Here is a 72,089-nt window from a genome sequence, read left to right as displayed (position 1 = left end):
CTGAGTGGGCCAGCTTTTGCGACAGGCTGCGCCAATTGTTCGTCATACCAACTTCTCGGTGGGGTGTGGCCAAAAGGAAGCTCGCCACTCGCCTTGAAAGCCTTGACGAGACGAGCTCCCTCATACATTGAATACATTGTCGCTATTTGTCAACGTGTAAGTGAAAACAGGCCGGAGACCGACAAGGTTCACCATATAATGAACCGCATTGTTCTTTTATGCCTTAAACGCCCATGCAGTTCATGTTGCTTCGACAGTCAGCTATATACGAGCGACCTGTCGGCGTTTGAACGAACTGCAGTCCATTCATCTCCAACCGCATATTCTGGCTATGCAGCCACAAGGGGACGTACACTTCTAGTCCCTGATGCGCAAAATCATCCGCGCAAAGCTGCGGTCAATTGAGCTGCCTTCTCCTCCAAGCGACCACATTCCCACACACCCTTTTCAATTGCGCGACCTTGCGAACAAAAAGCGGGTATAAATACGGGTGTTTTGCCAATGCTAACCCCCGTTACTTCTCCTCGCAATCCTTCCTACTAGGCGATCGCAACGCCACCACGTTTGCCACTGGTACCTTTGCTGATACCCTGGAATTTACCGGGGATTGCTGCCGCGCGCGTTACGCTGGGTTAGTACACCAATACTCTACTTCCTTGTCCGGCTTTCACGATCTACCAGCCCCTCTGTTATTACTGTGACTTCCGGTGAAGCATACAACCCCTTCTTCCGAGGAAGTGTACTGGATGAACGTCGATGGTACGCACCGTTTGTACGTTATATAGTGTCACGAAGACAAGGATGAAGCAGTTGTCTTGAATGAGAAATACGTTTATTGGAGCGAACTTGTGCTCCCCTAACAACTCAAAAGAATACAGAGGCGGCGAAGCAGCGGTCAACAAAGTGACTTACACAGGCGAGTGTCGTCGAATCGAATGCCCCGGCGTCCGCACTGCAGACTTTTTATCTTTCGGCGCGCGTGGTTCTCGAAACGTCGATTCGCATCGAGAACATAGTAGATCCAAGAAGATTATTCTGGACTGTTCACGTTAGATCGGAATGCTCTCCCTATCACAAGAGATAGCACATGCGGCACAGAAAGAAAGAATGGAACACGCGCTTCCCTTGGCGCAGAGATAAAGCAGACCGGCGCAGCTGGGCGGTAAAAGCAAAACACAAATAAACAAACCCAATGTATGGTTCGCGGCATTACCCCCCCTCTAAGAGTGCATCGACCCTGATGCTAACATAAGCGACAGTCCGAACAAATGAAAATAAAAGTTCGTCATCGTCCGTAGAAAGGTTTTAGGCGAACCACGTGGACGACTTCAGGCCGCCTGCGTTGTCGTGATGTGCCGGAGTCACCATCAGGGATCACTTCGTAGGTAAGTTGGCCAACACGCCGTAGAATCTGGTAGGGTCCGAAATAGCGTCGCAGGAGCTTCTCACTGAGTCGGCGTCGTCAGATGGGAGTCCAAACCCACACATGATCCCCTGGTTGGTACTCGGCGTCTCGGCGTCGGAGGTTGTAGCGGCCCGTATCCACCAGCTGCTGGTCCGTTATACGAACTCGAGCGAGCTGGCGGGCCTCCTCCGCACGTTGAAGGTATCCGTGGACGTCGGCGTTGAGGTCGTCGTCTTCTAAGTGCGGAAGCATGGCGTCGAGCATCGTAGTCGGCCTTCTACCGTAGACAAGCTCGAACGGCGTCAGCTGCGTCGTCTCCTGGATAGCCGTGTTGTACGCAAACGTGACATACGGGAGCACTTCGTCCCAATTCTTATGTTCAACGTCAACGTACATTGACAGAATATCTGCGATTGTCTTGTTCAGACGTTCTGTTAGTCCGTTCGTTTGGTGGTGGTACGCCGTCGTTCTTCGGTGATCCGTGTTGCTGTAGCGTAATACTCCTTGCATCAGCTCCGCAGTAAATGCCGTTCCGCGGTCTGTGAGTAGGACTTCCGGGTCTCCATGTCGCAGCACAACTTGGCTTATAAAAAACTTTGCCACTTCTTGTGCAGTCCCCCTCGGAAGAGCGGCGGTCTCTGCGTAGCGCGTCATGTAGTCTGTCGCTACGACAATCCACTTGTTCTGTGATCGTGACGTAGGGAACGGGCCTAAAAGGTCCATTCCAATCTGTTGAAATGGTCTCGAAGGAAGGGCGATCGGTTGTAGAAGTCCGGCGGGTCTTGTCGGCGGCGTTTTTCGTCGCTGGCAGTCAAAGCAGCTCCGGACGTAGTGGGTGACGTCAGAGGTAAGGGCGGGCCAGTAGTACCTCGCCTTGATTTTTCCACTAGTGCGGGCTGTGCCGAGATGTCCGGAAGACGGGTCGTCGTGGAACGCTTCCAAAATTTCGTCACAAAGGTCCGCGGGGATGACGAGAAGGTAATTCGCTCTTGTTCCGGGGCTGAAATTCTTCTTCACGAGGACATAGTTTCTCAGGCTGAATGCTGGTAAGCTGCGTTTGAAGGTCCTAGGAACGGCAACGTTGCATCCCTCGAGGTACTCGATTATGACGCGTAAGTCGGGGTCGGCACGCTGCTGGGCGGCTAGGTCGCTCTCCGTCACGATCCCGAAGAACGCGCTGTCTTCATCAGAGTCTTGTGGTGGTGGGTCGACGGGGGCGTGGGACAGGCAGTCGGCGTCGGAGTGTTTCCTGCCGGATTTATAAACGACTGTAACGTCGAACTCCTGCAGGCGCAAGCTCCACCGCCCAAGACGGCCAGAGGGGTCCTTCAAATTGCGAGCCAACACAGCGCATGGTGGTCTGTTACAACCTTGAATGGCCTTCCATGCACGTATGGGCGAAATTTTGAAATCGCCCATATAGTAGCCAGGCACTCTTTCTCAGAGGCAGAATAGTTTTTCTCCTCCTTCGACAGACCACGGCTGGCATATGCGATTACCCTTTCGCAGCCGCTTTGCTTCTGGACAAGGACGGCACCCAAGCCTATATCACTGGCGTCCGTGTGCATTTCCGTTTCGGCATTTTCGTCGAAATGAGCGAGCACGGGCGGGCTTTGCAGGCGTTTTTGCAGCTCGCAGAATGCTTTTTCTTGGTCGTTTTCCCAGCTAAAAGGAATGCTGTCTTTCGTCAAGCGCGTGAGTGGCTCTGCAATGCGTGCGAAGTTTGCGACGTAGCGCCGGTAGTATGCGCACAGCCCGAGAAATCTTCGCACGCCCTTCTTGTCTTTCGGCCTAGGGAAGTTCGCGATATCTGAAGTTTTTGCCAGGTCAGGTAGGACTTCCGCGGCGTTGACGACGTGGCCCAAGAACTTGAGTTCCTCGTATGCGAAACGGCACTTTTCAGGCTTCAGCGTCAACCCCGACGTACGAATGGCCTCGAGTACAGACTCCAACCTTGCAAGGTGTTCGTGGAAAGTCCGCGCGAATACCACTACGTCGTCGAGGTATACGAGGCAGGTGTGCGACTTAAGGCTAGCTGGCACAGTGTCCATGACTCTTTGAAACGTCGCTGGTGCTGTGCACAGCCCAAACGGCATCACCTTGAACTCGTATAGGCCGTCTGGGGATATAAATGCAGTCTTCTCTCGGTCTCTCTCGTCCACTTTAATTTGCCAGTAGCCGGTCTTCAGGTCCATCGATGAGAAGTACTTTGGGTGGCAGAGGTGGTCGAGGTCGTCGTCGATTCGGGGGAGGGGGTACACGTCCTTTTTCGTGATTTTGTTCAGTCGTCGGTAGTCAACACAACACCTTAATGTGCCGTCTTTTTTCTTTACCAGTACGACGGGCGCATCCCAGGGGCTTTTCGATGGCTGTATAATGTCGTCGCTGAGCATGTCGTCGCCTTGAGTCCGGATGGCTTCCCGTTCGTGTGAAGAGACGCGGTACGGTGACTGTCGGGTGAGTCGGGCTCCATCTTCGGTTATTATTCGGTGCTTCGCTAGAGGGGTCTGACGTAGTTTTGCGCTCGACGAAAAACATTCGCTATAGCGACGCAGCAAAGCCAATAACTTGTTCCGTTGTTCTTGCGGTAGCGCCGGATTCACGTCGAAGGGCTGCGGGAGCTTGAAGGTTTCTACGGGGGTGCGTTCAAAGTCGGCGACCGCGATCACGTCACTTGCTTATTGCGTTTCTTCGAGGAATGCAATTGCCGCGCCCTTGTTTAAATGCTGGTACGCCTCGGTGAAATTAGTAACCAAAATGTGGGATTGGTGTTCCTTGAAGCGCGCAATGCCTCTTGCGACAGACACACCGCGGTCGAGAAGCAACCTTTGGTCACTCTCCACGATAGCGTCAACGTCAGGAGCAGCACCTTCACAGTAGACGGTGATCATCAAACTTGCGCTGGGTGGCAGGGTGACATGATCATCGGCTATCTTTACAGCTGCACGGTGTTCGGGGTTTGGTTCCGGCGTCATGGAGTGATCGGAGGAAAAAGTTATCGACTTGGTTTGCAGATCAATTATTGCGCCGTTGTCCGTCAAAAAGTCCATTCCGAGAAATACGTCGCGGGAGCAGTTAGGCAAGATGACGAACGCGGCAGGGTACGTCGTGCCGTCTATGGTGACGCGCGATATGCACGTTCCACTTGGCGTCACGAGGTGGCCTCCTGCTCTTCGTATATGCGGACCGTCCCATCTGGTCATAACTTTCTTCAATTTAGACGCAAATGGTCGGCTCATTACCGAATAGTCAGCTCCCGTGTCTACGAGGGCGACTACGTCAAAGCCATCGATGGACACCTTGACGTCAGATGCAGTCTTCCTCGAGTTCCGGGTTCGTCGGGGCGTCGTATCTCTACTTGTACGTGTTGACGGTCGGGCACTGTGCATCGTCGTTGTCGTCGTCTTCTCAACGGACGTCTCAGTCAGGTCGGGTACGCGTCGCGCCGTGTTGCTGTCGTCGTGTTCAGGAGTCTCGTCAGGGCTGGGTCGGGTCGTCGGGATGAGGGCATGTCGTGAATCACTGTCTTCGGTACGTCCTTGCGTCGTTGGAGGGTTTCCAGTATTTCGCCGTAGAGCAACTTTACCTCCAGAAGTTCCTGCTTTTAGTTTCCCCCGCGTGGGCTGGGGGACCTTACACGTGCGAAATCAGCATTGCTACGGCGGTTAGGCGACTGGTATGGGTAGGGCGATGGCGATCGGTGTGAGCGGGCTGGTCCTCGGTTGGTGTTGGACATGTATTCGTCGATCTCAGTAGGGCGCTGGCCGGGACGGGGGCGTGGGGCGTCGACGGAGAAACCACGCAGTCTGAGTCTCCTGTACGGGCAGCGACGATAGATGTGATCGGCCTCCCCGCAATGGTAGCACAGCGGACGACGACCTGGCGTTCGCCAAACGTCAGTCTTCCTCGGCGTCTGGGTTTGGGCTGTGTACGGCGGTACGGTCGACGGCGGCGAGAGTGGGGACGGCGGCGAGAGTGGACGGCGGTACGGTGGAGCTTCTTGTAGACGGGTTGGAGCAGGGCGGGGTCGACGAACAGCCGCAGAATAGGTCATCGCCTGTGGCTCGCGGGGTGCCTCGGATGGCATAGAAGTGCCCAAAGCGTGTTGAACCTCTTCGCGGATGACGTCAGTCAGGGAAGCCACTTGAGGTTGCGGCGTCGTCGGAAAAAGTTTCCGAAGCTCCTCCCTGACCACTGCTCGGATGGTCTCACGCAGTGTGTCGGAGCTTGTAGCTCCGGCACTGATCGTCTCGGAAACCATCACGTTGACCGGGCAATCATACTGTCCCGTTCGAGCGTCCAGCGTCTTCTCCAGCGCCGCCGCCTCAGACGCGAATTCGGCCACCGTCTTGGGAGGATTGCGGACAAGGCAAGCAAAAAGCTCCGGCTTTACCCCTCGCATGAGAAACCTTAGTTTCTTTTCTTCTGTCATCTCCGGATCCGCACGTCGAAACAACCTCTTCATCTCCTCAACAAAGATCACTACCCCTTCGTTGGGGTGCTGCGTTCGAGTTTCGAGTAAAAGCGCTGCGCGTTCTTTCCTGACCACGGTAGTGAAGGTCTTAGTGAACTCGCTTTTGAACTGAGCCCAGTTTGTCAAGGAGCTCTCGTGGTTCTCGAACCAAGTGCGAGCCGAATCTTCCAAGTAAAAGAAAACGTGCCGGAACGTTTCTGCGTCGTCCAATCTGTTGAATTTCCGGACGCGCTCCAGTTTTTCCAACCATTCCTCTGGGTCTTCTGCGGGGGCTCCTCGGAATGATGGCGGTTCCCGTGGCTGCTGCAGAACGACAGGAGGATTGGCTTGGTTGAGCATGGTGCTGGTTGCGACGTCTTTCTTCTTCGTCTTGTCCGGTAGTAGACCGAACTCGGGTGGTAAATCTTGCACGCGGAGGCTGGCTCTTGTTGGACTGGCTTGGCGGCTTCCAGAGGTTGTAGTGGGCATGAAGGGTGCGTACCCCGCACCTACCAGATGTCACGAAGACAAGGACGAAGCAGTTGTCTTGAATGAGAAATACGTTTATTGGAGCGAACTTGTGCTCCCCTAACAACTCAAAAGAATACAGAGGCGGCGAAGCAGCGGTCAACAAAGTGACTTGCACAGGCGAGTGTCGTTGAATCGAATGCCCCCGCGTCCGCACTGCAGGCTTTTTATCTTTTGGCGCGCGTGGTTCTCGAAACGTCGATTCGCATCGAGAACATAGTAGATCCAAGAAGATTATTCTGGGCTGTTCACGCTAGATCGGAATGCTCTCCCTATCACAACAAATAACACATGCGGCACAGAAAGAAAGAATGGAGCACGCGCTTCCCTTGGCGCAGAGATAAAGCAGACCGGCGCAGCCGGGCGGTAAAAGCAAAACACAAATAAACAAACCGAATGTATGGTTCGCGGCAATAGGCTTTTGTTAATGGTCCCAGTGTTTCGCCTACAACTAACCAAGCTCCATCCAACGTTCCTGGAGAACACTCGGAAAACTAGCACCGGCAGATCTCGGAGGTGAAGCTTCGTTGTCTTGAAAAATACGACGTCCTGCTCACCGCAGCAGGCGGTGAGGAGGATATCTTTTTCTTCTACGGCATTGGAAGAAATTCTCGCTGAGGCTCTTTTTGGTACTGGTTAAAGAGATTCCGGTATGAATGCATATAGCGTGTTCGAGTCTTTGCAGGGTTATAACTTCGTACACTGCTCCTTCTCTGTGTGGTCTCACAGGGTCCAGCTGCTACCTTCAAGACTATTTACAGTAGGCGTATTCATGGCTAAAACCGGCAGCAAGGTCCCTGTGCAGCGCTTACTGAGTTTAGCACACAAGTTCAGAAGGTATTATTGCTGCCCGAAGGAGCTACTATTGCTGCTTCTGTTGCTACTGACAGACCGATCGTGGTCTAACGCACCTTTCCTCGTTGTCGACAGCCAACCGCCCTCTGGATACTACAGTTTCTTCTACTGCTTCTTACCAAACTATCAGCTCTTACTTCATTCTTAAAAAGCCAGTATTGTCAGGCTTTGCTTCGCAAACAGAAGATTTTTAGTTTTTGTCGGAGAAGCCGTACAAATATTCGCACCAGCGCCCGCATTGAAACGTATCAACCGCCGCTGGCATATGGCGTGTCTTCGGGAGAAGGAAGCATCATCGATGACCATTTTCGGGCATAATTGACCACAACATCATCCGCACCTTTGTTGTCCTCTGGTCATAGCCCTAGGTTTGGTTCGTAAATGATGTCTGGTGCATTTATTCTTAGTGTCATGCACTGAACGATATTATCCGGAAAGTTTGGTACCTAATGCCACTAACCGATGACAGTTTGTACTCCTTACAGGGTGCGGAGATTTCTGGAGCCTTAACGTCCCATCTGGCTTTTGGAAAATACTGGTGCATGAATATGGCTAAAAAAACACGGTTTCCACTCCGACCGTGTTAATGATGTGAATGTCATCAACGCTAACAAGTGAAAATTATCAATGGTCTTGGTCTTGTTCTGCATAAATAGGACATACATCCAGAGGCATACAGCTGTGCCTACTTTTCTGGAAGGTTGAACAATAAAAAATGCAGACAGGTTTCTCGGTATTGCACCTTACTTCGGCCGTGTTATTTCTTATTTTTAAACCGCTCCTTCACGTTTTAAGAGACTTCTGCGATCTTATGTCCCGTGGGTCTGGTCCTCCAATAGGAAAAACTTTTCATGCTCTTATAAGTGTTCGCGTTCAGTGCTGTGCCACTTCGATAAAACAAAGTCGCTCATTCTTTAGAACGATGCGAAAGTGACTGGCATTAAGCTGTTCTCCTAGAACTTGATGAACAACCAAAAGAGCGCCCTGTGGATTAAGCCGGTCGCTCTGTGACTCCAACACCCCCCCAAAAAAACAACAGCATAACTGAACACCAGCGTGTTGTGATCCTCAGGGTTGTCAAAAAATTTCGACCATAACTATACGGCTGCATTTCGCGATTGTGACCTGTCTCCGTGATCTCTTCTATTTGTCCCTCTTCAAGTACTTTACTTTACAATGCGACTACTTTTACGATCCTAAAAAATACCACTACTTTTTCACACCCATGTCAGGCAACAACGACCTTGATGCAGATGCTCTTTCACGTTATATACGCTATCAGTTTCACATGTAAGTCGCGTAAAACCACCGGCCAAGGCTTTGCCGCTCAGACCGGTGGGCTGCATATTGGTTACCGAGCGCTCTAGGCTAGAGAAGCTCCAATAGCATTATCAGTTTTGCAAAAGCATGGTCGAATGACTGAGCGGCGTAACACAGCGTCCAAACAGTCGCTTACGTAGCCAAAAAAGCAAATGTCAAGTGGTCAGTGGTGTGTTTCATATTCACAATTTCAATCCTAATGAAGAAAAGGGGTTTATTTTATTGGGAAATAGAGCGCAAGAAACACAGGGTGCAAAACAAGAGGGGACAACTGACAACGCTGAACTCTTAACTGAAAGTTTACTAGAAAGAATCACAAATTTATAGACATAAAGCCTTGCTATCAGGTGAAGACCTAACAGAGAGAAAGTGTGTGAGCGAAAACAGATTGACATCTTTAAACAATGTGGCACGCGACGAAGTTCGGCATCCAAGAAGTTAGAGAAGCTGCTATAGAATAAGAAATATAAAATTTCCTATCAAGTAATGTCACAGAAGGAACACTAACGCACTTGCTTTCGTTCCTTTTAATATAGAACGCATCTAATATCTCTTGTGCAGGCTGGTTTTTATGTTTGCCTACTACTTTTGTCTACTGAAAAAACAAAGAAGCAACCTTAGCCATTTTTTCAGTGATGTGCGACGTGTTTATAGTCATCACCCTTCAAAGAACGTCTATACTCCATTATTCGAATATTAGGGCACCGGCACGTTTGGCCGATATAAACTTGACTGCAGACAAAAGGAATCACGTACACCACACCAACTCTACAAGACACAAAACTTCACAATGGTTTGCTTCACAGCTTCCCTATGTATCTTACCTTCAAACCTCCTATCTACTGCGGTACGTATCTTTCATAATAGATAGTGTAACTTCTTGGATGCTGAAGTTCATCGTGTGGCATACTGTTAAGATATGTCAAATTGTTGTCGCTCACATGCTTTGTCCGAGTTACCTCTTCACGCGATAGACTGGTTTCCGTGTATAAATACGTGTTTTCTCTGTAATAAAATTTCAGTTGCAAGTTCAGCGCTGTGCGTCGTCTCCGCTTCTTTTTGTCTCTGTGTTTCTTGTGCGGTTTTTCACCAGGAATCCTAATCTGCACCAACTTGTACAACTTGCCATCTTACTTCAGTACATTTCTATTTCACCTCGGGCATCGCAGCATGTCATTTCAGAAGCCTTCAATTACGTTGCGACACCTGGCCACCTCGGTTATGAAAAACATATGACGCCATACTAACCCGTTTTTTTTGGCTTACGACGTCCGCTTAGTTTAAGCAAGTGCGCCGCGTCCTGTACCTCGTGGCAACTTCGAACGCCCGCGGCGTCACTTCCCGCTGAGTAGCTTCGGCCAAACTCTTGCCACGCGGAGCCTTTTTGGGTTGTCCTTATTTATTTGAGCAGCTGGTACCTGGGGCACATAGCGGTTACCTCTGAATTCTGACAGCCCAGGACCACCTGACACGCTATTGCTAAACGGCTCCCCACCGTTTTGTAATCGCGTGTCATGCTGAACAGGATTCTAGCCTCTTCTTTTATAGCATCGTCTTGCGGCCCGCCGTCTCTAGCCAGTTACCGTGGAATAATCTCTGTGAACCAGGAAGGCTTGGGAGTGGGCTAGTTGGAGTTTAAACATCTTGAAGTGCAGAGGTGCGCTGCCTGACACGAAAACGTAGAACAGGGTGAGTTACAAGAAACAGACATGATGAGGCGCGAACTATGAACTGTTTATTATCATGTGGAGGGGGCTGGTATGTGTTATGGGTATGAAGAACAAACACGAAAAATAACAATATAACGCCACACGTGATATAATATCTATTTCTTGCTTAGGAAAGCTATTTCACGCGCCGAAAGCCGGATGGAAGGCCGCTAACGCAATCTCCCTCCACTCCTGACAACATTGCTTATGCTTTGTAGATCTCGCGGGTAATCTTGTCTTTGGAGCGGATCAAGATAGTTGTCCGATCAAAATCGGGCGAACAACTCTTATTCCAACTCTTAACATGCGGGGCCAAATTTCTATTTACCGCCAGTTGCGCGCATGCATTGTGATGTTCCCGTAGTCTGTCGTTGAGACAGCGGCCTGAATGCCCCACGTACGACCTACCACAGGAGAGGGGGATCTTCTATACAATACCCTCTGCGCAGTTGACGAACTGGCTCCTGTGCCATGAGCCACATTCAAAATCTTTTTTCTTCTTTTGATTTGGAGCCTTTCACAGTTCTTTAGGTTTCACCGGGGCAGAAATACCACCGGAATATTATGTTTGGCGCCCACTTTCTTTAGCCGGCGCGAAACATTGTGAATGCAGTCCATGACAAGTGGTAGAGTCTTAGTTCTTCCTTGTTCTTCTCTGGACAGTTCGTGTTTTTCACCTGCTTTAGCAATTTCTCTGCAACCGATACAAGGACATGGATACGGTAACCACCCTTTTTTAACATTGTGCATTGGCGGTGTAGGCTGTCCATCACAGTGTGCGAGCACGATTTCGTGATTGCCTGCGTGATGCAGAAGGTTGCAATTCCAGCTTAATCAGTTTGGTGTATATTTTTGTGTAGTTATATTTGATGCTCCGAATAGATTAGGTTTTGTAGCGCTTACATGCCGTGGACTATTTCTTGAGGGCTGCCGTACGATCCGGCCATTGGCACAATCTCATGCATGAATGTGACGAAGACTGGCTTTATGAATGATTGCCTTTCGGATTGTGCAATGTCCCAGCTACTTTTGCGCGCCTAAATATTACAGTGCGGCACTGTTTAAACTAGAACACACGTTTACGTGTCTTTCATGTTACTGTTCCCGTATCATCAAATTTTCCATGAGCATCCGGAGTATTTGAACCAATACGAACAAGTTTAAGAAATGCTTGACGTCATCCTACAACAAAGAAATGCCGGTACCACTTTGAAATATCACATGCTCAAAACCATCCGCAAACCTTTGGCGCTGTCGCCCCTCGGCCCCTTTTGGTCTATGAAGCAGACAAATTTTAGGAGCTTTAAAGACAAGATGAGTAATGCAAAAGCATAAGCGACCCACGGGGCGCTACAACAATGTCTCCCAAGAGTACTGTACGTCGCAGAAAACTATATTTTAGGTTGTCGATGTAGTGTTGCGTCGTCACAATTACCAATGCGTTCCGGTTGCACGTGGTGAACTGCCACGGGAGATTTTAGAAGCCTTGCATTACGACCCCGTGGCTCTTGCCAGAGTTGAAAGTGACCACCTTAGCTACCGCTTGGCAGCTACCACAAATAGAATGCCCCACGGTACGTTTTGAGGTGTTCGTAATTGATATGTTCGGTACACTACCTCGATCACCTAACAATTACCGTTGGGGTGCGGCAGCTGTAGACCCCTTGACACGCTATTCTGGAACTGGTCCCGAAAGGGTCTGCAGCTTCTTCTTAGCATCATATTAAAGAACGGCTCCTCCTGGGTTCTGTTGGGTGACCGGGAGAACGTTTCTTTCGAACACTATTACAGAAGTATTAATTGCCTGAATAGTTCGGATATTGATCATTGCAAATCACCCTCAGAAAAACGCACCCACCACAGATTTTTCCGAATGCTTTTGAACCAGTTTAAATGTACCTTGCACCTGACCCCAGTAAGTGTAACAAGTACATCCGTTCGTAACGTCAGCCTACAATAAGGTTATACAAGACAATACTGGTTATTCGTAGATCCTCTTCATATGTGGCCGCCAGCCGTCTGCTGTATTCCACAGCTATTTCCATATTGCCTCTGTTACGCGATAAGAGCGTTACGACGTACAACCCCGCATTGTAGATTTCCGACCCACCAATGAAAATTGGTATTGACTCCTATCCGGTTTCGTTAACATTGCTAAAATTTCCGAAACCGTTTTATTGGACTGCATACTGTCCAAGAAAAAGTTTTTCCGGTTAACATCCTTAGAACCGGGTTACTCCACCGATGGACCATCAGTAGAGAAGCACCGATATTTTGAATATGTCTGGGCTAAAGCCGTTCTATCTTCCTACTTCAGTGTAACGGAAGCCATAATACCACCTTCACCAGTAGTGAACGCCCGGGTGAGCGAGACGTTCTGCAGCGTGGGAATTTAATTGGTTCATTTCCACATTATCAACAACATATACAGTTCGAGGAATGACTCCACTTCCCCGGCTGATCATCATCATAGCTTTTCAGCCAGGAGACCTAAAATGAGTGCACCGGAGAATGAACGTCATTCTTCACCTGTTACCCAAGGGCCTTGCTATATTGCCTTTTACAGCTTTCTTTAGGCATGCAAGGAGCATTGCGTGAACATTTAGTGCTTCGTCGCCTGCTGTACACGGTTTCTGTGGGTCCCATGTGGTTGTGATGATGAAAAATGGTTTATATTCATCACTCAAGGTAACTGCAATACTTGCCTTATGTCTTTTTTGAGGCATGGGCAATTGTGGTGCGGTACTTGTCAGGGCATTCGCTCCGTGTGTACCAGAAGGGCAAAGGTGTGGTTTGCTGAGCCCAAGCTTACGTGATCTATTCCCTTACCTGGCGGCTGATATGAGATTGAGGTCAAAAACTAGAAACCCGGTGAGTCTATAGTTAGGCATAGGCGAAATATCTATTATCACATTCTTCATTTACGGTCTCGTTGTCTACACTGACAGACGGAGACTTCTCCCTAAGGTCTCCAACCACGTCTGTCGAGTGTTAGCTCAGTCCAGCTTTGTAGTTGAATTATTCTAGTTGATCACTTGGGCGAGTCTTTGGGTGAGACATATTGCTTTTAATATTTATTGGCAGCAACACCGTTATATATCAAGTAAACCTGTTCTTACTTTTGCGCAAGGTGCGCTCCTCCTACACACAATTTAAACACTAGATACCATCCACCCCAATCTGTTAAATTTAACCCATCTTTTTTTTTTCTTAAGACTGCATACCTAGCGTGCTTCGTTCCATAGGCCGTTTGGCCGTGATAATTATTCTTCCATTCCGCTAATTCGACAGTTTGTTATTTGGATAAAAGTAATTACGAGCTGTTCACAAAACCATGCCTCAATGTGCATTTGCCGCTCTACGGCGCAAAACCCCTCTTTTGTTACTCCTGTTATAGGGGCCTTTGCTCTACAATATCTTGAAACTTGTCTTAAGTGGTTGCAATTCGCTTCGTGTGGGATAGAAAAACACATCTGTGTGTGAGTTCGTGTCACTTGGACAAAGTGGATGGATTTGCTTAACGTGTAAGACCGTACCTGTCTAACACACCTTTGGAAACACTTCTGCTCTGAAGGCTTCTTTAAAAGATTGTGCAATGATAGCTTGGATCGAGATGACACACCTAGATGTAAAGGTTTCTTTTTCTGATCTCGGCATTGTTGTATTAGTCGTCCTGACAGTTTTGGTCGATTAATATTCACTAGTGGTGTAAATGTCATAGTATTTAACTATGTTTGTTAGTGATATATAGGGCAAGACGGAGCCTAATGAACTGATACATGTGGCACAAGACAATGACACTACTTTAGTCATATATTGGGCGAGTGCATACTTTTAAAAGATCAGGAGAATATACCAACATTAGTGAAAATAAATGAGCTCTCGAGGAGTTGGTGAAGAAAACTGCTGGAGATAACTGAAATGACAAAACCACCTGCACAGCCATCACTCTGTCTGTTAACCCTTTTTGTGGTTTGCATTTTTTAGTTTGTTGCCTTCAAAAATATGGTGTTGAATAAGGTATGAGAACTTTTCAGCAGCAGAATTTTAAAATCCTGTGGAGGGGTTTGCCAACTAAGAGTGAATTTTAGTTTCAATATTATTTTCAGGAAAACATTTTACCAAAAAGTTCATTCTCTTAGAAGGTTTTTTTATACCTATTGCGTGCACTTGAAGTCCTGGGATAATGTTCATATAAGTCGGCCAAGTTTGCAGTTGAAGAGAAAACACTCAAGAAACAACAATGCTCCTTGTCCTGACTCGATTTAGGTTGGCTTTTATGTCTCTCCCGTTTCATTAAAATGAGTGTTAAAAGTGAAACTTGCTCTACGTTAACTGAGCGCGATGAGAGTCCACAATGTATCCCTTAAATATACCTAAATATCCCTCTCGCCCAGTGTACGGCGTAGGCCTCGCACAGGAGGCGTGCGATAATGCACGTTACACTCCAACTCACAATGAACATTTGGCATTCCTTTGCAAGTATTTTAATTACAGGTTAAAAGCCCATCCTCATTTTTTTCTTTTTTGAGTTGTTGTTAGGTATGCCATTTCTCACAGAGCTTGCTTTTACGGATTCTTTCTAATTCTCCAGTATAGAGGCTTCGTCTAAGAAATTGTAGTTAAGAAAACATTTGACTTGTATACAATACAGTTCCTGGTGGGAACAGACTTCTAAGAAGTGCCACAAAACATCCGGACGAAACTTCTCTCCATATTTCTTATGGTAGTTATGTATAGAGTTACTCAGAACAAGATATGAAATGGTTCTGGGAAGGCGTCTAGAAAGCAATTTTCTAGAGCAACGGCAAAGTTTGGTTTCCAAACCTGCTCCAGTGCCGGTTCATTGTCATCAAAGCGAAAATGCCGAGCGTGCTTCTCTTCTGCATACTTTTCGATAAACCAAGAATGTATCTCCACACCGAAAAAAAAGTAAAAAATGTCATTGACACGCACCAATGACAGGTAGGCACCAATCTATTTCTTGACTACCAATCGCCCTTTTTGTGTTTAAAATGAGCGTTATTCTGCGCTGACGGCGTTGTGAAAGGCTCTTTCTTCACACCCTCCTCTGGAATAAAAAAAGAAAAAAATACACTGCCCTTTGATTTTTGCTTTTTTTGTTTCGCCAACCCGTAGTTGCTCTAAAAACAGCACGTTACAAAACTGATTCTAATGTTTCTTTCTGAAGCCCATAGAGGATTAATCTGAGGTGACCGCCAGTCTTCTTTCTGGCATCGGGCAAGCGGCCAATGGACATATCGACTTCCATTAAGGCCGATATTCTACTGGTCATGGCTTGGTCAAAGAGAGCATGAAACTTGTAAGGCATGAATAAAATAACAGCTGCTGGTTCACCCAAATAGACTTCCGTGACGTTCAGGGTGAGGCAAACAGCTACGTACCTTGCTGTAACTGACTTCATTTGCCTTTTTTCTATGCAAATCGAAACTGGGAAAGAAAAAAAGGAGATTTCGACCTCTTCCACCCCGTGTTTGACTAGTTTCTTTCCTACGTGCGCGGGTATATAAACTCGTCCTTTGAAAGTGGCAAAACAAGCATGTGTACACAGACCGTAGCACCACACAGCCAGGATAAACCATTCCTCACTCGAACGTGCTTAGGCATGGCTCCTGCGACTGTCCACCCGCTGTTCTGTTCGCAGTTGGAAAAAAATTTCCTCATTCGGACAGCCTTCGTCAGTAGGCACGATGCCTTATCGAAGGGCAGGAACGAATTGGTGCTAGGGGGAATAAACGGTATTTGCTGTCTCTGCAATCTTTTCCGAAAGTCTGGTATATAACGAGTGCTGTAGCTGGACCTGCGGAGTCGCTTACGCAGCAAATTACCATTGTCTATACTAAAAATACCCGTACGGCGCATCTTGTGTAATCATTCAAGAGTAATATTTTGAAGGTAACTGGCGACATGGCAAAAAAGGAGGCCCCAAACTCACGCTATGAACATCTATAACAATGAGCCAAAGGCAGATGGACAGAAGCTTGAAACGCTTGGTGTCTAAGCCATGATCAAGCTGGGGATAGTTGGCTTCCTGCCTGTTTACCAGGCAGGGAATCCCGTGACCACATCACTTATCAGTGTAGAGTTGGAAAATAAAGCCCCACCATGCAGTGCTTTAAAATGGGACGCATGGTATTCTCACACCATTTACGTAAATTGCATTGTGCACTAAAAATTAAGTAGCAGGTGAGCCATTCAAGCTAGTATGGAACCTTTTCGCCAGTCGAGAAATACTTCCTCCATATTTTGCATTTCACTCACTGGACAATGAAACACCATTTACCAGAACGTGTGTGTTTCTGATCTCCAAATTGGTTGAAAAATTGATTGTAAAAACTCTAAAGCAAAAAAGCTAACCCCTCGTGCTATGTCATTTAAGTTAAAAGCAAAGAAGGGTGAAGTGACAAACTCAAGAAAACAAACATTGGTGATCCATACACCCCCGTTACACCCCACCGGCCTAGAAATATCAGGAACAAGGAACTGCAGTGAAACATATTGTTGCGTCTTAGTAGACGGAGGTGTAGACAGGAGGATGGAGATGTACCTATTTATTAGGGGTAGCGCTACACCGAAGAGTACAGGCAGCAGGGCGAGTCTCAGCGAAGATGGCTGAATCGTTCTGGCCCGCGAGCGGTGGACCCACACACTTGCTTCGTCGTCTTCGAACACCTGGCTGGCAAGGAGAGGGAACGCAACACTCACTGTGGATTGAACACTGCACGGCGGTCACGGATACCGCAAGCAGGGGATCGCTGCTTGATAAATATCAACGTGACATTTTCCACCCGTCGAGAGAGCATTGTCCAGATGCGTGCAAAGCTCTAAAAAAATGAATGCGCTCGAGGCATTGTCCCTCAACGTGTCAGGTAGGGCTTCATACGCACGACATGAGCGACTTCAGGGTTGTGGTTACGCCGGCGTTGAGAAACGATTCTGTCATCCACAACCTCATAGGTTACGTAGCTAAGCTGGCGCAAAACTTTATAGGAACCAAAGTAGCTTTTGAGGAGCTTTTGAGAGGGTCCTCAACGTCGAACTGGAGCCCATACCCAGACTCGTTCGCCTGGTTTGAAAACGACAGTCCTGTGACGGAGGTTGTAACGATGCGTGTCGTAGCGCTGTTGCTGCCTTGTTCGTAAGCGTGCCAGTTGACGCGCCTGTTCCACTCGTTCCGTAAACTCATTTAGCTGCATGTTGTAGTTGCTGCTGTCGTGAGGCAGCATTGCGTCCAACATGATGGTCACGGGACGGCCGTAAAGGAGGAAGAACGGCGTAATCTGGGTCGTGTCTTGTGGAGCCGTATTGTAAGCGAATGTCACGTATGGCAATACGGCGTCCCAGGTCTTGTGCTCAGTGTCGGTGTACATACTCAGCATATCCGCTATTGTTTTGTTGAGCCGTTCAGTCAACCCGTTTGTCTGCGGGTGGTACGCTGTTAAGGTCCGATGTACTGTACCGCTGAGTTGCATCACTGCGTCGACAAGGCCAGCAGTAAACGCTTTTTCTCTGTCCGTAATAACAATGGCTGGTGCACCATGCCGGGGAACAATGTTGTCAATTAAATACTTGGCAACCTCGAATGTAGTTCTTCTTTGGAGGGCTTTTGTATCGGCATACCGAGTGAGGAAGTCGGTAGCGACTACAATCCACTTGTTTCCCTCGGACGACGTAGGAAATGGTCCCAACAGGTCCATCCCGACCTGTTCAAACGGCTTCTCGGTTATTTGGACAGGGTGCACGAAGCCCGCTCGCCGGAGTTGTGGCGCTTTCCGTCGTTGACATTCACGGCACGTGCGCACGTAATGCCACACGGCTGCAGAAAGTTTTGGCCAGTAGTATGACTGCGGTATTCTAGTCAGGGTACGGGTGAAGCCGAGGTGACCCGCCGTCGGCTCATCGTGGCAAGCCTGCAGAACGTCGTTACGAAGTACGACAGGTAAAACAAGCAGGTACCTTCGGCCACGTGGAGAAAAGTTCGCTTTATACAGGACACCACCGTGGTGACTGAAGGATGACAGCACTCTTGAAAGCACCCGTGGCACATTGGGTGAACGTCCCTCCAAGAAATCAATCAGCGGCCGTAGCTCGGAGTCCCCCCGTTGCTGTTCTGACACGGAGGATTAGTCCAGCACGAAAGAAAAGCGTCATCATAGGTGCAGTCATTCGCCGACGCAGGGACAGCTGGTGCTCGGCAGAGACAATAGGCATTGGCATGCTCTTGGCCGGACTTGTAGACGACTTTGACGTCAGATTGTTGAAGCCGAAGTCTCCACCGAGCTAATCGACCAGGCGGGTCTTTTAGGCCAATCAACCAGCAGAGTGAGTGATTGTCACTGACCACTGTAAATGGACGGCCATACAGGTAGGGTCGAAATTTAAGTACTGCCCAAACGACTTCGAGGCACTCCTTTTCGGTTGCCGAGTAGTTGGCTTCCGAAGAGGACAACATTCGGCTGGCGTACGCTATCACCCTTTCGAGGCCGTCTTGCAACTGCAGAAGAACCGCTCCGAGTCCAACGTTACTGGCGTCGGTATGGAGCATGGTGATGGCGTTTTCGTCGAAATGGACCAAGACAGGAGGTGTTTGCAACCGTTGGCGCAGCTCGTCGAACGCCCTCTGTTGCTCGTCCTTCCAAAGGAACGCGACATCATTCCGTGTAGGGTTGGCCAGCGGAGCTGCAATGCGGGCGTAGTTCTGTATAAATCTTCGGTAATAGGAACGTAGCCACCAAAAGCTCCTCACGAATTTCTTGTTGGTTGGCACGGGTAACTGGGATACCGCTTCAGCCTTAGTAGGATCAGGTCCAACTCCGGCACTGCTAACTACACGGCCGAAGAACAGGAGTTCGTCGTACCCAAAATGACACTTCTCAGGCTTTAGCCTAAGTACGGCGGATCGTATTGCCTCGAGGACGGACGTGAGGCGTTCGAGGTGTTCTTCAAACGTGGTGGAGAACACGATCACGTCGTCCAGATACACCAAGCAAGTTTACCACTTTGGGCCCGCCAGCACGGTGTTCATCAGTCTTTGAAAAGTGGCTGAAGCGGAACACAAACCGAACGGCAACACTTTAAATTCGTACAGTCCATCAGGCGTCACGAAAGCGGTTTTCTCGCGGCCCCGTTCATCGACCTCGATCTGCCAATACCCGCTTTTTAAGTCCATAGACGAAAAATAGCAGGCGTGTCGTAGTCTGTCGAGGGAGTCGTCAATGCAAGGAAACGGGTAGGCATCTTTTTTGGTGACCTCGTTGAGTTTGCGGTAGTCCACACAAAACCGTAATATCCCATCTTTCTTTTTCACTCAAACTAAGGGCGACCCCCAAGTACTATTTGTCGGTGCGATGACGTCGTCTTCCAGTATTTGCTGTACTTGCCGCTGTATTGCATCGCGCTAGTCCACACAAAACCGTAATGTCCCATCTTTCTTTTTCACTCAAACTAAGGGCGACCCCCATGTACTATTTGTCGGTGCGATGACGTCGTCTTCTAGTATTTGCTGTACTCGCCGCTGTATTGCATCGCGCTCCTTCGGGGCCACACGGTACTGGATCTGATGGTTGGGCCTCGTCGTTTCTTCGGAAAATAATATGTGCTTTGTCAGATGCGTCTGACGAACACCTGACGTAGAGGAAAAACATTCCGCGTACTGTTTCAGTAGGTCTAGTAGTGCTCGGCGTTTATCCGATGACAGGTTGGTACTGAAGTCTATTGCGAGTTTAGTGCTGGCTGTTGCGGTGGCACTAGTTTGAAGCACAAAACCGCCCTCTGTGTTGTCGACAGCTTCGAAGAAGGCTACAGAAGTTCCTTTCAGGGTGTGCTGGCGTTCATTTTCAAAATTGATGAGCAGGAGATTTCTGCGGTCAAAGGACAGGTGCAGCAGGCCTCTCGCGATGGCAAAACCCTGGTCGGGGAAGAAAGATGTGTGCAGCTCGGCCACGCCATCGGCAGTGCAAGGATCTTCGTACTCTACTGCGACAAACGCGCTGGATCGTGGCGGCACACTTACGTCATCAGCGGCGTTGAGCAGCAATAGACGTCGGTTCTCGGTAGGCTGTACTGGAGGCAGGTGCGTCGATAGGCTCACCCTGCCCTAGCCTATGTCTATAACAGCATCGTATTCCCGCAAGAAATTCATGCCGAAGATTACGTCTTTGAAGCACCGAGGTAGAATCACAAAAGTGCCAACAAAGGCCGTGCCTCCTAGACGAAACCTAGCCGTGCATTTACCGACTGGTGCCATCAGGTGGCCTCCGGCGTACCGAAACTAAGGCCCGTCCCACGGAGTCTTTACCTTGTGCAACCGCTCGACAAATTGCTGGCTCAGGATAGAATAGTCTGCTCCGGGGTCCAGCAAAGTGGTCACCTCATGCCCGTCGATGGTAACGCTGAGCTCAGCACTAGCGCCTTCGTCGGCGTTAAGGGTCGTCGTCGACATGTGCTTACACAGCGGCACTTATCTATGGGCGCTTTGTTCTCGTGGAGTGGTCGCGGAAAAACCATTGGTTGACGTGGGCTGTGGCGGGAGGTCTTCCGAGCTTCTGCAATCAGCAACCTTGCCTCCCGAGGTCGCTTCGTGTACTTTCCCCGCCGGGGGCTGGAAAACCGGACGTCGGGGTCGTTTCGAGGGGCGCGACGGGTCGGCGGGAGGTGCGGTGCCGGATAAGGTGAGCGGGATCGACAAGTAGGCGACGTGGTGTTGCGTGCGAAGAGGTAGCGGGCGATTTCGGTCGGCCGCTGGCCAAGACGGGGAGGAGAAGCCGCAGGAAAAGCCACGTAGTCCAATCTCGCGGTAGGGGCACCGTCTCTAGACATAGCCAGGCTCACTGCAGTGATAGCACAGGGGTTGCCAGTCAGCTGTGCGCCACAAATCCGTTTTGCGAACCCGGGTCGGTGGGAATTTTGCCTGCGAAGTGGGCCACGACTGCACAGGCGGGGGTAGCTGACAGAAAGGGACAGCCGGCCGGTTTGGTGGCTGCTGACGCATGGCTGCTGCGTAGCTTGCGGGGCTCTTTTGCACGCGCGGGTCGGGTGGCGAGAATGCTTGGCGCAGCTCCTCACGCACAATCCTGGCCACGGAGGGTGTCGGCTGTGGAGGCGCAATTCCAAGCTTGCCTAGCTATTCGCGCAAGATCGACTTTATCAGTTCCCGCAAAGAGCTGTCATCCGTCGTCAGGCTAGCAGTGGTTAGGGGAGCGTTGGCGGACCTCCGAGAATAGTGACGACTTCGCTCCTTCACAGCCCGCTCGATAACCGTGGCCTCCCTGATGAACTCTTGCACAGTGCGTGGCGGGTTTCGGACAAAGCCGCCAAAAAGCTGATCCTTGACGGTGTTCATAAGGTAGTGAAGTTTGTTCGCGTCCGACATGTCAGGATCAGCGCGGCGAAAAAAGCGTGCCATGTCCTTGGCAAACATGGTGACACTTTCGTTGGGTTTCTCGATTCTCTACTGCAGCAACCGCAGCGTGTGCTCAGGACGATCCGGGTCCGAAAAGGCTTCCTGAAGCTCCTGGCGGAAGTCGGTCCACGTCGTGAATGTAGCCTCATGGTTCTCGTACCAAATGCGAGCGCCGTCTTCCAACGAGTAGTATACCTGCCGCAGTTTGAGTGCATCATCCCACTGATTAAAAGTGGCAACACGCTTGAAGTGAGCAACCCAGTCTTCCACGTCCTCGAAGGCATCCCCGTGGAATTTATTGGGTTCGCGAGGCTGGTGAATTACCGCCTGTGGGGCGGCCATAATGAGAGCTAGCGGGGTCTTACGGGAGCAGACGTTGGAAAGGCCCGGTAATTCAGGAGAGAGACCGAGCTTGCGCCGACAGCTCCGATGGAGCGGCGTGTTGATGAAACACGGCCTTTCCGGGCTGGCGCCGGACAGGGATTCAGGCATCCGAAAACACGGCTCCTACACCAGTGTTGCGCCTTAGTAGATGGAGGTGTAGACAGCAGGATGGAGATGTACCTATTTTTTAGGCGAGCGCTACACCGAAGAGTACTGCAGAACGGCGAGTCTCAGCGAAGATGGCTGAATCGTTCTGGCCCGCGAGCGGTGGACCCACAGACTTGCTTCGTCGTCTTTGAACACCTGGCTAGCAAGGATAGGGAACGTAACACTCGCTGGGGATTGAACACACTGCACGGCGATCACGCATACCGCAAGCAGGGGATCACGGCTTGATAAATATCCACGTGACAATATCCCAATGGGACGTGACTCTAAAGAGGGAAGAATAAAACATATTTTTCTTGCATTTGACCTTAGAAACCTACCAGCATCCGTAAAATCATGTTTTCTCTCCTTTCAGACAAGAACATACAACCCAAATCTCCGACGCTCTTTTGCCAACAGTACGCACATGGTTGCAATGACTGCCATAGCGTGATCACCGCACCGGCGAGCGCCGCACCACATAGTTAAGTGTTTTACCTGTGACGGAAATTACCACGCTTACTCTCCGTGCTGTCAGAAGTTCAACAATGATTACGAGAGAATAAGTTTGTAATTCACTAAAATTATGTCCTATCCAGAAGCTCGAGAAAGACACACAATGCTTTCTTCTGGAAGCAACACCAGCGGTGCTTGCCGGCTGTGCAGCGGCGTAGGGATTCACTAGGAACCCTCAACACTAAAACCTTTTAGAAAAAAATTTATGTGAACCAGAAATAAAAATGGCTTATGCGAAATCTTTAATATGTAAGGATACTAAAAATGGTGTAAGATATGCATTTTTCTGTAGCAACTCGTCCCCAAGGATGGCGCTGGCAGTACCCCGATCGTCGACGGCAAAGTTTCGGTGACAACTCTCGTATCTCCGCCAATTCTGGACAATCCGCGGTATCTTATCTCGCAACACGTTACAAGGGATGCTGATAACTCGGAGACTATAAAGCGGACAGTTAACGATGCAGCTTTAGGTCACATAACGATCTGAGATTCTCTCGTCGGTCACCGGGCATGCTTTTTAGTAGATACACTGGTTGCTTTCGTTACCGGGACTGTGATTTCTGTCTCCTAGCGGTGTCGAGGCCCCCAATATCTTGAAGCGCCTTCATTCAAATGCAGTGTATATTTGGCGGCTCTTGACACTTGGTGGGGACATGGAATTAAACCCGGGTCTGATGACCAATTCTCAATAAGGAAAACTTGAGTGCGAATATTGTTCTGGGCAGGAATAGATGCCAGTAACACTACCGTTCATGAAGAACTTAACATAATCCTAAAAATTAACATTAAACTGCAGAACTACCTAAAGTCTCTAAGGAAGCGTGTAGAAGAATAAGAGCCCAAAATGAAATCGGGGACGTTATCTGATGCTTCTGTGACTAGTAGCGAAGTCTTTTCTACGGTTTAGCAAAGTGTTCATAATTTAGAAACCCGCAGTTCAAATGTCCACTACTTTAGACTTGGTTCTCCTAAGAACTTTGAAGCCTCGGACGAATCTGAGTGCGTCGTTAAAGACTTTTGCACGAACAAGCTGGAGCTAACTCTGTCGACTGTAGTGAGAGCTCTCAGGTAGGCCGATTTTCCCCGCACATGCCCCGCCTAAATATAGGTAAATTGCACAAACGAGAAACAAGTACAAACATTGATGAGCTCCGCATTAATTTTATAAAAAAACTCTGCAATCAGCATTTCGAGTGGCTATTCTCAGGGTGCTCGCTATAAACGCTTAAAACTGGGGAAATATTTCCTAGACAATCAAGAAAGACTGTGATCGTCTCCAAATATCCTTCGATAAGCTTCTTCATAACATTGATACGTATACTTTGGCTTGAAGCGGTGATTGCGCAGTGCACGATTCGCATCACATGCTTAGTGCTCAACAAGGTACAAGCCCTTCAGCAAGCACAAAGGAGTGGCGTTTTCATCCACGCCGACCTAATAAGCTGCCCTTGACTTCATGTGCGCAAAACAGTTCTACCCTGATCTCAAGTTTTTTGGTTACTAATATTAGGATTATCTTAGCACCCTCTGCTGCGTCACAGTTCTGACCGCCGCCGTGTTCAGTTGCTTCGCAGCCGCTGGCGACTGCGGGCCGAGGGTTAATTGGCGTATTCATGGGAGGTTGTGGCCGTTACTACACCAGGGTGGCCAATCCTGCTCTGGTGAGGGAGTGCATTACCGGCAATGGTCGCCAAGGTCAGGCAGCACCGCAAAGCCCACCCCAAGCCCTCCCCAGGGATAAGCCCTTGGGTGTGGCCCAAGGGATTATCCCTGGATTATCCGGGGATAAATTGGTCACAGTTGGCACAGGACCGAGATAATTGGAGAATAATGGGGGTGGCCTTTGCCGTGCAGTGGGCGTAGATAGGCTGGTGATGATGATGATGATGATTATGATTATCATGTCAAAAAACGTGGCGCTTTCATCATTGATTTTTTTAATGTTCGTCATCTGCAATCGCCCTAACTGAAAATTGGATCTGTGAAGCCATTCATGGGGCTATGATTTTTGTAGAAAGCTGAGTTTACCTTTTTTGGCTGTGAGTGTGTGCACTGTAGGGGCGATGGTGAGCTTCTTCCCATTAGAAGAAAACTAAACGTTCTAATACTTCCAATGAATTCATCTCTTTTGTCTGTATGGGTATCATTGAGGTGGGGCATAACTCACGTAATTATTCGTGTCGTTTTCATTGAAAGTTGTACGCCTTTTTCTAGTTCAGGTGTCATAGTGTTGGTTTACCTTATTTTGCTGTCATAACTGGTCAACGTCATCTATAATTGCCAGCGATACTGGCAGTCATGGGTTTCTTGAGTGTTGCCATTATTTCTCTATCGTTCAGGTAATGAACGACCCCAAAAGACAATGTGCCATCTCAGTTAATATTTTTGATTTAATATTCACAAATAATCTTGATCTTTGTTCTGAAATCATCAAACTGGTGGGGCTCTCAGATCATTGCATCATCACAGGAAATGTATGTTTTCTACCCAATAATGAAATGAATACCAAAAACAGATCAGGTGTTACAACAGATCTAAATTGGGTGGTAGAATCAAGAGTTATTCACTACTACAGAGTGATTTCTACGTGAATATTTGTCACATTCCATAGGGTAAAACTGGACCCTTTAAAAACATACATTTTGTGAACATATCAGCAAGTATATACAGTGATAACATTATCCTACACAAGACGTGCTGCACGGTTATCATTCAGAAGTGCTGATGTTTGTCTGTGCCATTGTTGATGCGTCGTGTTTTTTCGGCGGCCAAGTTTTTCCCTTGCAATCAAAAACCAACCTAACGAGCAAACCTCAATATTATACCACTTGGACTGACAATTAGGGTCACGCATTTTTTTTTAAATGTTAGTTCCATTTTCTAGTGTAGCCGCCAGGATTGTCATCTGCTAAACTAGGCGAGAAATCAGACTTGGAGCTTGTTTGCAAGTTTTAGACAAGGGTGTTTATTTTTCAAAGATGCGTACTGTGAGAGTTTCCCCGGAAGAGAGAAAGAAGGGAAAACCCCGAATCATTCTAAAAAAAAAGAGGAAAAGGACATCTCGAGCGAGCAGACAGCAACGCCGCCACGACTAATTCCAGGAGTCCGCCAGACAACAAAGTGTTCCCCGATAGGCGACCCTTGAAGAGAGCGGGGAGCAGGTGGCGGCGTCGCCAATACACGTCTTTCACCAAAGGGCACTGTCGACAGGCCCTCTGCAGACCGGATATAAATGAATGCTTGCGTGCGGATGCCAAGCGGCTTCCGCTAGACTAGGTTCTAAAAACTCACATGCGTTAGTTGTCCTTGGGGTTCCTGGTAATTCCAACAATTTCTTCTATATAAACAAGTGGTTCGAGAATACTTTTAAAGTTTTTTTGAAGGATGAAGCCCCATACTACCTATTATCTTTTTGAAGCCTCTGTGTGCATGACCGAGCCTGTGTGCGGGGGCTAGATAGCGTGACTCTCAATGACGTATGAAGACCATTCGCTCTGCTAAATTGCTCTGTACATGAAACTGCGTTTGCTCCGAAGCAGGCCAACATATGATTGGAAACAGAAACACATTGGAAACATATGATTGTAAACAGGAGAGAGACATATGATTGGTAAAACGACCATTCTGTGGAATACAAGTTTAAAACGGCGGCCTTACGACACCTTCGGCTTGCTGCTTTACTGACGTGACACCTGTGCCTCCTCGCCTCAGCGGTACTTGCGCGGTGCGTGCCTTGTCGTCCGGCCATGATACGACGAGACGAGAGAGATGTGAAAGCATGGGAGGTGGGGAATAGAGCTGCAAGCGGCCAATGCGCGTGCTGCCCACTGCCAAGCCTAGTGCTGGTTTCGGCGAAAATACACCAAGGAGCGCACACTCGGGCGACAGAGGTATGTCCTCTTCGAAAGCTCTTTGAACAGTACACGGATCTTTACCAGACCAATCAGAGCAGGTCCATACATTGGCCACGAACCTCCCCCATCGCGGCGCGTTCTCTCGTTTGCGGAGGTCTGTTGCCAGCAGGGCAAGTGGCCTTTTTCGCGAGTAAACACCAGGCACCGCGTGCTATTGTCAAAGTCTTACTTATTTTCTTTTTCTCTCTTTCTGTTTCGCGACTTTGCCCGGTCGTGCGTAAGTTCTTTCGGTTGATGCTGCATGCGAGTAATCTGTGTGCCTTTGCAAAGACTGAACAGAGAACATGTGAATTAAAAAGTTATGCACCCCTCCATTTAACAAGGGCAGTGGTTGAACGCAAATATTTCTCGTAAAGAATGATTTATTAAGCCAATGCCACACTTTGAATATGTGTGCAATGAAAGCGCCAATCCCCGAAGGGGTATGCCTGGCAATTGGAGGACAATCACGTAGCGGTGCGCGTCAGCGGGGCAGGATGGAACGTGACGGAGACCACCATCAGTTGGCGGAAGCTGGGTGTCTGCTTTGACAGCACCGAACGGGATATACACCCACCGACAGTGCCCGCGCTACCCCTCCGGGACGTCGCCAGTGACTGCCGCATAACGGGGGCCCTGTCGTAGCGCCGGTGTCTCCTTCCCGCAGCCACAACGGCCATCCGGGCCTTCCGCAGGGGCGTCTGGTTATCAGCCCTAACCCGGGGCCGCCATCGGTTCGAGAGAACCACCCGTCGGTGCCGCCGCCTCTGCCGGTACTATTGGGCATCCAGGTGAGGGGTCCGTGCTCGGGATCGGGCCACATGTGGTTCGGGATCGGGCCACGTGTTGTTCCAGTGACGTGGGGCTACCCTAATGAAACCAGCACGTCTGTGACCCCCAGGCTACTGTAAATGCGACAACTCATCTGAGCCCAGTCCAGATTGAATGCGTATGTAATGCGTTTGCTACTCTAGCTGAACTGGGACTTACGAGGGACTGTTAGAAGGTGCAGTACAAAATCCAGCGTCTTGTTTTCGCCCTTTTGCATTCGCTTTGCCACGTCTGTCAACGCTTCGGTTCCTTCCGTTTTCACCCCTTTGAGCCGTTTTCGTAGTACAATACAATGCCCCAGTTCCCTTTCGTGTTGTTGCGTCTGTCGTCATTAACCCTGTGCGCACGTCTCGTCGTTCACACCACCTAGGCCTGGGATCTTCGCAATGTGCAACTCTGGAGGTACGCACCACTTTTCTAGAATATCCCCGCAAAGCTCGGTTGTGCACTCCGTAGGCCTAACGTGTGAGTTTGGGGTGTACGTGGTAAGTGAGTACCTAATGCTTTGCCTTCGACCATGTTTAAATGGAGCACTTCCATAAACGCCGATTTATTAACGCCAAGAACCCAGGTTTGATCCCCGCCGCGGGAAGCGTCTCTTTGTTCTTTCAATGCACCCACGATCAGGCTATTTACCAAGCTAAATCAATGAGGAAAAAAAGGTTCTTTTCAAGACACATTATGCATTTGGTGTTTCCAGCAATCGTTCCTGGTGATTTGGCTCTGCGCGTTAGCTTTATATGTGTATTTATCTTTATTTATAATTATTTTTTTATTTATTTAGTTGTTTCTTTGATTTTTTTCTTTATTTTTTCTTTATTATGTATAATTATATTTCTTTGTATTGATTTATTTATTTATTTATTATACTTTCAATGCCCGTAGGGCATAACAGAAAGGAGTGGTGAGATACAAAACCCCAGGTGCATTTGTTTTACAAAAATGGCATACAAACAAATAAAAAATAAGGTAAAAAGAGCCATTCAACAAGGAGCGTTGTGAATTCCTGCTTTAAAGAGAGTGGCAACAACGATGGTAGCGATGGTGGGAGGGAGGTGGTTAAATTTACACTGGTTTTGGGGATAAAGGATTAATGATACATATCAGCACGAAAATCTGGTACGCGAACTTTCCTTAAATGGTCGATTCAAGGTGACACATAACGGTGGGATGAGTGATAAGTTGATCCTTTGAAGTATGGTTGTGATGATGAATTTTGTGAAACAAACAAAGACGACATCATTTCCGACGGTGTGAAAGCCTGGTGAGATTAAGCGTATTTTTCATAGATGAGACACTGGCAAAGCGCGAATAAGATGGTAATATGTAACGAGCGGCATGGTTTTGGACAGATTCAAGAGCGAGGGTGTGCGTGGTTTGGTGAGGATCCCATATGGCGCATGCGTAATATAATTTGGAACGATTGAGTGTTTTGTACATGTTGAATTTTAAAGATGAAGGTACAGAAGAAAAATTCTGGCGCATATAACCAAGCATGCGAATAGCGTTCATTACTTCGTGGTTAATGTGAGTGTTCCATGACCGTTGATCAGACATATGTACACCAAGATATTTGTATGAGTTAACATGAACATGAGGAATATCCTGCAGAAAGTACGCATGCAAACATGTTTTATTGGGCCGCCGGCCTATAATGATACTTTTGCATTTCCTATGTTAAGCTTTATGTGCTATTTCTTACACCCGTTAGTTACACTGTTGCCAAATTTGAATTTGCAAAATTTGAATTTAAGCAAGATTAGAAATTTTGTGGTAAATTACAGTCATCCGCGAATAGCATAATTGATGAGAATTGAACACAGTCTAGAGGGTCATTGATATAAACAAGGTAAACAAGTCGTCCTAGCACCGATCTCTACGGCACGCATGATTCTGTTCGAGATAAAGCAGATAAGTGGTCATTAGCAATAACAAAGTGGAACGGTTGAAAAAAACCCTCTAATCCATTCGAAACTTTTCGGATCAAAGTTTATTTCGCTGATCTTTAGGAAACCACGGCTACGAACCTACTAATATTAGTGTTACATACCTACTAATAAATGCGTTCTTGTTTTCTGCAGCAAATTTACGTAAGTTGTTGTGTCTGCATTTATAAAACCTGATCGACTTGTATATTGTCTTTTCTGACGTATACATTCTGCTCTTTATTATTAAGTACTCCAGTTTCTTTTGTTTTGCATTTCCGCATTTTACTAGAAATAAATTCTTGTGGAAATCTTTCAATTAGCAGCATGTGAAATATAGTTTTGAAGACTTTAAATACACTTAGGCTGATTCAAAGCGTCAACACAGTTTCAAATTTATTGATGTGATGAGAGGTTTTAATATTTGTGGCATTTCTTGCAGTCATAAGCTCGTCTTGAAATTCTTAGCCTATCGTATCCATGCCAGAAAGGCCCCGAAGAGAATTGGGTGCATTAAAGGTCCCCATTAGGATGAATGGTTCGGGCAGCTGGTCGACCAGCGCATCGAAGTCGGAGCTCAAAAGTGCAACATCGGGAGAAATGAATATGAAGCATACCACTACCAACCTATTAAATATTGTCGTAGGAATTGCTACAGCCTCAAGGTCAGTGTTCAAAGTGACAGGGTGTCATGCTAAGGATTCCCTGGCGATTATGGCCACACCAAACATTTCCTCATAAACACTCTCATCACTTATTTGCCTGAGTCCTTCATGAAGTCGGTTTTGTTAATTGCGCCCATTGCTTCGCCCTATCTCCGCAGGCTTTATACCAACGTCATCACAACGGAGGAGGGCGAAAAGGGCCCTGCGCCCATCAGCTGATAGGTTGTAGCGGACAGGTTTTGTTTTCTTTAATGCTTTCAACACACCTTTTAGAACAGCCAAAATTTACATATCAAGATGTTTGTCCTGGTCATAGCTCGGGGTGCAAGATTTGGCTGATGCTCCCGGAACGTTTTGTCTGGGTTCCTTCCCGTTCATAGAAGTTATCACGAAGGCGAAAGTTCCACGCAAAATTGTCCAAGTCCCAGTACAGCTGAATGTCAATTAATGTACCCGTGCAGCGACACAATGTGACACTTTTAATGACAGTGTAAGTTCCCATTCTAGGTTTGGTATGTCGGATAGATAGACAGCGTAGGATCCTGGATGCGCCGAACATTCAGGTTGTGGGGATATACGAGGGGTTCCTCGGGGACCTCAGCCAGTCCTGGCGTAAGGACACCACGCTAGCTCCCGGCGTGTCAACCAAGCGGGCTCCCATGGCTACGGCAGGCCAGCGAGGTTCGCCGATACGAGAACACAGTACACAGTAGTGCCGAAGCACAGCCGTTTATTTGGGGAATCCCAAAGCATGCGAGCACAAGGCTCGACGGCGTTCACGAATCACGCCGTCCGGGTCGTGACCGCGAATGGGAGGCAGGCACTCACGGCGCGCGACAAACAAAGCTCCCACCTGAGATGCATGTATCCATCACCGCGGCGTTCCGCCGATCTCGCCCCAACCGGGTCTCCGACGAGACTCTCCCGACTCCCATGTGCGCACGCTCGCGCCGCCCGCGCCCGCGCGCCTATCCCCGCACACATTGGTAGCGCCATCTCTCGGGGGACGCCGACGAACCAGCGGAGTGCCGGACCGGTTTCAGCGCACAAGCGTCTCTCCCGAAGCGCGCGCTGGCTCGGGATCGCAGGTCGCGGTTCTCCACGATTCCCACAAGGTGTGGGTTCACCCACAGGACACTCGCTTTTTCGTTCACGCTTAGGTACAGCAGTCTGATTACCTCGAATGGCAAAATTCTCAGTTCTAGTTTGCCTTCTAGAGCTTCCGTCCGCCGTTGAGAAGGATTATCTTTGGCCTGCCTCTTCCCCGCACCCTGAGCCGTCGACGACGAGGGGGAGACTGGCGATTTGTCAGATTCTTTACCTGCGAGGCCTCCTAGTTTGTGTGCGAGGTTCGCCGCCTATGCCAGCTACGGCGCCTACGGAGGGGCACTGCCGAGGCACCGCCGAAGCACTGTAAAGGCTTTCTATTTATTACCTTTACAGTGCCTTGGCGGTGCTTCGTTTTGTATTTTATAAATACTGTGCATAATGTGTGCAATGTTTCAGCAGGGCGTCTCAGCTAGTGAATGGGAATACCCTAACTGGACTTTCATTTTAAAACAGCTAGTTCTAGACGGACATTTCTGGCAAACTTTATAAGTGAAACTCCATATGTATTTGTATTTTTGTTAGTGTTTTTTTTCCTCTGCTGCCTATCCGGGTTTTTTTTCCACGCTGCTAGCTACTACATTTTTTCAACTGCAATTCACAATTGGGACATTTTGTTACCTGTTTTCTTTGTTTACTTTCAATCACATCCTTGATCGCTGACTCTGTTCTCACGTTCTATGTACCTGCTGCCCGAGCATATGGAACGTGGAAAATTGTTTTTTTTAAGCCTGCAAATTGGCTTTTCTTCAATCACAAATAAGAAAGTTTGGCTTTTAGCCCCTTTGATATATTTATATTGGCTTTAAACCTGCCATAGCCTTGGTGGAGCGGGTATTGTTCCACACTTTATTTTTCTTTTCTCTTTGGGAGAGGGGGCGAACAGGGAATTTTAAACGGAAATTAAAGGATCTTTGCTGCTGACGAGTGGCACGTACGTTTTGAGTGTGCTGCGCTGCTGGCGCCGCACTTCCGCAACGCTATCTCCTTCAGGGTGCTCGGCTGCCTGTAGAGACCCTCCAAAGCACGACCACCGAACAGTCCAGTACAAGGTTCAACGCTGACACAGCGGGAATCTCAGCCGCCTCTCAATTATCATGAGGTATCTCCCACCACAGCTGGCACCCCGAAGACTGCGCCACACCGGTGCAACAGGACACGCCAGACATCCTCCTTCCCCAATCAGACAACTGACGCGGGTATTCGTAAAGAACGACTCTGCCCAAGTAAAGGTACCACCCGCATGATACGACCCTGGTAGCGCGCCATCATCGTTCTGCGAAAATGCATAGATAAGCGCCTGCGCTACAAGTTTCACCTTGCTACTTTAAAATCACATGTAACAGCACGTGAAATACCTAAAGAACTGCGGCTAAAGCTGACGCCAGCAATGACTGATCTTAATGGAGATGAAATGGCACGGTGGAACAATATTCTCGAACAGGCATCCTTGCGGATAATGTAGGTAATAATAGAACTCGGTGAAAGAAATGCATCGTGATTTGAGCGCTGTAAAATATCTAATCGGAGCAGTCCAGAAATATTCGAAACGGAAAGAACGTAACTCAAGAGATACGAATCACAAAAAAGGAAGCATAAGAACAAATATTTTTAAAAACATGCTGAGACACAATAACCCGACTTAGGTTAATTCTTTTAGGTAGCTGGGAGTTGGATACTGTGGAATCCAGACCAGAACCGAGAAAATTCCCCATTCTAGATAATTCCACTGCTGTACTTTTGGGTGACGAGAAAAGCGTGTTCTGTGATTACAACCAGATGTGAAAGTTCGGCGCATCCTGGATCCAACGTTCTCAACCTCTCGGCGTACGCTCCTAGAATGGCAACCTAAACTGCTCTCAAAAGTCTCCCATTCTGTCCCTCCAACGGTAACTTTAATGAATTTCAGTCGTACCGGGACTTGGACAATTTTGCGAGGAACTTGCGCGTTCGTGAATAATTCTACGTCCGGAAAAAGAACACAGACAAAAAAGTTCTGAGAAATTCAGATAAATCTTCGACATCGAGCGATGACCGGGACAAACATCCTGATATGTACATTTCGGCCTTTCAATGAGACGTGTTGAATGCAATAAAGAAAACGAACACTGTCCACAACAACCTGTCACCTGATGAGTGCAGGGCCCTTTTTTGCATCCGCCATCGTGATGACACTCTTATTAGGTCGCCGGGCAATGGCGCCGCATTATCGTAATTAACAAAACCATCTACAATAATGTAGGACAACGGCAACTGAGTAATTAGCATTTTTATGAGCAACATTTTTCGGACCCAAAACAAAAGTTTGTATTGAAGATCACCCATGAACTAACAAGGCTTCCTGAAAATGGCGTTATACTATGGACATGTTTAACGCAATGCCGCCACCAAATCATTACCTGGCCGCTTTTGCCTACTTCTCGAACTTCAGAAAAATGGCAATGCAGGCCGCTCTATTGTCTCTTGCAGTGGTACTCCATGGGAATCAATTTCCTTGTCTGCTTTCCTTATCTTCCTTATCTTCAGGTTTCAGGCTTCAGGTTTTCAGGTTTTATTGAAACATATTTGCATACAGGAGAAGAACAATGGCAATTAATATTAGAGAAGGAGGTCTCAGAGTTCACACTGTCGAGGGGACCCCCTGTGCTGAGTAAAAAAGAAACGCACACACAGGCAGGTAGAGCGTTAAGAGATCAGTGAAGCGATATTTGGCAAAGAACAAAAAAACATCAATAGAACATAATTAAACAGATATATTCAAAGAACGGGTTATATGTAATAAATTAAGGTAATGGTCATTGATTACCGGCAAACTGTTGACCACAAGTGATTTTTAAGCAGTTTTAAAATAAGCGTTCAGAGTTGATGAATTTGATGTTTGTGGGCAATGAATTCCAAAGAATTATTCCTGAAAAGAGGACTCTTTGTTTCCCGTAATTAGTGCGCACTTTTGGTGGTAGCATATTTTTTGTTCTGCGAATCTGGTAATATTGGGGTTTAGTAATTGTGGGGCAGAAATATTATTAACGGCAGTACCTTTATTTAGAATTTGATGAATTAGAAGGCCGAGCTTTAACTGTAGTGAGTATGTGAGCGGAAGAATGTTCAGATTCCGGTAGATTGGGAGGGCAGATGTCTGGACAGGATTGAATATAATCAGGCCTACTGCTTGGTTTTCCAAGTGCTCAAGGTGAGACATGTGAGTTTCGTACATGTTTCCCGAGGAAGATAGGCAGTATGTTAGGTGGCTGTGTATAAAAACGTAATACAGTGACAGAATAACATGCTGCTGGAAATAACGAGATTTGATTAATACACGCATACCAAAACCAATTTTTTTAACGAGGGAGATAGCATGTTTGTTAAATTTTAGATTAGAGTCAAGCACAACGCCTAGAAACGTGGCCGTATTTAATGAATAAATCACGTGGTTATCTAGAGTGACGCTCTGGACTAAAAAGGTTTGCTTATGATGGGTATGAAAAACCATGAAGCATGTTTTGTGGCATTTATGTGCGACGTATTATTCTTACACCATGACACAATGTTTACCACGTCGTCGTTAAGTCGCGTCGTTAACTTGTTAAGATTCTTATCACCGGCAAATATAGTCGTGTCATCAGCGTAAAGAATGCAATCAGAACTGTTAAAGCAACTAGGTAAGCCATTAATATACAAAAGAAAAAGAAGCGGCCCTTAATGGATCCCTGCGGAACACCTTGCTTAATAGTTATTGGCTGCGATACGGCATCGGCATATTGAACAACCTGTGTGCGGTCACAAAGATAACTTTTTAGAAGGGTTAGAGCTGGTCCACATATACCATATGATTGTAATTTTGAAAAAAGTATACTTAGGTAATTGTATCAAATGCCTTAGTAAAATCGATAAATATTGCCGCAGCCCAGCAACCGTTGTCAATAAACGTTTTAATCTGGTCAGTGAATTCTATAAGCGCTAGTTCCGTAGAAAAACTGGCCCGGAGACCAATTTGCCGTGGTGTGAGAAGATTAAATTTTTCTAGGTACTTGGTGAGGTGGTCAGCAAGAAGTTTCTCGATTAGTTTACTTAAGAATGGCAGGATCGTTATCGGGCGGTAGTTACCCAACGCATTTCGTTCTCCTTTTTTGAAAACTGGCACAACTTTTCCAAGTTTACGTCTGGAAGGCAAAATGCCTGTGGTAAATATGTTATTTATAAGAGTAGCGAGAACACCCGAAAGCTCATGAGCGACAAGCTTAATTTTTTATGGTTGAATGAGGTCTAACCCTGGACCAGTACATTTTAGACCACACAAAACACGGAAAACCTCTTCCGTTGATGTAGGGCGTAAGTAAAATGATTGGGAACAACGTGCATAATGCGGAATATTACCCGGTGGGATTGAGGATACCCTCGAAAAAAACTTGTTTAACGCATTCACTATATCGGAAGAATTAGTCAGGCACTTTCCATCGTCAACAATTTCATTTGCGCTGGGTGCTTGTTTAGACAGGTTCAAAAATTTCTTAATTAGTTCCCAATTTTTGTGATTGTTGTTACCATTTTTAATAATTTGATTTTGACAATAGCCCCGTTTTGCGGCTTTTAGAGCTTTAGATAACGTTTGGGAGTATTTTTTAAACCGCTTCTGTAAAGCTAAATTAAATGGGCACTTTTTAAGTTTTTTATGTAGGTTGTCCTTTTTACGAATACACCGTAGTAGATTGTTTGTGATCCATGGGTTTCTCGGTGCAGAGTAGCGTTTGTATGTCACAGGAAATGATGAGCATAAATAACTGTTTTCATTATTTAGTAGAAAAATTGCTGAAAGCGCCTTCAACATTGGGTTCGTGGAGTATAACGCCCCTGTCAGTGTTTGAAATGAAGTGTTGAAACAATTTGGTGTCGAAGAAATTTTTCCCTTGCATTGGTTATGAGTTTTGACCAACAAGAAAATGGGGTAATGGTCCGTAATATCAAAGTTAACGATGCCCGCAGTCTGAGGCGAGATGACGTTCCTTAGGACATGATCAATGAGAGTGCCATGGCGGGGTGAAGTGCAGCGTGTAGGCGATTGTGACAATGATTCCAAACCACGGCCAACAAAACAGTTTACGTATTCTGCGCAGCAGCTGCTAATGATATCTGTAATGTAAATGTTTATATCACCAACTATGATTATATTCTTGTTTTCGTGTTCAGGCGGCTCAAAATTATTTCCAGTTCTGCGCAGAAATTCATGTACGATGACGAAGGTGAGCGATAAATGAAGGCAAATATGGTGTTTTTGTTAGACGGGAAAAAAGCGCGGTCAAATTCAAGCCACACGGACTCAACTTAATCAAGGTTAAATTTTATGTCAGATCGGCGCCTGTATGATAGCTGATTCGAGATGAATATGGCTGAACCACCGTGGCGATCATTTGTTCGGTGGGCGTATTCCGCTTCATAACCCCGTATGGCAAACAGCCTATCGTCATCGTATGACAAACATGTCTCCGAAAGGCATATAATCGAAAAGTAATGATCAAGGAGTGTTAGAAAGTCTATTGCGTCATCCTTATGTTTGGGTAAACTACGTGCGTTAAAATAAATTACAGATTTGTGCGATGAAGACGACTTTCTGAGTAGTTCTTTCAGTTTATCTACGCTGTAGTACATACTAAGCTGGTTATCGGATAGGTGATTGTTCATGTGAAGATGGAAATATCAGTGACCCCCGAAATGCTGTGACATGACTTGCTTTGCACTTGCGCGCTAGAATCCTTCCATTTGCGGTCCAAAGGAATTCCCACTGTTTCTCTAGTTTCAGTGCAAGTGCTTGCGCAAACAGCCGCTTGATTTCGGGGGTCAGGTGATCGTTGATGTAGATCGGCTTTAAGTTGTCGTTTACCTTTGTGAAACCGATAGTTCCGGCAGTCAGTCGCGCCTTTTTTGCGTTTGCAGCGAACTCTGTTGTTTTGGCGCGTGAACAAAATCAAGCAATCATGTGCGGCCCCTCCTTTGCCAGAACACGGTGCACAACATCGATGTCAGCATCACTAACAGCACAACCAACTTTCTCTCCTATCTGCTTGAGGATTGCTGTGCAGCACTCTCCCTGGGTCGAGGGAACGCCTTTTATTTCCAGGTTGTTGTTGCGGGAACATTGCTCAAGCTCAGCCACGCGCATGGTTAACTCGTGGTTTGCCCGGGTCAATTCATTGTTATTTTTGCAAGGGTAGCTTGGTCTTCTTTCATCTTCTCGTACAGCGCATTAAACATGTTGAGGCTCTTCCGCATTTCTTCAACCTCTTTTGTCAAAGTTTCAATAGACTTTGCGAATTCCGCGTTCGTTACCATCATAGACTATATACGTACAGGGTAATAGGAAATGGCAGCACAGGTGGTGCAATAAAATGAGCATACAGGGAGGCTTCGGCGAGCAACAACCATCCTGCGTAGATTGGAATGCGGTGAGCTTGCAGGATCACTGCCGCAACCCTGCTGCCGAGTGCCGGGTACCAACAGTTGTCGGCCTTTATAGCCAGCAGGCGGGACCGAGGCAGGTGGCGCTTGGTCGTCCTGGATTGGCTGCGCAGACTTGTTGCTCCGAGGCCTCGAATGCGCGCTCCGTCAGGCCGGGCTCTCGCGCGCCGGGATTACCGCCAATAACTGCGTAGATAGAAATGCGGTGAGCTTGCTGGATCACTGCTGCAACCCTGCTGCCGAGTGCCGGGTGCCAAGAGGTGTCGGCCTTTATAGCCAGCAGGTGAGACCGAGGCCGGTGGGGCTTGGTCGTCCTGGATTGGCTGAGCAGAATTGTTGCTCCGAGGCCTCGAATGCGCACTCCGTCAGGCCGGGCTGTCGCACGCCGGGATTACCGCCAATAACTGCGTAGATAGGAATGCGGTGAGTTTGCTGGATCACTGCGGCAACCCTGCTCCTAACCACTGTGACAATTGTGAGAACTGTGACCTGGCCCGTTATACTTAAAGCAGTTTTCTTGCTCTTTGATCACAGTGCGACAGTCTCGTGTGCTCTGCCCAGGACAATCACATACAAAGCATTTCTGTGTTGCCTTTCCCAGTGCATGAGGTGCACCCATTGCAACGTCCGGCTCGTTCGTTGGAGCATTAACCAAATTCACAACGCTTTGCGCCTCCAGGAAACGGTCCGTGACGTCGGCCAAAACACTCGGGGTGGCACACTTGCGCTCCTTTAAAAAGACCACAAGCTTCGGGTGGCAGCAACAGTAGAACTGCTGCGAAATCAACAAAACGCAGAGTCCTTCATACTTTTCTGGAATATTGGCCATTTCCACCCAATGGTCGAAGTAGCTGGAGAGCCCTGCCGCAAACTGCCTTCCCGACTCGCCGTCTTCGGCTACAGCTTTCCTAAAATTCTCCTGGTACCCTTGTGACATGAATCTGAACAGTTGGAGTAAGGCTTTTTTGACCTTGATGTAGTCAAGCGACTCCTCTGCAGACATGCTGCCAATCATGACCAGCGCTTTCCCAGTCAAGCAAATACTAAAACCTAGCGCCCATTTTTCCTGCGGCCATCCCTGGGCAGTCACCACAAGCCCAAAACGCTGGAGGTACACGTGTAGGTCCTAGCATCTCTAATCAAACAGGGTAGGAGCTCCTGTGTACTCACGACGGGCATATGTGGGTTCGTTTTGTTTCCGGCAGTAACCGTGGTGTTCGGCGATCCTTCTTGAATCCGAATCTTTAACTCCAGGATGCGCATGTCCCTCTCAGCAGCTTTCTTGGCTATATCGATAGCTTCTCACCGTCCCTCTCTTTCCGGTTCTGCACCTTATGAAGTGCCTCTTTCAGCTGCCCTCTCTGCATGCTGCTCCTTCCGCTGGGTGTCCATCCACTGGCGAGGTTCCAGTCGTGAGATACCAAGCTGCTTCTCAATCGCCACTAGCTTCTCTACAGCCATGGTAGTCTTCAGGCTCGTGTTTTCACAGCATTAAACTTTTTGAAGATGTTAGAGGTGAGATCCTGCAGGCTCGCCACTTTTGTTATGAATGAGTCATGAACCGCACTGGCAGCGTAGAACACTTTTACCAGGGCCGAACACAATATTTACGGGATAAAGGACAAGCACCAGATAGGAGATGGTGGGACACTATATACACGAGGGGTTTCGGTCACATGGGAGTCATAAACCTAACGGTAATATAATGGACGCCAGGACACGCCGGGCTTGACGAAAATGAACGAGCACACGCTACAGCCCGAGCATGCACCCTCCGGGCGCCGGACCAGTCGTTCTGTGCTCCAGAGCCTATCCAGCAGCAGTACCCACACTTCTGCAACACCACCGCCTCCCCAGATGTGCCTACCCACTACCGCACCAGAAGCTCACCTTAGAGGAGGATGTAGCCTGGCGGCAACTACAGACAAACACATACCCCACCTCAGCGTCCCGCACATCATACACCCCACAACATATCCACCAACATGCCCACACTGCAACGAACATCCAACAGTGTACCTCACCGCGTGGGCTTGCGAAAACACACCAGCAGCCCCCTTTATTCGCACCACCACCCTCGAGCAGTGTGAGACTGCGATGCGCAGTTGGGATCCTAAGGACCAGCGACAGTTGGTGGACCGCGCACGCAGAACCGCAGCCGCCGCAGGGGCCCTGGACTGAGGGCTTCTCCCGCTTTCAAGCGCGAACCTCTTTCGCTTGAATAAATGTTTCTCCACCACCCCACACAACAGTTCAGAAATAGTCTCGCAGTTCGGAATGTTCGAGAAATGGTTGGATGGATGGAATAAAATTAATTTCCGACGAGCTTTAGGGGCTCATGTAGGGGCACCTGTCCTTTGGGGGATGTTCTTTATTCCAGAAAACCCAAGTCCTCGCTGGCTGTCTTGCTCTTCGTACCAGGGTCTCGCTGGTCGGACAGGTTTGAGCTGGTCAGCCGGGCTTCCCACTGCTCGTAGGTGGGGTTGGAATTAGGGGAGAGGCTAGGGATTTGGGAGCACTCACATACCATATGAACATGTCTAGGGGCTGGGGGCAGAATTTGCAGGTTTTGGGACAGAGGGTTGGGTGGATTGCGTGTAGAGTGGTGCCATGCGGGTATGAGTTTATAATTGGCGAAGAGTGGGGGCTTCGGTGCGGGTCAGTTTGGTATGAGGTGCAAGGAATCTTGTGCGCTCATAGCGGTAGGGAGCCAAGCGCTTCATCCGCTTATGCACAACAACCAGGGAACAGAGGAAGACCTGTTCAAAGAACTCCGAATCCCATTGAATTAAAGCCAACCACCTCCCCCAAGACTTACAAGGTCCTACCGTACTCTAGTCAAGGCAGTCCTTCCATGAACGAGCCCTTTACAATGGCTGAGATCGAAGCGGCGATCACAAAACTTACCCGAACACCACCCCGGGAAGAGACCAGATACGTAACAAATTACTTCGCAACATGAATTACACAGCCCTGGAAAACCTCCTCAACTATATAAACGAACACTGGATAATCGCCACCCTACCCCCGCTACGAAAACATGCCGACATTACGCTAATTCCAAAAGCGGGCAAGCCACTCACCCCCCAAAAACCTTCCCCAATATCATTGACTTCTTGCATCGGAAAGGGGTTTGAGCATCTAGTTCAAAACAGAATAATTTCCTCATAGAAGAAAACGACTACTTCCCTGACAAGATGCACTTATTTCGACCACACCTATCAACACAGGACATCTTGCTCTAACTGAAAGAAGACATCATAGACAACCTCAGAAAACAACTGAAGAAATCCAAATTGCCTTTATACGTCAAGGGAGCTTTCGAAATCTACCATGAGGCTCTCTACGCAGGCCTGGCTTCAACAAACTGCGGCCAACGGACATACGTCTACGTATCCTCTTATCTCAATAACCGCACTGCAACAAAAGGAATCGGACACCTTCGCTTCGCCACTTTTCCAACAATACCAAAGGGAACCCCGCCGCGTTCAGGCATCTGCACCCTATCATTCAACATTGCCATTAAGGATCTGCCACCTCTCCTTCTTCGCATCTTAAATCTCAAGCATGCAAACTCCGCAGATGTCCTGACTAGGTTGATGCCCATGGTTTCCATAGGCACACAACAAGATGCTCTCCAAGAAATAATACAGATTGCCCAAAGATACTTGCAATTTTGTGGATTAGAACGCACCCCGGAAAAGTCCGTAATCTTCACGCTGTGTAAAAGAACTCGGAAAAACCAACAAGCAATCCCAGAACCTGACCTCCACATAAATGGCCAACCTCTGCCTAAAGTATCTCACCTCTGAATTCTAGGCCTCATCATCCTGAAGGACGGCTCCGGCTATCACACCATTCTTTGACAGCAAACTCTGAATCAGTTGGTCAGCATCATTCGGCGGGTCTGTCATCGCCGATACGGCCTCAAAAAAGCGGGCACCGCGCGCATAATCCAAGCTATCCTGATTAGTAGAATGACTTATGGTGCACCATAAAAGGACTTAAAAATGCTAAAAGGGGAAGTTAAACATTAAGAATAGACAAACCTACAAAACTGCACTGGGTCTACCCCCGCAAACGGCCACACGCAAAGTACTCCAGCTTGGACTTCACAACACATGGGAAGAGTTAACAAGAAGCCCCGAATGTCGCCCAGGTGTCACGCCTCAAACTCACCAAAACAGGACGCACTACCCTCGGCCTCCTGGTATACATGGTACCGCCACCACAGAACCGAAAACAGCGCATCGCTCTCAACATCCGGAAACCCATCAGAGTCGCTCCAATGCAGGCATCAGGAATCTCATCTACCACCAAGCACGACGCACTGCCCGCGTCTGTGCCTTCCAAAATAAGTATGCTGGGCAACCTGACACCCTGTATTGCGACGGCTTCCCGTAAACGCACAAACCCGCACATGCATTCAGTTTAGGTGACTCCCATGGAACAGAACTAACAGCAGCAACGATTTACACTACAAGCACAGAAACTGCTGAGGAATTAGCCATCGCATTGGCCGCAACTACTGCCCCCCCCCAGGATGAAGAGGAACTCCTTACGATTATTAGAGATTGCCAGGCAGCATGCAGAAATTACACTATTGGCCGTATATGTCTCTCCGTGCTTCAAAACCTACGCTGTGCGAAGACACTACCGCGCATCCAACTTGTGTGGACCTTTGACACGAGTCCGTCGAGGAAAATGAAGCGGCGCACGTCGCGGCCCGTGCACATACACTCCGGGCAATTTTTCAAGAAGCAACGGTGCAAGATATGAGCCGCTGTTAAGCTACACTGCTGTGCTGTTGCTTGCTTGGGTGTACACGTCCCCATAAGCGAGCGTAGCAGATCCCATGTGCGTCGAGTCCCCAGTGTTCCTTGCAATTTATCGCATAATTGTGTCCAGGTTTGCTGGCTGAGCCATTGCGCGTATGCTGTAGCTGCTGTGGTTACCTTAGAGACGCGAATCTTTAGACGCGGTTAATGCGGTGTTTTTTTTCATTTTTCCGTAAGCCATGGCAGGCGTCCCATTGGTGGAGAAGATGCGCGTCCAGTGCGGGGTGATGTTCAGTCAGAGTCAATTCTTTTCTGTGTTGCTGGTCCGATTCATGTTCTTTGGTGTTCCATTCTTCCAGGTTGGTGATGGGGTCTACGGGTATTGCCTCACGGAAGCTCTTACAATTAATAACACGGGCTGTTCCAATTTGACGGTTCTGGTTGGGATTATGTGGTATTTTAGGTTGGATGATGTAGGGGTCGCACCCAGTGCCTCGTTGAGCCTTGTCCATGTAGCTTCTTCTAGGTTACGCGTGAGCGTAAAGTCTGGGGTTCTGTCCAGTGATGTACTGTTTCCGATGCCGGTAGTAACTATCGGAGTATTGCAAAGATGAAGCTGGTTTTGTTGTATTGCATCATACTGGGAGCTGCCTTTTTTATTGCAGGGGATAAAGCCCCACGTACTATGGTGGGCGTTGAACTCTCCCGTGATTATTAATTTGTGGCCTTTCATTCTTTGTCGCATGGTACTGAGTAATTGGTCAACTCCAGCTAGGGCTTGATCGGGGGGGCTTCTAAGAAGGTACAGTCCAGTTGCGTGGGTGCAGCGAGTTGTTGAGCTGTCAGGGTGGATTTAACGAGGATGGCGGTGAGCGATGTCGGATCAGATACAAATGTTATGTATCCACTGCAGGATGCAATATCAATGACCGTTTCTTGTAGCGCGATGAAAACAGTTGCCTCTTCGCCCGCGAAAATGGTAAGGGATTGTTTCTTGTCACGTAGTGAGCGACAGTTCCATTACCAGATAGTCAGTGATTTAGGCAGTGTCGAGGTCTGTGTACCAGGAGCGGTCGCTGTTATTAGGAAAGTCTATTACAATGATCGGAGGGGTTTATTTCGTGTTTCTTGTGCAGCGCCTGCTTTTGCCAAGCTTCTGCCAGGGCCAGTTGGGAGTCTGTATTGAGTCGACCGTATCGAGCGTCTGTAGTGAGTCGAGCCTGTGAGTCAAGCGTCTGTAGTGTCCGCTTGGGAAGGCAGTTCTGGGTTTGACTCGGGTCGTGGGGCAGTGGCCAGGCTGGGTTGTTGGTCATTTTGATTCTGTAAAATATTTGCCATCTGAGTTGCAAGTAGACCAATTTGCTTTTTCTTGTCGGCGAGTTGTTGTAGTTTGTAATTTTGTTGTCTGAGCTGCGTCTTTAGTGCTGTAATTCCTGGAGGTGGGGTCGGGGGTGGTTGGGGGTGTTAGGAAGGGGGGAATGGGGTTTGAGCAGTAGGCGGGCTTTAAAGAGTGTGGACTAGCTTACCTGTTGTTCCAATGCTGGTCCTGACGGGGTCTGGTGCTGCTTGGTCAATTCAGCAGCGCGCTGCGGGGACCTCGAAACCGTGGGGAGGGCTTGAAACTTTTCTTGCAGGCTTTGTCCGCGGTAGGTTGATCCAGGCCGCACAGCAGGCTTTTAGGAAGGCATTCGTGGTCGGGGGTCGGTTCGAGCACGTTTCACTTCAATCACCTATTTTTGTCAGGTTGGGGGCACACCTCCCGGTGGTGCCCAAGCTCACCACACAGGGAGGCATGTTAGAGGACAGGGACTGTATCAGTAAAGTGTTCCGTAGGCTTTCACGTAAAAAGAAACGTGATCCCATTCGAAAGTGATCAGTGCCAAAGTTGTCGTGCCGAGCATTCTTGCGTCGATGATGGAGGCGCCATTTAGGCCAGTTGAGCTAATGTGTGTGGCACTTGCGCTGTGGTAGTGTCATGGTCAAGGCCGTGAATGCCCCGTGGACCGTAACCGGACAGGGTTTCAAGTATGGTTGGAGTTTGTATGTTGTTGCTCCTAAGTGCACGAGCATGGTGATGCTTAGAGCTCGAGCGCACCGTTCGTCGGGAGTGCTTGCGATGATAAGGTTCTGAATTGGTTGGGATTGGACCGCCACGTGCACATTGAAATTTCTTCTGGTATTCCGCTAGTCAGTTGTAGGCCTCGGGCAATTTGGCGGCGAGTCCATGCAGGTATTCGGAGGCCGGTACGAGATACGAAGATTACCTTGTAATCGGCGTCGGGTAGCCGGGGAGGCAAATCTTTGCGGTTCGTCGGTTGACGTGGCGTTCGCGGCGGGCCTGTGGTTTGTGCAACGCCAGTGTTCTGGGTGATTTTTCTGTCAAGCATATTCAGGCAGGGGATAGTGCCGACACAGTCCGGCCGCTGATGGCATTGTACTTCATGTCGTTTTCGTCGGCGTTCGGCTAGGCGAGGCGGGGCTTCGGCGCTTGGGTGGTGGCGAGGCCAACAGCGTTAGGGTTAGCAGCATCACCGGCATGTTGCAGACTTTCAGGTGTCGTTGCCGACGTGAAGCTGTCGTCGTTAGGAGTTCAGGGACACTATCTGCAGGCCGCAGTGGTCAACAGGTTATCGAAAATCGCCCGTGGAAGCGGAGCCCATGCGAGGTGCGTGTTCACTGTTCGGCCCCCTAGCGGCGTTGCTCGAGCAATGCTTGAAAAAAATCGGCCTAATTTCTGTGGCGATGTGATATAATCCCCTCAAACATCAGGAGCGGCAGCACCCTACAGCCGCAATGCAGCGTTAGCAACTGGCGCACCAGCACCGCCATGACGGTGCCTTGATGCTCTCCCGGGCCTAGATAGGGGGTAGCGACAGTCCAGCCTAAGGTGGCCCAGGCGTCTCACAGGTTAGTTTCCTCGGACCGCGCCCTGTTGAGCCGCTTGGCTTTCAGCAGTTTCAATTCCAGCACACGCGATCACTGACGCGCGGATCCTCTTCCTGGTCATCGTCGCTGTCATTCTGGCTGGCTAATTTGCGCGATCAACCACGCAGGTGGCCATTAATCACAGTAGTATCACCAATTAGCCAAAATTTCTGTTTTGAATATTCTTTCAAGAATCTGCAAATTTAGAGGCTCCCCAAAAAGACGTGTCATTTAGTTTTCGTCACTTATTGGAGGGCGTTCTTCTTCCAAACACCCGCATTTAAAAATTGTGCAATATATAACAGCCATGAAGCAGCGAAAGCATTATGCGGAAAGTTGCTTGACTATGTTGTCATTTCAATCGACCCACATGTTCATATAGGAGAACTGCAACCATTAAATTTAAAGATCGTAAGAGCTTGGGTTCAATATGTGCTACTAACTGGCCATTTTATTTAATAGACCAGCACAGGAGTGAGACTACCTCTTTAATATTATTAAGTATCGTAGTTATATGAAGATAAGAAAACAAGACATTTAACCTCTACCAAACCAAAAACGGCCTGCGTGTGAAAGCATTTTACACCCGTTATTGTCGGCTCAACAAACATTGTGATATCAATGGCTTTCGTTTTGGTTGTAAAAGTTTTAGGGGACTAGCTACTATAAGAACTCAAGGTGAGCGCGGCGAAAGCAGTGGAATATGTGGCTCAAATCGTTTCGTTCCTTCATCGTAGAGACGTTGCTGAATTCTACAGTTGGGACCCTAATATCCATCGGAATCCCCGAGCCGTTTTATCGAGACAACACAGGACAGTAAAATGGCTCAGACGCCACCGTCATCGAAGAGGCGCTGCTGCATTCCCGGACCCGATGTGTTACGTCAGTCGCAACCAACGCTATAAAAACTGGACCGTTCCTCGGCATTACAGCGGGCGCGGCGAAAGCAATGGAAACATGTGGCTCACATTCTATCGTTTTTTCATCGTACATGCAATTCTGAATGCTACAGATACGGCCATATCTTCAATTGCCATTGCCGTGCCGTTTTGTCAAGACAACACAGGACAGTAACATGGCTTCGACGTCAACGTACTCTGAGAGGCGCTGCTGTATTGCCGGACGGGGTGCGTTACGTCAGTCGCAAACAAAGCTATATGAACTGGACCGTTCCCCGGCATCGACAGTGGGCGCGGAGAATGCACTAAAAACGCCTCGCTCAAATAATCTCGTTTCTTCCTCGTAAAGGCGCTTCTCAATACTAGAGATGCGGCCATATCACCGTTTGCCATGGCGGAGCCGCTTTCTCACGACAACGCAGGACCGTAAAATAGCTTAGACGTCACCGTCATCGAAGAGGCACTGCTGTATTCTCGGACCGGGTTCGTTACGTCAGTCGCAACAAACGCTGTAATAACAGGACCGTTCCTAAGCATCGACAGTGGGCGCGGCGAAAGCACTGGAAACACGTGGCTCACATCCTCTCGTTTTTTCATCGTACATGCGCTTCTGAATGCTGCCGATGCGGCCGTATCATCGATTGCCATCGCCGAGCAGCTTTCTCAAGTCAACACAGTACCTTAAAATTGCTTAGACGTCACCGTCATTGAAGAGGCGCTAGCGCATTACCGGGCCGGATGTGTTACGTCAGACGGAACCAACGCTATAAGAACTGGACCGTTCCCTGGCATCGACAGTGGGCGCGACGAAAGAACTGTAAACATGTGGCTCACATCCTCTCGTTTCTGCATCGTATAGGCGCTTCCGACTGCTAGAGATGCTGCCGTATCATCGATTGCCATTGCGGAGCCATTTTCTCAACACAACACAGGACCGTAAACTGGCCTCGACGTCACCGCCATAGAAGGAGCCCTAGTGCATTACCGGAACGGGTGCGTTATGTCAATCGCAACCAACGCTATAAGAATTGGACTATTCCCCAGCATCGACAGTGAGCGCGGCGAAAGCACTGGAAACATGTGGCTGACATCCTCTCATTTTTTCATCGTACAGGCGCTTCTGAATGCTGCAGATGCGGCAGTATGATCGATTGCCATCACAGAGCCGTTTTCTCAAGACAACACAGGACCATAGAATGGCTTCGTCGTCACCTTCATTGAAGAGGCGCTGCTGCATTCCCGGACCGGGTGGGTTACGTCAGTCGCAACCAAGGCTATAGGAACTGGACCATTCCTCGGCATCGACAGTGGGCGAACCACAAGCTTTGGAAACATGTGGCACCGAACCTCTCGTTTCGTCTTCGTACACGCGCTTCTGAATGCTACACATGCGGCCATATTATCGATTGCCATCGCAGAGCCTTTTTCGCTAGACAACACAGGACCATAAAATGGCTTCTACGTCACGATCATTGAAGAGGCGCTGCTGCGTTCCCGGACCGGGTGCGCTAAGTCAGTCACAACCAACGCTATAAGAACTGGACCGTTCTTTGGCATCGACAGTGGGCGCGGCGAAAGCACTGCAACAGGAGACTCACATCCTCTCGTTTATTCATCGTGCTGGAGCTTCTAAATGCTACAGATGCGGGGATATCCTCTATTGCAACCGCCGAGCCGTTTTCGCAAGACAACACAGGACCGTAAAATGGCTTAGATGTACCCGTCATCCAAGAGGCGCTGCTGCATTCCCGGACCGGGTGCGTTACGTCAGTCGCAACCAACGCTATAAGAACTGGACCGTTTCTCGGCATCGACGGTGGTAGCGGAAAAAGCTCTGGAAACAAGTGGCTTACCGACTCTCGTTTCTTCACCGTACAGGCGCTTCTGAATGCTACTGAAGCGTCCATATCATCGATTGCCATCGCCGAGCCGTTTTCCCAAGACCACGCAGGATCGTAAAATGTCTTCCATGTCACCGTAATCAAAGAGGCGCTGCTGCATTCCCGTACTGGATGCGTTACGTCAGTCGCAACCAACGCTATAACAACTGGACGTTCCGCAGCATAGACAGTGGGCGCGGCGAAAGCACTGGAAACACGTGGCTCACAGCCTCTCGTTTCTTCATCGTGCAGGCGCTTCTGAATGCTGTAGATGCAGCGATATAATCGATTACCATCGGTAAGCCGTTTTCGCAAGACCACACAGGACCGTTAAATGGCTTCGACGTAACCGTCATCGAAGAGGCGCTGCTGCATTCCCGGACCGAGTGCGTTACGTCATTCCCAACCATCGCTTTATGAACTGAACCGTTCCTTGGCATCAACAGTGGGCGCGGCGAAAGCACTGAAGACATGTGGCTCACAGCCTCTAGTTTTTTCTTCGTACCGGCGATTCTGATTGCGACAGTTACGGCCATATCAGGGATAGCCACGCCGAGTTGTTTTCGCAAGACTACACAGGATGGTAAAATGTCTTCGTACGTCACCGTCATCGATGAGGCGCTGCTGCATTCCGGGGTGTTTCGACGGGCCTTCAAGGCTCAGACATGCTTTCAAGAGGTCGAATGGTTATGCATCCAAGCTGGGGGTCTGAAAGGAAGTGAATATAGATTTTGTGTTTACACTGACTATTGCAATAGGGTCATCGTTCCACTCGCATAAAAGTTCGGCAGTGTCAATGGAGCGAGAGGAGTTGGCCTTGCGGAACGCATCCCAGTTAGTGATAAGTGTGAATCCTCTCTTTATGTTGTAATTGAAATTACGAGCTGTAAGCTTGATAATGCAATGGTCGATACAAGATTCTCGCCAGTGGAGAAATACCACTTCCAGTGTGCCCAGTAATAAAAACAGGTCAGGGAAAGTGTCCATGGCTGTGTTTGTTCCCATTTGTGTTGTTGAGCCGGGATGGTTTGGAAGCTGGAGGTGAAATCATCAATCGCTTGCGGCAGGAGGGTGCCTCGTTTCGTTTTGTAAGAATAACCCGGTTCAGGATTAGCAGGACTAAAATCCCCACGGATTAGGAACGGTGAGGTTTCAGCTATAATAATACGTCACGAATGGTTCATGAAATATCGGAAACCTTCTGGGTTGGGTGGCAACAGATATTGACGGTGTACAGGCATAGCTTGTTCTAAGGAAATTGAGATAGGAACCCGGTGAGGACGGGATTGCATTTCCTCGGTGGAGTGAAATGATTAACAGTCGATATAGTGTTACGAATATGCGTGAGCGTTGAGGAATTGTCTCAGGAACAGACAGTTTTATGTAACCGTTTCTTTCCAGGGCGGCAATGCTCACTGGTGTCGAAATAAGGGTGGTGAATAGTTGACTAAGGGAAGCAGCTTTTCGTTTGAAACCTCTACAATTCCTTTTGGAGTAGGTTAGTAGAAGTGACAATAGGTTGCTTCCGGAATATAAGGTAACAAGGCAGAGATGGCGTTGTCTGTGTTTCGGGCGTATGGGATGGCACGGGTACGGTTCGTCAAGGAACCTTTTGAAGTTCTGTCTTGTCGGATGGGGCCGAGGTCATTGCTGTGATCGAGGGAAGTGGGTGAAATGTTCATAGAGATTGCGTTCTGCCTAAATGTGTGATACTCCGTGTAGAGAGATTGAATATCGTATTGTAGTTTCCAGTTTTCTTGCCGAATATTCTTGAGGTCTTTGTTTATGGAGGCAAGCTCCTTAGGTAGGTAAGTAAACATTTCTTAGGTATTCAGTGGGGTGGAGGCGCTGGGTCTGTTTCTGGAGGGTTTAAGCCGGCAGTTCGGGTGTCTGAGCGGGGGATATGTTTTTGTGTTTTTCGCCGACGATTGATTGGTTGTGCTCTAGGGCATAGGGATGAGCATGGAGTGATGCTAATAACGCATTTTGTTGCTCCAGGATTCGGCTAAAAAGCTTACATTCCATGCAGGGTGTTGTATTGTGGGAATGTTGTGGAGACGGCAGAGGAAATGAATTAGTTTGAACTCTTGGACATACCCGTTGGGCCTAGCTCACTTGTTTTTTTTGGGTGAACTGAATTTAGGATGACAGCTGCGGGTCCCGGGAACGCAATGATGGTTTTCTTTAGGAATGGCTGCGTTTTCTTGACAAAGGAGTCGTTGAACACTCCCGTCCACGCCCGCGTACCGGGATGGAGTCTCGGGCTGTTTAAGGAGTGCTTGCCCGGGCTTATCTGAGCCGTTTTTGCTGGAGAATAAATAGTTCGGCCTAACTATTTGAGGAGCCTGGGGCTCCCGAAAGGTGGTGACCACACCAGAGGTCATTGGTGGGCGAGCACGTGTGGTTTAGGTGAGGGTACTCGATCCCACACTTATGGCAGACCAGAGAGGTAGGGTTCGGGGAAGGCACGGGCCTTTGGCCTACAGTATGATATGTAGCACACGCGGGGGTGCCTTTCTTGTAGATAGAACATAGATCATCTGCGATAATGTCGGACTGTGTATGGTACCTTGCGTCCTGCGAAATTCTGAACCACCGTAAATAAGGTGCCAAGTCTTTTAGCTGTGAACACTTCATCCGTAGTCTGATCAATGTTGTTAAGTATGTGTGCTTTAGACAGTAGAGCTGGGACACCACTGATGACGCATTTACAGTGTTCGAGTGCCAGGCTGTCAGGTTTGACATGGTACTGCTTGCTATGAAGTGTTACGTATTATACTTGACCCAGAGCTCGTGCCGCCTCGGAAGATGGAGTACTGACAGTGGCCCTGTCTTGTGTTACTTAAACTCTGGGGAGGGGATTTCATTGGCGCCATGTGACCTTGATGGCGTTACGTAGCGCCAGGGACAGCTCACCGTACCCAATGTTGCCGTGCGCCAGCCCGCCCTAAAGACCCAATACTAGTTTGACATCGTCCTTCGGCAGGAGCTTAGGCATGTGGAATAGTTTACTTGCGGGCGGCAGGGCTTGCTTGTCTTGTGGTGGAGTCTTGGTTGTGGCAGTGCTGGCCACAGCAGCATTGAGCTATCGGCGACGTTAGGCTTTGGAGGCTACCTCAAAGAAGTCTTGATAGTTATCATATATTATCGCACACTTATCTTTGTGATATTTCGGTCTTTGCTGAGGGGTTGGATGATGGCTGCTGGTCTTTATTTGCCGTCGAGTGACCTTCTTGTAAAACCTCAGCATCCCTATCTACATCTGAAGAGGTCTTGTTTGAAGGCCCAGTGGCGGCACTTGAGGTTCTCGAGATGCCTTGCATGACGGGTTCCTTGCCTGCGCCTTGCACTCGACTGCAGGCATGATGCCGGAGTCGTACACAAAAGTAAATTCCGAAATATTTTCCCCATGGGGTCGAGGCGGGTGCTCCTGTAATCGGCAGAGCTTTACAGGGCACTATCACGGGATTAAGAGTGGAACAAAATAAATTCACCACATTTCTGCGTGATATTCTGCGGAGCTGATCAGGGCACGACTGATGAGAGGACAACTTCTCCTCTTTTCCCCTGGAGGTTTCATGAAGTGGAGTAAACAGCTTCGAGGAGTCATAAATTTGGCGAAGTCATCATTCATAACTAACCATTAAAAACAATTTGTTTTTAATTGTTAAAAAAACCATGTTTAAAATTTACATCTTAAATTGTTAAACATCTTAACATCTTAAATTGTTACGTAATAAATTGTTAAAAACATCTTAATTGTTAAAAAAAACATTAAAAAAAACCATCTTCCCGTGGGGAACACTGATGAGGATGCGAAGCATCGTGGCGCTTCCGTGTGGTTCCATTGTGTTGCCGTTATGTTGAGTGATTTGGTTTTTACTAGCGCCAGAGGGAATTCCGCGTCCGGGTTCACACCGGTGGTAAAGGCACGCAAGTGCTGTTGTGTTACAGTGAGTAGGCGGTGGTTCTCCATGCTCCGAAACTCGTTCATCATGTTCTTGTCGATGTTGTGTCTGTGGTAGAGTCGGTAGTCTCCGTCAGCTTTGGTGAGGTAAAGGTTGTTGACATTGGTGCACCCGCTGAGAGCAATGTACATACCCTCCTCTTTGCAGCTTTGTCTTCTCATTCTTCTTTTTCTTCGGCGGTTCCCCTACGGGAAGATGACGACGGTGGTTGAAAGCGAACCAATCTCGTGATGGATTCTTTGGTTGGCCAATCCCTAGGGGCATCCGGCCACAATCATCATCAAAGGCGCTAGCGGACCGGGCTGGTTGAGCTGCAAGGCGAGTGGCGCTTCCCGCCACAGCTTTCCCACGGGAAATTGAGCATTCCCCTCTAAAGTTTTCGTTTCGTCGTTTCCGTTGACGTTCAGCTTCGCGGGCCTTCGTTGTATCAGTAGCTTCTTGGCGTATTTTGAATATTTCAAAGACATAAGGAGCGTTCGTACAACTTGCTCCTGCCCTGGATTTGTAGGGTAGTGGGAAGAGCACCGCGTGCCTCCCATTGTGACCAGAGAGTGGTGGGATTTATTTTATTTATTTGATTGATGGTCTTTTCTTAAATAATTTTGAGAACACAACGCTGCTGGAAGTATATCAAAGTAACAAAGGGGTCCTTTCAGTAAATTTCTTAAGCAGCCACAAACTAAAAAAAACGATTATGCTGAACGCGAACAAGAAAGGCACAGCAGAACTAATTGGAGAAATTTTACACTCATTTGCAGCTGTTCGAGTACCTATTGGCAATTTCCAGCGCAGTACACAAATGCTAAATTACGTATTTAACTGCTCCTTAGGGAAGTGCCTTTTCATTTCCGCATATGCATGCAGTACCGTCCCGGCGTGAACGGTATGGGTACTTAATTTCTCAGCGTTTCATCGTAAGTAATTTTCCCAATTTATGATACCTCACATTTTTGACTAGTAGTGATCTGCAACGCTTTGTAATGTACATTGGCACTGTTACGCCCATTTATTTATTTATTTTATTTATTTATTCATTTATCATAAACTGCGAACCATGCAAGGTCTAAACAGAAAAGGTACAGCAAGTTCAAAGGTAAAAGAAAGGTACAACAAAGTTACAACAAAATTGTTACTAGGATACATCAAATGTAAGAAAAACTTGGAAATCACCATCAACTTTTATTCGTGTCCATAGGGCTGAGTACACCCACTGCAACACAACCCATAAGCAAAGCACCACACTCTTAGCCACACATCATGTTAAATCAAAGAAGTATTGTTAAAGTCAGGAAACAAGGCGCGTTTTATGGTGGAATAGAAAGAAGAGTAGTGTTTCGAGGCAACAAGTTCCACTCAGTAATTGATTTCGGGAAAAAACAGGGTACATATTAGTTCTTGCCAAGATTGGCCTGATGCTGCTGCTACGTTTGTGACGGGAAGGCCTGGAAGAATCTTTAACCATGTAATTTTCTCGCTTTATTTCTAGTTTAGAAAAATACATTAGACGGAGTAAGTTAGGTCGAGCAGCTCGTCGTCTGTCCTCAAGAGGTTCACGATTTGCTAACTGCAACATCGCAGATGGGCAATGGCGGCGTCTATACCTACTGTAAATAAAACAGGCTGTCAGGCGCTGATTTTCTTCTATCTTTTGTTTATTGCTTTTTGTGTGAGGGTCTCATACTACGGAGGCGTACTCCAAGGACGGTGTTACCATTGTTTCGTAAGCTAGAAGCTTTAAGCAACTGGGGGCATTAGCTAGTCAATGCTTTAGTAACCTTAGTTTTTTTACGGGCGGAAGAGCATGCATTTACTATATGGGTAGTACAGATGAGACTTGAGGTCAGTGTTACACCCAAATATTTATATTCTTCCACTCGTGTAATCTTTGACCCTTGTATATCATATTTGTAATGAAACTTGTTGATTTTGTTGGTGATACACAAATGAGCAGTTTTTTTCTAGATTAAGTACCACGTTCTACTCAGAACACCCAGTTTCCAAGTTACCGATATTGCTGTTTAAAACTCGATCTGCCGTCGAGTTTATGACCCTGAAAAGAATGCAGTCGTCTGAGAACAGTTTAACAGATACTGTGGTATCTATTGCTTCAGTCAAATCATTATTATAAATGTAAATAAAACAGGACCGAGTACAGACCCCTGCAGTACTCTGGGAAAAAACGTCTAAAAAACCCGAGAGCGATCGCTCAATCTCTACATACAGTTTACGGTATAGTAGGTAAGATGTGACCCTGTTTGTTGTATCTGAAGGAACGCCAATTGACTTGAGTTTATTTATTAATTTTTTATGTGGAGCTTTATCGAACGCCTTTTAGAGGTAAAAAAAAGTCACGTCAACCTGGCTTCCAGCATCTAGAGCCTTCGCACATTCATATTTGTTGTTAATAACTGCGTAGTAGTAGAAAGACCTCACCGGAAACCGTGTTGGTGTTCAGTGAGTATATTCTGGGAATGAAGAAAGTTGTTGAAGTATTTTGCGATAATATATTCCAGCAATTTACAACAATGGCAGGGGAGAGAGATGGGCCGATAGTTACAAAAATTGAGACGGTTACCCTTCTTAAACAAAGGACTCACACGTTAAATATGCCAATCATCAGGTATCGCACCAGATAAAACGGATTTCTGAAAAATGACTACAAGGAACCGGGCTAACAGAGTAGCATACCGTCTGAGAAATGCGGAAGAGATATCAGCAGGGCCTGTAGAATGTTTTCTGATTCAATCGCAAAAGCAATTCTGTGACACCTTCCAAAGAAATCCGAATGACACCACGATCACTATTTTGCCAAACAGCACCGTTTAAAGGATCTGACATTAAAAAGACACTTTGGAAATACTGGTTAAACACCTCAGCCATTATTCTTAGATCAGTAAGTACACGATCACCTTTGGCGACTTGATCAAGCCTCGTGCCACGCTTATTCGATAAAAATTTCAAATATTTAGAGGTACTTTCAGATACAAAACGATTCAGTGTAACATTGAAGTCGTGATTCCTAGAAGCAGCTACTTAGGACTTTAATGTAGCCTGCAAATCAAGTATATCTGCTTGAACAGCATTGGAACGTTTTCGCAAGCGTTTTGATTGGCGCTCCACATGAATTATTTCTCTATTTATCCACGGATTTATCCTGCCAACTTTTTTCACATTATCATGAATAAAGTGTTGTATACAGAAATGAGAGTGAGCTTTGAACTTTGTCCATAATGTATTAACATGATCACTATCATCAAACAAAAGAATGGCTTCTTCGAGATAATTACTTATATTTACATCATCTGCAGATGTGTGCTGCCTTATAATGATATATTTGCATTGGGGTGGGTAGGATTGACTTGGGAGTAATGACGTAAAATATACCAACTTATGATCTGAAATTCCCTGACAAATTTCGGTGGTAATATCAGTTATAGTTGAGGAGCACAAGACGAGATCTGTCACCCGACTGGGAAGCAAAACGGTTTGAGTCAGATTAAACGCCAAGAGCATGTCAAGAAAATTTCAGAATACGGCATGTCGGTGGGGCCGCACTTTAGCGTTTCCCAATTAATTCAAGGAAGATTGAAATCCCCAACAATTAAAAGAAGTTGGTTGCGGTACTGGTTTAGCTGGTCGTAAAGTTATAACAAAAAACCTGGCTCAGCATTGGGCGGTCTGTACAGACCTACGACAATGATTTGGTTTCCCAAAAATTCACATTTTCAAATCACACTCTCGTGGTAGACATCAATGTCAGGCAATTGATACGACGGCACACCACTTTTGACTAGAAATGCAGTGCCACCACCCCTCGTTTTACGATCCTTACGATAGCACGTATATAAAGGCGGAAACACACAACTATCTGGATCGTCAGGGAGCAACCAGGTTCCTGAAATGACGGCTATGTGAGAGTCATAGGATAGCAGAACGTGTTCAAACTGTTCTTGTTTATTGCGCAGGCTCTGTGCATTAGGGTTTATCAAACGAAGCCGCTTGTGCGCTAAAGTTTGCTCGTCATCGTGATGTCAATCTTCTAAGCGCGCAGCGCTGCGCAACAATTTCCTACAGTTTTTACGCTCATCCCATACGTGAACGTCATAATTAAAGTATAGCTTATCATAAAGTAGGTACGTCTTATCACACTGACTCAGTTGTCCTTTACGGTTTTCCAGATCTTTTTTCGTAGCTGAAGTGCCGCTTGCGAGAACTTGTGAGATATTGATACACCAGACTGTTTTAGTATGCTACACTTCTTGAAAAGCAAAAGTTTTTTGTTGTAATTGTACAACCGCACAATGACCGGCCTTGGGCGTTGTTCATTCACCCGGCCAATTCTATGATTTCGCTCCACGGAAGCAACTGTGACCTTTAGGGTGTCTTGGAAAACTTTGGAAATAACTTTGTCTTTCAGAATTTCTCTGTTTTCGTCTGGTCCTTCCGGTATGCTGAATACGACCAAATTATTCCTTCTCGAACGATCTTCGTAATCGACAACCTTTTTGTCTTGTCCTGCGAGAGCCTTTTCTACGCGCTCTATTCTTCCCTCCAGCTTCTTTATTTTTTCTTCGTTCGCCTTTGATACCTTTGTACTTCGTCAAGTTTGGAAAGTTTTTTGTTAATATCTGAAATATGGTGTCGCGTTTGTTTTGTTCCTCTTTAGATTGCTTTAGTTCAGCTAGTATAGTATTTATAAGTTCTGCAAGGTCTAGACCAGGGTTGCTCTCTACATCTCCACACATCAAAATGCTTAAAACAGACCAGCAATCGTCAACAATTTGGGCACATCGCCTAGGGCACGGCAGAATCAAATGCGCGTAGCAACTGGTACGGACAGATGATTTAGGGGTGTGAAAACTGACCTGCACGACAATCCATGAAAGCTTAGGCATGTTGTTCTGAAGAACGTTGCCGTGCTCTCTGAAGCGGAAGGCGGAATTTTGGGGCTTTATTCTCGGCTCCGCTGAAGTCACCGATGATTGAAGCCAACGGCGTGGTTCCTTTAGACGAGGGTGCGTAGCTGCGATGTCGACGGTGGTTTTCATGTACCTGGAGCGCAATCCAGCGGCCCATGCCCAGAGTGGGATGGCTGTCTAGTACCAGGCAGCGGACCAGGCTTGACAAGAAGAAACACCTGCACTACAATCCATGCAAGCTTAGGCATGTTGTTCTGAAGAACGTTGCAGTGCTCTATGAGGCAGAAGACAAAATCTTGGTGCTTTATACTCGGCTTCGCAGACGTCACCGATGACTGCAGCCAACGGCGTGGTTCACTGAAGACGAGGGTGCGTAGCTGCGATGTCGACGGTGGTTTCCACGTGCCTGGAGCGCTATCCAGCGAGCGGCGCATGCCCAGGGCGGGATGGCCGTCAAGTATCAGGCAGCGGACCAGGATTGACAAGACGAAACACCTGCACGACAGTCTATGCAAGCTAAGGCGTGTTGTTCTGAAGAACGTTGCCGTGCCCTCTCTTTTAAACTTTACATTCTCTACAATAAATTTAAACTCTACATTCTGTGAAACGAGCCAAATTTTCTGAGTCCGCCTGTAGGACATACGCGGACAAATTTGGTCCCGCCATCGCAAAAACTACACTTGATCAGCGACCGCTTTCAGTAAATCGAAAATATGAAATAAAATTCTATGCAATAAAGTGAAATCTCCATAGATAGAAATTGCTTTAACGGCACTGCAGCTTAAAGTAAACAGTAGCCTGTAAGCTGGTTGGTTTCGCAGTCAGGACGATTAAAAACTAAAATAAATCAGAACTAAAATTTATTCGTCGCCGTGTAAACGGAACGAGAAGTGGAACTTCTTGTAGAACCCACTTGTAGAAGAATCGGCTTTTTACGCTTGCGGCTGCTTCACTTCTTTCTTCGAAATTTTTTCAGCCTCATTGGCTTTGTAAGCCTCGTCTCGTTAGTGGCCATCCATGTCAGAGCAAGAAATGCAACATTACACTTCTTGTTCTAGGCTTTCGATTTTGATTCAAAACGCCGAGGTTAAAGGGCTCAGTTTTTGCCTCTCCGTTCGTGCCATCGTGGCGCCATTCGCACTTCATTACCGCGTTGCCGTCATCAAAATACAGTGGCTCGTGCGAATTCGTGAAGTTAAGGCCTTTATCCTCCGTAACGATGCAGGTGCAAGGACTCAAATACAATAATTCAATTTTTTTATGCACAGGGGGCCCTTATTGTGAGAAACTTTGTGAATGCGGCGCCTAAACCTCTTGTAGTTTCCTTGCTTTCTGAAAAACTATCTGCTTCATTCGCGTTCTAGTGCCTAGTGTTCCATGAAATGGTATTAGGAGTGTGCATGCACCTATATTCGCACCTACACACATATACCTAAGTAAACGGAACTACTGTTACATTGTTAAATGGAGTTTATTTTACCTTCCTTTAAGTTGCGTTTACCGTGCGTCTACTATATATATACTGTATATACTGTATATATACAAAGACTGTTTTATTATTTATCGAGAACATAAGTAAAACAGCAAACAAATGTTATCTTTTTTGCTTCAGCAACCTATTCGATGCAGAGCTGAACAACGTACAGCTGAACGCTAAATTTCAATAAAAGGTTTCATCCCATTAGCCCAAACAAAATAATAACGTAGTAATAATGTACACATAGACAGGGGTCAATAGACAAAGTTAAATTTGTAAACATTGGTTTAGTTGTTTTCAAAACATTTACTAAAATACTACCTGCATAATGTGCCATCAAAAGTATCGTTGGTTATTTATGTTATTGCATCAACTTGGCATGTTTGTCCTTAAATTGTAACTTTTCTATTAAATTACTGAAAACTATATTCTTCATTTCCAAATGGTGTGTCAAGACCAGCGTGTATAAGCTAACAAACCTGCAATGACATTATATGAAAAATATTCGCTACATTACCAACAACCACAACCCTGATCCCACTACAAACCCCACTTTTATGTGTAAAATTCTTACGATAAATTTGTATAAATAGGCACTATGTGACGAAAATATTCTCACTTATAGAATGACTGGAAACTGTGCTTTAAGAACGCATAATGCCGCACAGTGCGAATAGGAGCCGGTGGTATCCAAAATGCGGGATCTCAACCTCGGTCATCCATTTCTTCATTTTTTATAGGTCAGTTTGTGTTCACGGTATGGGTGAACATAGCCTGCCTTAGGCATACTAGTGAACTACGAAATTATAATTTCCGCATTACCCCCTCCAGGACAAAACATCGTCGGGATGAGTCGAAGAACACCGCTGAAATAAAGACTGCACTTCGGGTGCTTGGCACAAAATTTGTGCAGAACAAAGTTCAACGGGAGTAAAAGGGTTTCATCTTTGTTACATGCACAACGACGTACCCTGTTGTGGAGTGGGGGAAGCGCAACGGTCGCTCAGCGCTAACTTCCTAGTTGTCATCACTGCTCTCATGAACAACCTCTTGCGGTTGAAATAGCGGCTAATCAACTTGTCTCAGTGGCCTTGTCGGCCAGCGGGACTCCACATTCATACTTGCTCTCGGGTATCGTATATGTAACGTTTCCGTATCGGAGGTTGAATCTCAGTGCGTCGTTTGCTTGTTGTTTTAGTATTTCCTGACGTGCAATCTGGAGTGTAGCCTTTCCTCACCAGGCAATCTCTTCAATGTCCGTGGTAGCGACATAAAACTCTCCTGGCAGGACCATGGGATGAACATTGTACATTGTCAACACTTCGTGCCAACAACCAAGCGGAATGGTGAGAAGCGTGTCGATTCTTGCGGGGCTGTACTAGAAGCAAACGGCATGTACGGTAGTATGCAGATTAGTTCCGTTGCGGTCCGTCAACGTCCACAGAAACGATATTGGCTTTGGATATATTCTGCCATTCTGTCAGTCCGCTTACTTGCAGGTGATAGGTCGTACTTATCTGTTTACTGGTGCAACTTACATGCGATATCTCTTAATTATTTGGGCCGTGAATGCTAATCATTGTGTTTGAAAAAAGAACACCACTTGGACAACGACACTTTAAAAGGACGGCGGTAGAAGCGCTCACTTGTCCAAGTGGCGTTATTTTCCAAGTAGCGCTGTGTTTTTGTATGATGATGCACACACTTTCCCAACCGCTTCATTTTATGCTGATCCTTGCAGAGCAATAGTTACGGTTGGGGACTAATATCAAAGCGTAATGTTTTTCATAAGAACTTCAGCGGCACTGCGTCGAGTAAAAGCCTTAGTTTCACAATACCGACTTTAGAAGTGCGTGGTCACCGCAATCCATGGGTTACCTTAGCATGATAGATCGAAAAGTCCAACAGATCTATGCTCAGCTGCTGAAATGGTGCCTTCGCAAGGACGACAGGCTGAAGAAAAGCAGGTGGTTTTGTAGGGCGCCTTGGGTGTTTGGCCGTCTCGGCAATTTTACGCATACCGTTTGATGCTTTCAGCAAGTTTCAAGCAGTATTACGGTTCGCGCTTATCCGCCAGCGAGCTAGCAAAGGCTAGGTGTCTGGAGGGTGGTGCATCATGACAAGCCTCGAAGATTGCTTGGCGTAAGGCGTTCAGTGCCAGAAGCATTACCGGTGTCTCTTTCGTGCAATACTTTCTCTACATAGAATGTTATTCGTAAGAAAAACCTCTGCTATGTCGTTTGCAAAAGGCACCGGTGTTCGGGCAACGCTTCATTAGAGGTAACCAACAACAGGAGAATTCTCTGACCCGTTTCGCTGCACTAGGGCAAGATCAGAGGATCCTAATCGCTTCTCCCAAAAAGGATGCGTCGTCGTCTTCCCCAGTACAATTTTGATTACCACAAGCCCCTGACAGGCAGTAAGCATGGCTGCGTTTCTGACCTGACTTGTATGTGGTGGCGATATCAGAATCCAGCAGCCCACGGCTTAAAAGGCTGAGTCACCCAGCCATGTCCTTGAGATTGCCATACCTACAAAGATAGTGACGATACGTCGCCAGTTTAAAATGTCGCCCGTAAAAATATAGCTACGAAATTTGTGACCACTAACAGAACTGCGAGGAATTGTTTCTCTGCTGTGAAAATCATTTCAGCAGGTGAAGGGATACGAGAGAGCGAGAGAGAGAAAGACTTTATTTATGGCTAGCAGGGATTGGTAGGTCGGGCTGCGCAGAGCCTCCATATCCCGCCCACGTTCACGACGTCTTCGCGACTAGGCCCCGCAGGCGTGGGCGTGAGCAGTGCGCGAAAGGTACTAGGGAGTTAGTCACTTTCCCCCCCATCTGCGACTTGCTTCGCTTCTGCTTGGCAAGAGCAGCCTCGAGCTGCTGAACGGCTAGAGTTTGTGCGTTCAGGTCTGTCGAATATACGGCACTCCTTATGGTGCCCGGCAGCCGGCCGCAGAGGTCGGCAGCTTCCACGGGGTGCACTGCACAGTCCCACAGGATTTAGGCCAGAAATGCGCGATGTTGCCCGCATGCACTACACACGTCACTGGCGTACACGTCCGGGCACACGTGACGCGCGAGCCCCGGCGTGATCACTGACTGTGTTTGTAGATGGCGTAGTAGAACTGCCTGCTGTCGTGTTAGTTCCGGGTGGGGCGTCGGAAAGGTGCGCCGGCCGAGCCGCTACCACTCTAGCACCTCCCCGTATGTGAGGAGGGGCACGGGTCCCACTCCACGTCGTCGTTGTCGTCTTCGTCATCGTTGTCTTCGCGTTGGCCTCCCTCTGTCACGGAGCTCGGCAGGGGAAAGAGACCGCCGCTGCGCGGTTCGTCAGTTCTCGGGCGGCTGCGTCCGCCGTCTCGTTGCTGTTGGGGAGACCGTCGCCCACATTGCCTCTGATGTTGGTGTGCGCCGGGATCAAGGCTTTCTTGTAGAAATTTCAAGCCCTACATCGATATTCGCTGCAGGTACTGCTCCAATGTAGATTGTACGAAATCTAGGCCAGGGTCCAGTCCCTCCCCATTGTCAGTACGAGCACGAATGCGCTCTTGCCAAGACGGAGGTGCAGGCGCTGGCCCCGAAATTGTGGTTGTAAAGCCACGTCTATTTCCGGCACTCATTGCACATAGAGTTGCCGTTCTCGCCAAGTGTGCACGTAGATGTATCGTGTTTCCTTGCGAAGTTGCTGCATAGTTTGTGGGCGGGTCCGCGACTTATTGTCGGATGACTAAGTGAGGAACACTTATAGCATGTAGGAATATTAAGATTTTCTTCTAGCCGACAGGACGTCCATCGGACATCCAGGTTTCCCTTCTGCATCAATGTTGCAAACAGGCGCTGTGCCACAACAATGCATGCGTTTTGGTTTGAAATTGCTTAGTGAAGGTCGTGCGGCGCCGGACGTAATCGGCAGAAATCGTCGGAATATTTTGTGTGCTGATTTGCCTGAGGAGCATACACGTACGATTGCTGAATCCACCACTGAAATTTTGATTTTGGGCATGCACTTGAAATATTTTAGCACCTATTACAGCTCTCGTGAAAGGCGGAGTTATTGCCTCCTCCATCTTGTCTCAGTTGTCTCTGACAATGGGAGTTACTGTCAGTCCAACACGCGAAGGCCTGAACGTCACAGGACTAACTCCAATTTTGTTGAGGTTGAATGTGAACTTGAGATGTGTCGCGATGTCCGTAGCCGGCGAAGGGGAAAGGCCGTCAACCTGAGGGGTATTGCATGCTCGTTCTGCTGGTCCCACACAGCAGACCCAGCTCGTGAGGGGCCAATAACCCCTTCAGAGGCCCCCACGTCCCCAACGGGCGCACCGCCATGCTCGCATACCAGGCCGAAAGACCTCCGCCGCCATAACCGCCCCGGCTGTGCATGACACCCAGCTCCCTGCGGAGGTCGAGTACCTGACCCTGCGCTTTCGCATTCTCTGCACTCAGGTACATCAGTAACCGCTTTATTTTTAAGTATTGTTCGATTACTTTCTCCCATACCGGGCAAAGCACCTTGTTTAGTGGGTCACCCGGCAAGTTTGGCAGGGTCTGCCAAAGCTGCGAAAAGTTCTCAGAGGGAAAATCCCCACTTGTCCCCCCCAAGTGGGGATTTTTCCTCTATTTGGCAGACCCTGCCAAACTTGCTGGGTGACCGCCGCATAGCCCGCATAGCCCTCAGAGGGACCGGAGCCAAAAACCACAGTGCCCCTTAAATTTTGACCAGGGGCAATTTTCCCAGGCGGCGTCTGCGCTGCTTCCACAGCCGCAATCAATTAGGTATCTCCTTCCGTCCCCTCCGACCACTTGTAGAGGAGATAGAGCGCTCCCCTGCCTGTCGTGCATCCAATAAAAGATAGAACGACCAATACGGAAATGCTTGAATGTGGCTAGTTACCAAATCCAGAACCCTCAAGTTCTAGGTAATCCTAACTGGCGAACCCACCCTTTTGCAGGAAAATTCTTTCCTGGAAGTTGGATGCCCCATTTGAGGCAAAGGCTAGACAATTTGGGCTCTCCGACTATGGCAGCGACCAGCTGGAAAGAACCGGAACACACTCACAGTAAATGCTCTAACGCAGTGTTTAGAGTTCCGTCCCACGGTACTCCAGCTGATCGTTGCAGGCATGGCTAGAGTGCCGTCCGACGATACTCGAATATTTAACACTAGGCTAGCCCCGGTACAAGAGTCGGTCGTTGTCGTGTGGAGGATCCGGCTTAGCTTCTTGATCCGAAAGTCCGTGGTTCGAGACTGGCTTTTACCTAGGTTGTTGTTTTTTTCATTATTCGATTGAAGTGCAATTTTTATTCCATGGGTTAGTTTTGGTGTTTTAAATGATTTCTTTGTGTTCATTAAGTTACCTTATGTTACGTTTGGGTTAGGTTGCCTAGCTTTACGTTATCTAGAGCGATGTACTGCCAGGCGCGGCAATTTTACCACGAAACGCCAGTGGACGTCGATATAGTGGAGTGCTTATAATACCGTCCGACGGCACTCTAGACACGGCCATGCTAAAAACCTCGTAGCTGAAGTGCACGACCTCGTTACTTGCGAACCCGCTGATGATGATCTCCGAAATTTTTGGGATTTTCTGGGATTTTTTTTTGTTATTTTTGGTACTTTGTTTTGTTGAATTTTGGGTTTTCTGTTTACTCTTTTTGTATTTTGTAGGTTTTGTGTGTAGGTTATTTTGGTGTTCTGTGCGCTTGTTTTTTGTATTTTGGGTGTTGGTGGTATTGCATGCTTCTAATTGTTGGTATTTTCGTGTCTGCTATTTTTAAGTGTTCGTTGCTTTGCTATGGAGTGTATGCGTTTCCACGTATTGTGCGTAGATGCTTCGTGCGTATACATTTTTGTGCGTACCCACACGGATCTTTTGTAAACTTTCGAGTACATTTACATTGGCGATGCGTGTATATACCGATGGAAATGTATTGTGTACACAACGTGCGCATTCACATTCGCGTGCAGCCATGCATGTTTGCAAACGGGCATACACACAACGGATATATACGAAAGCAGTTACCTGCATACATGTGAGCACAAGAACACTTTGTTATTAGGCAACCAATGGACATGGCCTGTGTGTGTCTCTTCAGCTTGCCATGTCAAGGTGCTAGATACCACGCGATTAGTCAAGGGCCCTCGTCGAACGCAACATCTTAAGATTGTTGGCGTATAGCGTGTTTATTGTTTTTGCCGTTTTGTGTTTGTGTTTCTTTTTGGCATTTTGTGTGGGTATTGTTTTTGGCATTTTGTGTGTATATTGGTCTTGCTGTTTTATGCGTGTTTGGTTGGTTATCGCTGTTTCGTTTGTGTTGTTTTTGGTGTTTTTTATGTTTTTTGGTTTGTCATTTAGGTGTTTTATTTGTTTGTCTTGTTTTTGGTATAGCCTGTCTGTTGGTTTTGCTGTTTAGAGCGTTTTTTGGTATTTTTTGGTTTATTAATTTTTTTTGTGTCTCTTGCATTTTGTGTGTTTGTTGTTGATGGTATTTTTTTGGATCTTTATTTTTGGTATTTAGTGTGTTCGTTGTGGTTCGGTATTCGTGTTTATTTCGTTCTGTTTGTGTTTGTTATTTTTGGGTGTTCGTTTGTTTGTTTGCGACGGTGTTTATGTGTATGTATGCACCGTGGGTGGATAGTTTGTGTGTATACATTTGTGTGCCCGTTCATACATGCATCCTACGTAGCCATTCAGTAACATCTCCATGTACGATGGTGTACATACCAACGGAAATGTATTGTGTACTTAAAATGCTATTATATATTCGCGTGCGTACATGCATGTGCAAATGCGTATACACCAAATCGCTGCATGTGAAGGCACTCGCGTGCATCCAAGTTCGCACGAGCGCATGTGACTTTAGGCAACCCGTGCACATGGCCTCTGCCCGGTTCCTGACTTTGCAGGGTCAAGATGCCAGTTTCTAGGTCATTAGGCAAACTGCCCTCTTCGAACAGAGCATGTTTGGTTTTGTGCGTTTGTTATTTTTAGTATTTTTGTGTTCCTAGTTTGGTACTTTTTGTTCGTGGTATTTTGGGTGGTTTTGCCTGCTTTGTTATTTTTGTTCGTTCAATGTTTGCTATTTTTACTTGTTTTTTGGTTTGCGATGATGTATATGCGTTTGCACGCATTGAGCGTAGATACTTTGTATTCATTTGTGTGCGTGCGTGCGCATCCTATGTATACATTCGAGTACATTTACATTTACGGAAATGTATTGTGTTTAGGTACTGAATTGTGTGTATGCATGTACTGCGTGTATGTAATTGAAGAAATTATTAGCGCAAAAAGTCCTTAACAACATTCGCGTGCACAAATGCAATCGTGCAAAGCACATACCCACTACGGGCGAGTGCCCATGCAGTTCCCTGCCTACATGTGCGCACAGGCGCACAAGCTTATTAGGCAATACTTGAACATGACCACTGCTCGCCTCTTCACATTGCCATGCCAAGGTACTAGATACCAGGTGGTTAGTCAACGAACCATCCCCGAATGAATCATCTTAAAAAGATCCACTTTAACTAAGAATCAATAGCATTAACAAAGCGCGCACGAATTGGTTCCCCGTACGTGCCATCAGTGGAACCCGACAACCGCCGATGCCGTGAGACACCCTGATGTGTCATCATTTCGTGGTGCCCTCCCCAATTCACCACGATGCGTTCTTCTTTTTCAGCTGCGATGCTACCAACTGTACTTGCACAGCACTTTTTCGGTTGAAAGTGCTGCACCAGTAGAAGTGCACCTCTACGTTTGTAAGCCATTCAGTATTTTTATTTGCAGAGCAGTTCAGTAACTCACGATGTCACCCGCGTTGACGTCCGTAGTCGTAGTCCGCACACCTCCCCCTACACTATATAAAAAAATACTATCCGGCGCCTGGTTTCGATCCCTCGACCCTGCGGGCGGAAGGAAATGTACATGGTGCTCTACCCACTGTGCCACAAAGCCGACACCGAAAAGGAGGCTACGAACGCGCCTTAAATCCTTGACTCATTCAAACTATGTCACGAAACTGCTGATACAACGCATTCACTACCACCAACTCACCACACACTCAACGTTAACGCAGTACACCTACCCCCTATGCGACGCATTTACTCGAGTCCCCCTCACGAGGAGATGGGCCCAATTTTTTCTATCTGCCGCATCGCCAACACCGGCTCAAATCCTGGCACTCAGGCTAGCAGTGAAGGCATATGTGGGCTTACGCTGCATGCACGCCGATCTTCTGTGTATTCATAACAATTGTACAAACGGCGAACCAAAAACAGAGGCCATAGCAAATATTTTCAAAACATCCCCCATTTCTTTCTCATGGAATAAAAAAATGACTTCAGCACTTGAAAGGGGAGGCAGCATGTGCTAAAATTACATAGTTAAAAACTCTACACCAAAAGACAGGTTTATGAATCAAGTTGGTGCTGAAAGAGGAAGCGGCAAAAAAAGTAGTTTTGTCTAATACGAACAAAATTTATTAAATTAGGAGCGTCTAAGAGGGTAACTACAAAATTAAGAAAACTGAAATCTGTTCAAAAATAACTCACACTTTTTGAGCTACATGAATAATTTAGTTTACAAAGTCACCTCAAGATTTTCCTATTTATTACCCCAACAAGGTTTTTATGTCAGTGTAATCATGGAGGTTTATTTTTCAGAAAAGCTTTCAGAAAATGGCTTTGTTTTAGTAATAATACCGAAAGAAAGCCAGAAATTTATTTTTGTTATATAATGAGTTTTTTGTTTTGAGAGGAAGGGAAAGCTTTTTTATATTTTGTGCCTTAAGCATATAAAAAACATTTAAAATATGTTTAGCGCAAAACTCACATGCAGTACACAAGAACGTAGACGGGACCGGCGCTATCGTGTAACTTTTTGTGTAATACTATCGTGTACAAGTAACGCCAAGTAACGCCATTACACTAGTACACCATTGTACTATCGTGTACAAGTAACGCCAAGTAACGCCATTACAAGTAACGCCAAGTTCAAAAGTGCCATTGAAAATGCTTATCTCGACTAATAATCTTGTTTGTATTTGTTGCCATGCTGCTGATTTGTTTGCCCACCCCTCATGTAATACCCCCCCGGGGGCCTTTGAGGTACTAATAAATAAATAAATAAATAAAACAAAATTGACCTTCCACATCGCAATCTTATAAAGACCGGGTTGCGTCCTTGCATGATTTGTTATGATTGTTTAATACTTATTTCAATTATTTATTTTGGTAAATAATAATGTCGAGACGATATCATCAAAGTGATGGAAGTTTTCTTGTGTGGATGGTTAGGTAATATTGCTCTTTATTATTATATTGTTCGTGTTCCCTACCCGTACATCATTTGATGCGCAGAGAAATAAAACATACATCATAGCGCTTTAAAATTTAGTTTTTTAAACGTAATTTTAAATACGTCAGCAATATTATTGGGAAAAGTTAGGTGCTCTAAACCGGACTTGTAAAGAATCCCGTCTTGTAATTGTATGTGAGAAGAAAATAAGGTGTTGAAATTGTATAGTCGTTCCAAACTAAAATTGGGGCTACGAATGTCACGAGGTTTCGGTGGAGTTGATACAACACTCGTCCCCTTAATAGTGGTAATAAAGAACAAGTAATAAATCATTGGTTTTGTGTTCTGGCAGTATGAAATAGGCAAATATTAGGAAGTCAAGGTTCAGTGGAGAGGTCGACGTTCAAGGCGAGCGCTTATTCGGAAGCTCGACCGAGGAACGAGCGAGTACACACCATGATTAGGAGTGTTTACAGAGATAAAAACCAAGTGATCGAGCACGTTCGCTAAGGGTTGTGATAATGTTCATATAAAAAGGAAGGACTTTAGGAAGCCCGAAGGTCCCACACCAAGTAATTTTCTGGTAATCCTATTTACATTTAAATATTTTTCCTTGCCTACAAAAATTACATAATTTCTTTTGGTAAGGCGCCCATTTACTTGCCAATCTCTCTGAGAAGGTTCGCGTCATTTCACTGGAACTATCACCACCACCACCAAGATCGACTGTTGTAACAGTTAGCGGTAGATTGACCAAGTATGCTCATACTTTCCCCCGCCTTGCGGAGTCAGCCTGCTGGCTGGGAGTCACTCTGGAGCTCGCCATCCGAAGGGCTTATGTCTAGGTACATGTACGATTTCGGCGCTACGGCGATGACTGTCTGTTGCGGGGCCTACGAAGACTACGCGGTAATCAAATGGTGAAATCTTTTCTAGGACAACTTAAGGGCCAACGAAACGCTGAAGCAACTTCTTACAAAAACTGGGAATCCGTTCGAGAGTAGTTTATCAGCACAGTGAAAACTAACGGAGTAGTTTTCGAGGAGTAGTAATTCACTAGGGTGAGAACTATTGGAGCAATGTGTCAAGCCGAGTCGAATTTACGGGACTTGCTGATAAGCTTCAGTGTGCAAGCGTGCTTGTACTCGGCAGTATGTGAGGCGTGAAACATACTGCTCATAGGTTGGTTCGTCGCAGGAAACAGGAGCGGAGTGGCGTAGGAAGTGTTCGAACGTGTAGGAAGTTGAGCAGCCGAAGACTAGAAAGAACGGTGAGTAGCCAGTAGTACGCTGAAGTGCAGTGTTATTATGCAAAGGTAACAAATGGGAGATTAAGGTCCCAGTTGCGATATTCGGGGAAACTATAGATGGAGATCACATCAGAAAAAGTGCGGTGGAAACGTGCGGTTAACCCGTTTGTCTCTTTGTGGTAGCAGGTGGCAGCAGGGAGCGGCAGGAGGCGTGCTGGTTGACTCATCAGCTCCGCTACTTGTGCGCCCAAAAAATTCATCACTGTTCCCTGAAAGTAGAGCCGTCTGCGATTGCCGATCCAGTCTATGGCCAGCTACTGAAGCAGTGTCGACGTCACACCGGCGGAGGAACGGTGCCCCCATGCAGGATCAGCCTAAATACGCGAGACATCGGAGCATTAATCCTCATTTGACAGCAGCGGCAGCAAGCGTGCCGGTTGACTGACGACCTCTGCACTTCTGCGCAGATAAAATTTCATCGCTGTCCCCTGCAAGAGGAACCGTCTGCAAATGTCGCCGATCCAGCTGATGGCCAGCTACTCACGCAGCACCGACGTCACAACTGCGGAGGAACGACGCCCCCATGCTGGATTATCCTACGTAAGCGAGGCATCGGAGCATCAATCCTCACTTGGCAGCAGCAGCAGCGGACGTGCTGGTTGACTGACGAGCTCCGCTACTTCGGCGCAGGTTGGCATTATTTACGGAACTTGTGGCGTTTCAATGTATTTTGGAACTCCCGTTCTGCTGTTGTTGCTGCCACATTTCTACCATGAGTGTGCTTCGCGGTGAACTGACACGTTGTTAAAAGAATTTCGGCAAGAGATGACTGCCATCCGCAAATTACTCGAGGTGGAGCTGCGGAAAGAAAATCGTGAAATAAAGACAACTCTGGATAGCTTATACAAGTCATTCCAAGAAATGACAGAGCAGTTCAAGAAAACTGAAGAGCAGAATGCAGAGCTAAAGGTAGCAAACAGTCCCCTCGAAACTGAGTGCGGAAAATTAAAAGAGCAAGTTGTCGATTATAAGCACCTAATAATACAGCTGGAGCAATACAGCACAAATAGGAACATAAAAATCAAAGGTGTCAAGGTTGTCCCTGCAAAGAAGCTGTCAGAACTCATTGCTAGGATTAGAAATGTCAATGAGGACGTGACAAGCGATGATGTTGAGATATATCACCGCGTATCTACGAAGAACAGCTTATGTGAGAATACTGCCGAGTAGTTTTTTTCCCATTCTGAACGTGAAGCCTTCGTTGAAATGGCGAAGAAAAAGCGACTTTCTACTGCTGATCTCGTACAAGAGACTGCTCTACCCAAGTATGTATACGAGCATCTTTTCCCGTCGCTGAAAAAACTTCTCTGAATGACCGTCCCAAAAAAGGAAGATAAATGGCGTTTCTGCTAGACGAAAAACGGAACAATTTTTGTAAGGAAGGCTGAATCGACGCGTGCTCTTCTGTTGAGTCCTCCCGCCCCCCGATTTTAATAAGATATATTGAACTCTTATCCAAAGTTCGAGCCTAACATACTAAGAAAAACCACCGCTTGTCAATAGAAGAATTTCTTTCTTTTGCAGATAAGAAAAAAACACCCGTTTCATTTCTTCACATACATGATATGTTGACTTGAAGTAAAGAAGTAGAATTGAAGCTGTTACTAGGCATAACACCTCTGTTTGATGCTATCATGATAACGGAGACATGCTATCGAAGCAAAAAAGAAGTGTTAAAAATAAAAGGATATACGTGTTATTTTTTAAATCGTAGCACCAAACAAGGAAGTCGCATTGAAATCCTGACGAAGAAAATTTTTTTCTTGCTCCATAGACACTAGCGCTTCAATATCAGCCCCCGGCTGCGAAATCATAACGCTGAAAAACGACACTAACATTTTTATCCTGATGTATCGCCTCCTAAAGGGGCACTTTAAGACTTTCTGGCGCTTTTCGAAACATATTTAAACTATATAAACGAAACTTATTACTCTGTAACACTAGGTGGCAACTTTAACATTGACTTGTTACAGCACTCATCGGTTCAGGGAGAATTATGAGAATCATTGAGGCAAATAGCTGTTCTAGTGCAATTACTTAGCGACACGTGTTACATATAGAGGAGACCTTAATCTATGTCTTGATTACAAATTCAGAAAGAGAAAACCATATTACCAGTGTTACTGATTATTACGTGAGTGATCACCTCCCCTATCTTCCTCGTGACGGATAACGTAAAGCCCACTAATCCCTTGAAGAAGCCTGCGTTTCGTAAGCTGTATTGTTGAGACAAACTAAAGCTACACCCTCTAATGTTAAGCTGTTCAATTTTTATTCCTTGATTACACAAAAACTCGAGTACCCATGTATAATTTGGATCCTTTCACATCTTAAAATCCAAAGGAAGGCCGCCAGGTACTTCTGTTCTAAATTTTCACCGTACGATTCTCCGTCAGATTTACTTCATCATAACAACATTCCATTACTTCAGGCACTTCTTAAGAAACTCCGTTTAGATTTCTTTTCTGTTGTCTTCAATAGAAAGCTTGGGCTAGACACAAGTAAATACCCAATTCTTTTCGTCTTGTTGTAAAGCGCCTGTCCTGTTTGCACCTATGAAAGGTCTGCACTCTGTACACAATTAAACAAATAAAATATCATGAACTGCCTTTTTGCAGCAGGTGTTCTTCATAAGAAACTGCAATTAGCCAAAGTTGTCATAATCTATAAAAATGGCAATTCTGACAGTTTCATAAACTAAAAACCTCTTTTCATTCAACCGGTTTTTTTTTTCAAAGTATGTTGAGAAACATATACTCATCCCCATCACGATTTTTTCACGTAAACAATACCACATAACAGAGTGCCAATTTGGTTTTAGAAAGAGACATTCAACAGAGACAGCTTTGTTGACCAAAAAAGACTATATTATGGAATCATTGGTAAAAAAATATCACACATTAGGTACATTTGTCGACTATACTGAGGCCTACGAGTGCGTTAACCATGAGATTTTAATAGAAAAGTTGGGGTTCTACGGTTTTAGAGTATTATTTCAAAAACTAATTGAATCTTACCTTG

Source organism: Haemaphysalis longicornis, unplaced genomic scaffold, assembly GCF_048455015.1.
Source record: "Haemaphysalis longicornis isolate Haplotype H1 unplaced genomic scaffold, Haemaphysalis longicornis Haplotype H1 scaffold_11, whole genome shotgun sequence".
NCBI classification, from domain to species: Eukaryota; Metazoa; Arthropoda; class Arachnida; order Ixodida; family Ixodidae; genus Haemaphysalis; species Haemaphysalis longicornis.
Note: the sequence above shows the minus strand (reverse complement) of the source record.